This window comes from Carex rostrata, chromosome 26, assembly GCF_964058835.1.
Source record: "Carex rostrata chromosome 26, lpCarRost1.2, whole genome shotgun sequence".
Lineage (NCBI taxonomy): Eukaryota > Viridiplantae > Streptophyta > Magnoliopsida > Poales > Cyperaceae > Carex > Carex rostrata.
In genome coordinates, this window is record NC_135943.1 from 4,590,806 (window position 1) to 4,660,365 (window position 69,560).

The 69,560-nt window shown below is 34.8% G+C and overlaps 4 protein-coding genes across 4 annotated transcripts; 1 reads left to right on the plus strand and 3 right to left on the minus strand.

Annotated features, from left to right (window-relative positions):
* The first annotated feature begins 9,369 nt into the window (after positions 1-9,369).
* LOC144544591 (putative FCP1 homology domain-containing protein C1271.03c) lies at positions 9,370-14,626 on the plus strand. Its single transcript, XM_078293122.1, has 7 exons — positions 9,370-9,566; positions 10,943-11,679; positions 11,881-11,962; positions 12,158-12,224; positions 13,274-13,459; positions 13,822-13,882; positions 14,100-14,626. Exons 2-7 carry the CDS (start codon positions 11,034-11,036, stop codon positions 14,267-14,269), a joined length of 1,212 nt encoding a protein of 403 aa, XP_078149248.1. The 5' UTR covers positions 9,370-9,566; positions 10,943-11,033; the 3' UTR covers positions 14,270-14,626.
* Positions 14,627-33,367: 18,741 nt separating this feature from the next.
* Positions 33,368-34,222, minus strand: LOC144544113 (uncharacterized). The gene is made up of 3 exons (XM_078292527.1): positions 33,870-34,222; positions 33,582-33,712; positions 33,368-33,408 (listed from the first exon to the last, which is right to left on the minus strand). Exons 1-3 carry the CDS (start codon positions 34,220-34,222, stop codon positions 33,368-33,370), a joined length of 525 nt encoding a protein of 174 aa, XP_078148653.1.
* A 576-nt stretch (positions 34,223-34,798) lies between these two features.
* LOC144544114 (uncharacterized) lies at positions 34,799-35,164 on the minus strand. The gene has a single exon (XM_078292528.1). It carries the CDS (start codon positions 35,162-35,164, stop codon positions 34,799-34,801), a length of 366 nt encoding a protein of 121 aa, XP_078148654.1.
* Positions 35,165-35,304: 140 nt separating this feature from the next.
* Positions 35,305-42,097, minus strand: LOC144544012 (putative linoleate 9S-lipoxygenase 4). Its single transcript, XM_078292437.1, has 9 exons — positions 41,824-42,097; positions 41,408-41,688; positions 38,745-38,964; positions 38,027-38,374; positions 37,831-37,916; positions 37,624-37,731; positions 37,167-37,474; positions 36,551-36,814; positions 35,305-36,439 (listed from the first exon to the last, which is right to left on the minus strand). Exons 1-9 carry the CDS (start codon positions 42,020-42,022, stop codon positions 35,668-35,670), a joined length of 2,586 nt encoding a protein of 861 aa, XP_078148563.1. The 5' UTR covers positions 42,023-42,097; the 3' UTR covers positions 35,305-35,667.
* Between the last annotated feature and the right edge of the window lie 27,463 nt (positions 42,098-69,560).

Genomic DNA, 69,560 nt, shown 5'->3' on the forward strand with positions numbered 1-69,560 from the left:
AAATATACCACATATCGGGGGTGGGGGTGGGGGTGGCGATGAGGGTTGGGGTTTGTTAGATCTATCGTACTTACCACTTGACGGCCGATCCCTCCTCCGATATCCGATCAATCGACACTACAAAGACCTAGGCACGACTTTAGTGGCTTCTTAAACTCCGATAGACGATGGCGACTCAGTGAGGGAGACCTTCGAAGATGAGAGCTTTGTGGGAGAGCGACGGCTGGAGTGGGATTTCAAAAAAAAAAAGCTAAGTCCAGAAATATTCTCGTGAGAATTAAGTGGGGAGGGGCCCTTTGCATGCACTCTACGGTAGTGGAATATGAAGTACTATATAGAGACCGTTTGATTAGGATCAGGCGCCAATTATAATGTATATTGTAGATGGTGTAAGGTTCCGATCAAAACAGAAATATTATCTTACCTTTGAGAAAGATGTGATGCATTTAGTTGGGTGACCTACCCACTCGGTGCTCTTTAGCATCAGGTACCGTAATAATTATGTTTAAATCAGAACAGTTTGATCTAATCCTTGCACGATCATTGAACCAACTTATGCAACGTGTAGGGTCAGATTTAATATTATCTGTTGCGTTATTGCAGAGTGTATTCACCCTGTACCGATATACAATTTCAAATCTGCTAAATCATGTCCATTCATCACCAATCGGACGGCACAAGAGCTGTAGCTGTGATCATTATGTACTGGTATGTACATAAACTATTTTGAAAAAATCCAAAAATGAAATTTTTTTTGTTTCTTATAACACATCTGACCAAATTATAATTAATAACGTAATTTTATATACTTTCATTTTTTCTAACCCCTTCAAAAGTTAAAAACAAAATTGGACCGTCCATTTTGATGTAAATTTTGAACGGTCGATCTGCGATGAAATGATTCAAAATTTATTTTAAAATGATCAAGAGTTAACATAGAACTTAGCTAGCGCAAAATATAATAAGTTTTGTTATGTATCAGTTTCGATCCACCGCAAAGTTTTTATAGCCATTTGATGCTTCGATATTCTGTCAAGTGGATGGAGGGGTGAATAAATACTTTACTTGATGAAACTTTCCCGCAAGACATTAAATACAGTGTTCTTCGATTCCAATGGTTCCGATCGATCTCCGGGACCATAATTTTATTACATCTTCATTATCCCTTCCATCAAGAGTTTATGTTTCATATTGATACATAGATGTCATCCATATATCCAATTCACATTTAATTGTAAACATAAATTTTATGTATAAAATCATCTTATTATGAAATAAAATACAACATTGTTATTTATTATTGCATAACTACTATAATTATTATTATTTTCATTATATTTTTTTAAATAATAACATTGACATTCTTGCTAAATATGTAATAAAATACTAATCATATATATATATATATATTATGCATCAAAAAGCAAGGAAATATAAACATAATTTTTTAATTAAATTTACACATTTAACTTAAAATTAACAAACAAAATTATTAAATTTCGGAAATAAATATATGCATCATTTCTTATATTAATGACCTACAAATATTCATCATATTAATCACAAAATATATATTTTGAGATCAGGTGGCTGTGCCGCTGTACTTATTCCATTCAACAAGGATTTTGAATGAAATTTCAAACAGAGCTACTTCAACTAATGGAAGCGCAAATTAGGCTTAATTAAAGGAGACTGACTACTCTGCACGAAGCCATTACCACTCTGTTCCCATTTAACAACTTGGGCGCTATGATGAAATTTCATTTCCCCCCATTCTCAATTTAGGGCGCCCGCTACCATACCTTCAGTTTCCGATCTCTGTGCTATCTGATACCTAGAGTTTTCGATCAACAAACATCTCAACCGTTCATACAAAATCTGCAAGAATCTCAAATTTGGGACGCTATCTAGGATCAGGACACGATGGTTGGGTAAATAATGATGTATCTCAGAGGACTAGTGCCACAGGGTTAAAAGGTCCTTTACCACATCGATTTTGTCGAGAGAAAACAAAACCAGCCGCCATTAACCTCCTCTCTTACTAAGAGAAAAATTTGCCTTTCACTATTTGAGAAAATTTCGCAAATTTCTACATCAAGGAAGTCTCACTATCTCTCTCACTTCCACTGCGCATTAATCTGAGAAAGGCATTAGGTACTGATCTCTCCTAAATTTCTTCTTCTTAGTTTCCTTTTGATTAGAGAATGTCAAAATTGAAGTAATTAAAGAACTATGTGCCAATCTGGGCATATATGTGTAAATTAAACCTTATCTGTTGGGATTTTGCACTAATTCTATAAGCAATTGGAATTTAGGCAAATTATGTGACTGTGCAATGGTTGCTAATTTTTTAAATTGAGAATTTTTTTAGTTCTCTTCAATGCAACTTTTTTAGTTATTGGAAAACCTTTCAGCAAGATGTTTTTTTAGGAAAGCTTTTAGCAGATTATAATTTAGCAAACCTAAATTTTATATGTACTATATATATTGGGATTGGTCTTAAGGTGTTTGATAAAATGCTCAAGTCAAAGTTTTTCTTCCTGTTTTGGTCTAATATCACTATTTATGCTTTTGTGTATGACAATCAGTATTTATTGGAAAACCTTTCCTCAATAAGTAGTTGTACTTCATATATAGTGAAAATTCCTTATTTAAATGGTAATATGATTTAATTTTACTCTTTTTTCATATTTCTCATAGGTGTTACTTTAACAAAATTATGTAATTCATATTTAGACCAAACAACCAATTTATAGATAACAACTTGTTTTTCTCCTTTCCGGTAAAAGACAAATGGGTCGTCCCAAGAAATCTCAACTCACAAGAGCAAAAGCTGCCAAATACAGCAAGGGGAAACGTAGTACAGATCGTACCCAGTCGGTGCGTGGTGTCAGTTTGAATAATTCCCCAGAAGTTGAAATTACACTGTCTCAACCTCCAAAAAAGAAGGGACGAGGCGCTGGACAGATAAGGCCGGTGAAAGAGGATATCGCTGACCGACCAGTGATATGGCGAGTTGGACCACACGAGTTCACCTGTGCAAAAAGTGCAAATAAAATTACAGCGACAATCACTAGGCTTGCCCTCAAATACATGCCTGCACCATTAAGATCTTTTCACAGCTTCGATAAGACAATAAAGGACAAACTGGAGAGGGACTTTCTGGTAACATTTTTTTTATATTCTACATTAATTTATCAGCTTTTAAGATGATGCTTCTTAATCTTTTCTGGTAACCTTTCTGGTAACCTTTTCTGGTAACCTTTTCTGTTAACCTTTCTGGTAACCTTTTTCTGGTAACCTTTTTTTTCTGGTTAGTAAAATTAAGATGATGCTTCTTAATCTTCTTGAATGTAGGAGAGATACACATACCACGAAGATGAAGATGTCGACCGCTGTCGTGCAGTACTTGATGCCATAGTAGCCAAAAGGTATTGTGAGGAGCTGGGTACAGCAAGGAGGAATCGCATTGAAAAATACAAGTGGGATATTGTTTCTTGGAAGGCTGATGTGCCGCATTGGTCTGTGGTGCCCGAATTCTGGCGAGGCCTTTGTGATATCTGGTTCACAGAAGAGTGGCAAATGGTTATTAAACAAAACCATATAAACCGCACCAGCTCTGGTGGCACGATCTCCCACTACGCTGGATCAGCTAGTGCTCACCAACATTTTGAGAAACTGGTATTCCTAACATTTACGCTCCAATATTATAATTGTTTTCACATTAAACATTCATCTAACATTTAATTATCAAACTTGCTTTTCATTTGAAGACTAAGCTGTTCAATGGGAGAAAGCCAAGCATGGAGGACGTTTACATCCATATGCACTGTGCAAGAGAAAATGGTGTATCACCGGTTGTGGCTCAAATTAGTCCCACCCAAGGAGGGTGTGGCTGAAGATAATGAAAACAATGATGGTAATAGGGAAGTGGATCCAAGCTGCGAGGAGAGTACAATGGAGTTTGATATCAACACCTTGAAATTTACCACCACGGAAAAGGAAAATGTTTATGTAAGTTCAATTTACAAACATTGATTACCATTACAAATATAGAGGACTGGTAAGATGAAACATGTGGAAAGGGTAATTAAAAATAATGGAAGGGAAATTAAAGATGAGGGTAAGGATGGAAGCGTAATTGAAAATGAAGGGTAATTTAAGATGAAAATTATATGTACAAAATTATTTGCCTCAACCAATTTAACATGTAATGCCCACAATTCACAAAATACACATCATTTTCCAATACATTATTTTCGGCATTCCTCATATAAGAGCTTCATATTGGTCACTACAGTAAGCTTAAGGCACTATCAATTTTATGTTAACTTAACAAATTCATTGCCATCACATTTTCACAACATAAGCCTCGTGCTTCTTAGACATCTGCCTCTATATAAAAAATTTTGGTTTCTCAATTTTCACTTTAATACATATTTAGCATCTGTTCCAATTAATAGATGAAGGTTAAGGCATTGAAGGCTGATCAGGCCAATGCAGAATTAGACGAGAGCACCTTATTTCTGACAGCCCTTGGCGGACCAAAACATGGCCGCGTTGTAGGCTTTGGAAGCGTGATAGCACCAACCAAAACAGCAAACAACCGAGACAGGCAGAGCCAAACATCTTCTGTATCCGGGTTGACAAATTGTGGGCAACAGGAAACCTTCACTAGGTCAGAAATGAATGCAATAATGGAAGAACGTGATCGTCATATCGCCGAGGAGCGTGCTCAGATGAAAAGGGATCAAGCACAGAACCTATTAATGTTCGCCCAATTGTACAAGACGCTTGGGATCCAACACCTTCCTTCACAGGTTCGTATTTCCAGAATAGTAGGGAATATGGGTTCTTTCAAAACATCCGACTCCTTTTATAACATGGAAATAATGGCACATATTAGATTGCACTTTTTATAACAACAGACTTTTAAAACAACTAATTACCTTTGTCCTTTCACATTTTTAACTTATGCACCACCCACCACTTATGAACCAACAATTGATGGTTAGTAGGGAATATTGGTTAGGTGCATGGTCCCACCTATCAACTGATGGTAGTCACATCTAACAACCTCAGATAAAAATCTAAGTGATTTTAATGTTACAAATCTGACAGGATGATCTCACATCTCAACCATCTCAAGAAGTACCATCACAGCTAGAAATGAAATTCAATCATGTAAGTACATTTACAATATTGGTTGAATAATGCACTTATCTAAGTTATCTTGTGGCATCAACTGCAACATTTGTAAAAACAAGCTCAATGTAACTTGGTTCCCTTGATTGGTAATAGTATTGTATGATAAATAATAATAAGTTGTTTAGAGGCTTCAACTGCATAAATAATTGTTACAATAATAACATGTTCTAATACAACAATTTGATATACATAGGATGCTGCTGGTTCTATACAACCAAATCAGGGGCCTTTCCAAGCATTGCTGAGTTCTCAGAATGTACAAGAAATTGCTGGACATGATGCCGCAATGTCTGATTGGTTGGCCAATCAACCTTCAACATGAAGCAGGGAGGTCTAGTGTGGTTGGCAATAGTAAGGGTAAATTATTTTGGTAATATTTTGGGTATATTTTGCAAACTCAGTGGGGGTTTGTTTTATTTTGTTAATGCTTGAAAGGTGGGTATATTTTGGTTATATATAGAAGTTACTCTTCTTATCTTCTTATCTTGGTAACTGATAGAAAGGTGTTGTTTTACTGCCTTTATAATGTTGAAAAAATGTATGATGACTATAGTCTTCTGGTTATATATCGAAGTTAATTACTCTTTTTATCTTGTTCGTTGTTTTCTATGGATGTACTCTTCTCTGTGTTATATGTAAATCTTGTTGAATGGTAATCTGGAAATTGGTAAACAACACTGGATTGGTACCATATTGGTACAGGGAGGGAGGATTGTAAAATTGGATTGTGCTTTATTGCCTCCAGTTAGCTCATTTTAGACATCGCCATTTCCACGCAAATATTGGTAACTTATGTGCATGCAAAAAGTGCAAATCAATCATATTCGTGCATTGCTGTCATCCATGTAATAACTACATATTCCTCCCATGTTATAACGAAATCATCTCCCATGCAAATAAACATATGGGGCCCACGTTAACTAACCTTGCAAATAATCAAGTAGGTCCCACGTTATCTGTCCTTGCATATAGTCTACTGGGTCCCGCGTTCCCTTGCCTTGCATATACTATGGTGGGACCCACGTCCGCTCCTTGCAAATAGTATGATGGGACTCGCACTCTATTCCCTTGCATATACTCCAAACTGGGTCAACTCTCGAAGTAGTTGCATGGCTAGTTACTGCATGACAAATCTCATGTAACAGACTTTTTGCATGGCTGCCCTTGTAAATACTGACTATTTGTATGGAAGTCATTTGCATGGTAACACTTGCATGCCTATGGCCATGAAAAAAGCCATTTCGGGGCTTGTTGCATGCCAAAGGCCATGCAACAAGCCATTTTCGTTGTCATGCAATAAACGATTATTCTAGTAGTGTACAGATTCTTTTTGCAAAATTCATGCACAGATTATTAAATAAAAACAATGTATGATAATATCTTTCAAACATGGTTTTAATTTAGAAAACCTTGTATGGTTCTTGTTTTTGTTTTTAAAAAAATACAGTTACTCTTGATCTGAATTCATACCAAAAACACTACATTTACCAATATAAATAACTATTCCAATTTGATTACACAAATTAAGTATGAATTCATTCAACAACCATTCTATATATATATATAAAGAAAATACAACCTAAAACCCTAGATCTGACTTGACATACAATTATATGAATAGAAAAATATGGAGATCATGTTGAGCGGTTCGAATCGACATTTTAAACTTTAAAATCGCAAAATATTAGCGTGAAGTAAAATAGTCGCTTTACTTCGCAACTCACCATAGCCCAACTCATATATATATATATATATATATATATAGAGAGAGAGAGAGAGAGGTTGGCTAAGATCAAAGTGGTACACAACAACAGAGTGGACACTTTTCGCGAGGGCAAAGTGCATTTATGACGGTACTCCCTCGCGAAAAGTACCGTCGCGAAAAGAAAAAGCTGAACAATGATGGTACTCCGTCGCGAAAAGTCACTTTGGTGCTACCAATTCGTTTTTCAATTTTCAAAGTTCAAAACGTCGATCTGAACCGTTCAAGTCAATCTCTATATTAAAATATGCTTTGAGACTAAATTTTACATTTTTATGAATTTTTTTACTATTTATTAAGCCACTTTGAAAATCGCTAATCCAACAGTGGCTTAACAAAATATCTCTGGAGGATGTTTTTCTCTTTAATTTTTATTTTTATTATGTAATGCTTTAACTTAACCTTTTAACTAAAATAGCAACAAAGGATCGTATTTATTATAGACAAAACATTATAATTTTTTTTAAGGTTTCTAGCTTAGAAAAATATTATTATAGACTGAGTAAAAATAAAAAAATAAATAAAAAGATTGGACAGAATTGGCGCGAGGCTTCAATATTAAATTATTAATCTGTCGAATATTGAAACGACTTAAACAAAAAAAATAGAATAAAGAAAAACTGCAGGAAACAACCGAATTTTTTTATTTAGCATTTAAAAAACCGAAAATATCAAGTTGGCATATCTTTTGTTTTTTATATAATTTCAATTTTAATCAAAATATAGATATTATCTGTGCACTATTTAAAAATGACACACATATATTATATATTATCTGTGCACCATTAAAAACTTTGATAGTACCCATCACACAAAAGTGCCACTATTTTTACTCTCCGACACAAACCATTAAGAAAGTGAGTTCACATAATTTCTCAAATTTGGGTTAATCCGTATAAAATTCGGACGTTAGGCCAGAGGCCCAGAGTGACATAATCTTCTCTATTGTCTGCGATCACCTTTTCGGTGAAGATATCGTCTTCTTTGTCTTATCTCGGATCCTAGCTTCGTTCGTTTAGAAGAGGCTCGTTAGAGAAATACATGTACATAGAAGAGATTCTTTAAAAACGATAGAGATGTCAAAGAAATTAAAAGATAGGTATAGATGCTTTATAATATAGAGACGCATACAAATAATGTGGAAAAATTTGTGTTTCTTAATTTCATCACACACAAATAATGAAAACAAAACCGTGTAGTACAAGTGATCTTTTTTCGCGCAAAATCCTACAAAATATTTATACAAGGTTGGTTGAAATAAAATTGAGTATGATTACAAGTGGCCTTTGTTTCTACAAAATTCTACGAAACATTGATGCATAGTTGGTAGCTAGATAGAAAATCGTGTAAGAATGTTTACAACATATATATAGTTATCTTCAATCGTTTACAATTATTTCCAATCACATACAATTGTTAATTAAGCAATGGTACTGTAAAGTATTGGAACTCATTTACATATTGTTCTATTTTAATTGACCCGATGTATATGTTAGAGTTCATTTTCGCGAGTGTACTTTTTACTCTTCACACAAACTTTGTGAAATCTTTTCCAATCCGTAGATATATGTTGTGCCATATATGATTGACTTTTTTGTGTAGTGCCAGAAGATAATAGTAAAGTGAACTCATCTCCAGTCCGATCTGTAGTTAGGCTACCTCTATTTTCGCTGCTGCTGGGACCCAAGGCGGTTATGGATCTTCTCTCCCAATACTTTCTAGAGCGAGCCCATTGATGGCCCAACGTCTAATCTAAAAAATACTCTCCTCAAGATTCAGAATCTAGACCCCCGATCAATGGAATAAAAACAATTACAATCGGATTTAGACCCCCGAATCCCGATCAATCTTTTCTTACCCCAATTAAAATGACTTTCTATGCTTAAACAGGCTCTGGACAACTGGTTAAAACTTGCATTTTTCTATGCTTAAACTTGAAAGTCACCCAAGAATTTATTTGTTAGATTTTTTGGTAAAGAATGATATGAGCCATCCGATCTGAAAGGAACGTACGTCTCAGATACTCTAGGAGATGAATCCGCATCACACCAGGTACCTGAGGTGCAAGTGGGGAATGTGGACCGTTCATTTCACTTGACACGAATCTCAAAGCAGGCACCAGATTGGGTTTGATATGAATGAAGTTGATCTGGACCGTCTGTTGTTTTCAATTGCACCTCCGGTACCTGGGGGATACGGACTCCCCACGAATTCGGATCCCATGAACCTAATTTTTGAGTATTGATCCAGACCGTCGGAGATGCTCTAACACCAATCTTAAAGAACCCAGACCCTTCAAAATAATACTGGCCCACTAACCATCATCTTAATTTGTGATTGGTGTTATTTCATCAATGCGCTTCGTTATTATCGACGGTTGATAATAGTCAAAGAGCGTTTCGGCGGCGTAAGAGATGAGCACCCAATCCAAATCTCAGTATCTGATCTCACCACTGGCACTGCTCAGTCTGTACAACTACCCACTTAAAAGAGATTTTTGGCACAATGGCCTGAGAAATACGAACCCCTAAATTCGAATCGCAAATTCTCCTCCCAGGTGGCGCCATAAATCACCAAATTCCATTATCTTCTTCTGGTTGGTTTCCTACATGTCATTTTTATTTTACTTAAGTTTTTCCAAAATTTTCTTTAAATTTAAGGGAAATGCTGGGAGGGAATGGCTGCATTTCTGAGGTTAAAACTAATTTCCTGATCTTTTTTTTTTTTTAACTGTTTATTCTGACCTTTTATAATTTTATTCTGAATCATTTGCAATTAGATAGCTTGCGAGCAGCCTTTTTCCTAACCAAGTTGCCTCTGTTCTATGAATTAATTGACGATCAATTTTCCCTCTTTTATTTCCATGTAATTTATCTCGGTGTTGGTAAGGAGAGGGATGGACATAACGGTAAAGAATTAAAGATGCGTCTTTTTTTGCGAATTGATTAATGTTATCTTGCTTTTTCTTTTTTCTCAGTTCAATTATATCGTTGTTTGTTCATGCATTTTGCAAATGCTGCATAGTATATTTTCTGTAACTATAAAATTTTGTAACCAAGAAATATTATTTCTTGATATGATTTGTCAGTTTTCTGTTTAATTTCTGATTACTCTTTGGCTGAAATGTTGATGCTAATTTAGTTATCTTTGGTATGGTGCATTACATACTGATAACAACCAGGTTAGTACCAGTATGTTTTACTGTTACACATGTAATTTGGAAACACGAGCATGGTTAGCATAAATTGAAGTGGATAGGACCCCTTGAACGCAGTTGCTTTCTGGCATTCATATTCCCAGGCCTGAATTCTAAATGAGAAATCTCAGTCATTGGTCATGTTTTTATATTACAAGTGATGATTGAGTGCATATCAAACTGTGCCATTGCAAGATATTGGTTTCAATTAATCCTTCTACCACTTAATTTTATTACAAAATGAACTCGAAACTTTCCAGTTTTCTACTTGGGAGCATCCTTTAGAACAAGATCAGCAGGTCCTGATTTTTGTCCGTTTTACTTATTTGAGACTATAAATGCTGAAACAGAATGACTTCACTGAATGGCTCTGAATCTGACTTTATCCTTGTCCGGTTCATGGATTAAATTGTCACATACTACATCAATTTTCAATTCCTTGATTTAAAGGTAGTTTTCATGTGTACTATATATCCTAGGAATGCAATAAATGCCGCCTTTTTGTATGAAAGGAATTTAATTGGTCAGTTTTCCCCCCCATCATTTAGGTCTTTTTTTTTCTGAACTGATAAAAGAGAAATGAGAGTTAGTTTTGGCATCTTAAAAAAATAGGAAGGAATGGAGAGGAACCATGAACTTACTAGAAACTTGAAATGCTTTGACTGAATTTATTACTTCATCTTATATTACCTGTTCAAAATTCTCAAAACTTTCCTCCTTCGTCACTTATTTATAAATAATCATTTAACAATGATTTTGTACTTTCCATGTGCAAGGCTTATTAAAGTTGGGCCAGTGAAATCAAAAGAAAAGAGGCGGCACAGCAACCTGGATATCTGGCAAAATCACTGATATGAATGAAGAAAGATGCACAGGCGCCATTTTGATAAGACATACGCAAGTAGCTTGAACCACATTGTTATCTTAAGAAATCATAATACAATGTCTACTGATCCTGGCCAAAATCCAACTTCTAGCAGCTCTTCAAAAGTAATCTACAAAAGGAGGAGATGGGACTCCTCTGCCTGTACTACAGACAAGAAGATGCCGGTACTGGTACCTGTTGCATTATTGGATGCTACTGTGGTGATGAGAAAGCACCAACGAAGAGTGAAAGGAAAGAAGGATAGTGACTTGTCTGGTAAAGTTTGCAGTGGTACATTGGATCCATGTTTGGAAACAAAGAACCTGGTACAAAAAGGAACCCCTGAAGTTAAGGACAACAACCACTTGGAAGATGAAAAGCATGTGAAAGTTTCTGAAAATGCTACTGAAAATTGTTCACAGGAAGGTACTACTGGTACCACAAATGGTTGTGTCGGGAAGGGGATTTCTGATGATTTTGGTGAGGAGGATGGTAAGGTTGAGGTAATACCAGTTTCTCTTAATGCTCCGGTACCAGGTCATGGAGGAACGAAACTCCTGGTACTCGATCTTAATGGGTTGTTGGTTGATATTCGTCAGGCAAATAGGGTGGGAAAGAAATCTGATTTTAGGGTTAATGGAAAGCCAGGTAATTTATTTATTTCAGTTGTTTTTATTCTGAAATATGTTTCTCCTTTGTTCTGACATATGCTGAAACTAATTTCTCATGGTTAGTTTTTATGGTTGCATAATGAGTTGTGGAAATTGCAACATGGACATGGCTGTTGCTGTACTTGTTTTACATTTATCTATTGTTTTAGTGCTAATGTGCTAATTACTTCTGTAACAGCTTTTAAAAGGCCATTCTGTGATGACTTCCTGAGATTTTGCTTTCAGAATTTCAAGATCGGTATTTGGTCATCTCGAAAGAGGTTATAGTTCATGTCCACTCCTTTTTTTATTATTTCCTTTTTTTGAAAATCTTAGCTTTTAGGGCCAGGTGCTTGTGGATAGTGGCATTATGATATGCTAATTTTTGGTCACTACTATGTATTCTTTGAGGAGTCTGCCTTCCATCGTTCTATGCGGCTTTCCTAATTGCTTCCTCATGTATATACTTTTTTCAGACAGTATGTCACCAAGGTGGTCGACATAATAATGGGAGACTTGAAACATGATATTTTATTTTGTTGGGTATGTGAAGTTCTGACTATATCTGAAGATATGCCCTTTGACCTCTTTTTTTTTTAATCATGTTATGTCTTGTATCTATTGCATTCACATAAGCAATTTCATATCAGATCTGGAACACTCAATTCAGGTAGACAACAACAAATTAATGTTGTAAATTGTGAATAATATGTAAGCATTGTGCACCAATTACATGATGCAAAGGTATTAGTGTTTTTGCCAAAACTTACAACCTCAAGTTCTCTTCAATCCAAAGATGAAACTAATATTGTCCTAGTAAATATATATATATATATTTTTTTTTTATTGTGGTCTCAGTTGATCTGAACTTCTTATGAAGAGATGTGATTGTGTTAAATTTAAAGAAGTTAGGGGCAAGTTACTCTCTTTTCTTGCTCAAATAAGTTCTGATTGTGTGTTATTGGCAAATAAAACTAAATGTTTGATTCTTTTTGCAAATGTAAGATTATTGGTTAAAATGTTCACAACAAGGACTTGATTAATTCCTTTGAACACATGATGTAAATGATATATGATGTACTCACCCTACCTCTATTTATTTCTTTTTTCAAAGCTTAATTGAACTAAAACCCCGCCATAAGAGAATTGAGATGTCAGGTAGCATTTTTACATTAAAAGAATTTCAAGGGCACAGCAGATTTATTCAAGTTCATATTATATAATGTCAAGGGCAATTTGGACATTGTTTGAAATGGTAGATCGATTAAAATCTGCTCAACTCGAAACATTTAATCTTTATTTGTTGAGCAGATTTTAATCGATCTACCATTTCTGTAAGTCCGCCATCTGTATATACCCCAACAATAAATCTCAACAGTTTGTTTGTCTTATCTATGGCCTTAACATCTGGGTTTTATTTGCAATTAACCAAAAGATGCTATGGTGAGAAAAATGGCATGTATCTCCAAAGGCACAAAATATTGTTTGTGGTTTTACAGAAAGAAATAATAAACAAATAAATATAAAATGATATTTGATAAAGGTGGATATTATGTCCTCTGTTGAATATTTGTTTCTTATTTGGTGTTTAGGATCAATCGGAGTGCACAGAAACTGGCTGTAGAGCACTGGAAAATGTGCACAAGCAGCTCCTCTTCAAAGATTTGAGGAAAATCTGGGAGAGAACTGGATCGAACCTACCATTTGAGAAGGGAGAATATTCCCCTAGTAATACTCTCCTTGTTGATGATTCACCTTACAAAGCACTCTGCAATCCTGTAAGTTTTTTATTTTTATTTTTTTGTGGGTAAGTTCCAGGCTTTTTTCCCTTTATGTTTTTTTTTTTTTTTTTTCTGAACTTGATGTTTAAGATCTGAAGCCAAACATCTAGTATTCTTTTGTTTTAGCCTGCCTTAACCTAGATTATACATCAATCAATCCACGTTCAAAATTCCAATCAAATTCTAAATGAATTGAAATTGTTCTGAACCAACCCAATTAGACCCAAACAGAAATGAAGACGAAAAACTTGGGATTGTTGTCTAACCTAGAACTTGCATTAATCATGTTTGTCACTCTAAAATTAATTTCTTTTTGTTTCCTTTTCATTTTTTCTTCTTTCGAAATTGAACGGTAACAGCCACATACAGCTATTTTCCCTGTGCCTTACAGCTTTGATGATGCAGACGATAATTCCTTGGGTAAGTGACTAAGTTTCTTCTATTACCATCTTTATTTATATGGTACAGAAAAGCATTTAGTAGCATCAAAGTATAATGTTTGGTTGATGGTTTGACCTCAAATCAAATCCCTTCCTTTATTTTTCTGGCTTTATCGGTCTAATCGATTTTTTAAGTTGACATTCTTTATGATTTTAACTTAAAAAAGAATTAATTTAAATGTTTTTGTTTCAAGCAGGTCCAGGTGGTAAACTAAGGTGCTATTTAGAAGGTTTAATTAAAGCTGATGATGTACAGTGCTACGTCAGAGACAATCCTTTTGGACAACCAGCAATTTCCTATGGCCATGATTTGTGGGATTTCTACAGCAAAATCCTTGAAAATCTTGACAAAAAGAAAACAAATTAAGTCCCTTTAGATTTGGAAATTTATGAAGTTTGCTAGTTAGGTCTACAGATGAGATTAGGGACCAACTATGATTTTTTTGCTAGTTTGATTTATTAAGGCTCTAATTAACCTGACCAACACAATCCGCAAAAGTGTTAAGAAGAAAAGAAACCAAATTAAGTCTGCTTTTGATTTTTAGACTTCTCAAAATCTATTTTGCTCTGTAGAAAGGGACGACCATGTTTTTTCTTCATTGTAATTTTGTGAAATGCTTTGGTGTAATACCTCATATATAAGCTGAAATCACAAAGGGTCGGTTTGTTAAACTAAAAATATTCTGAGGTTTTTAATTGCAATACATTTTCTGTCGAGCAAAAATTCTGTGTCGTCTAATTATGTATTTCTTTTTCTGGATGCCTTTGTGCCTTTTGCAAACTGTTTGCCTTGGATCTGTGGCTATAAGCCTATAACACATGTATTTACAACTCTTCCCTTATTGTGTTCTTACAATTTAGTTTCTTTCAGGTGATTATCCACAAAATTTACTAGAGCGAATGCATTCAGATTGCCATCATATTTTTTTTTGTTTAGTCGAAGAAGACCATTTGTTCTTTACTCAAACCTTATATATGATAAGTTGTGGTTCTCTTAAGAGTGAATAAACATTGATAGGTGGATGGTAATTGCATCCAAAAGATATGAAAGAAGATAACGAGTTTGGTTAATGAAGAAAAAGTTCAAATTTAATTAACATGTCTAGTAAAATTCTCCGACATTTAATGTCATAACAAAGAGTAAATAATTCAAAACTATGTTCTTGTATTAATAATTAATAGAATGAGAAAAATGCATGAATATTGAATAATAAAAAAAGCAAGCGAATTTCACAAAGAGCTGTCGTTTAGATAACTCATTTTCAAGTGCAGGGTCAAATCGGCTCATGTGCCTAAAAAATATTTAACATTAACATCTCAATATCTTATATATATAATTTGACAGTAACCAGTGACAAACTTATAATAAGCAAATCTCACCAAGGCATCAGATATGAGAAATCATCAGATGACATGATCTTTTCAGATTTAAACATCCTCTCAACATACTATATTGTTACATTATTTCACACCAGACTCGGTTTTTATTTCACAACAGACTCCACCTGAAATTCCCTATACCAGTCTCAGTACCAGCACCAATATTATAACTGTTGTCATCAGTAGTGAGACTGGAACCGTCGAGGGCTATCTTTAGCTCAAGGTCACGATCCCAAGGAATCGTAAGTATTGGAAAAATAGGTAGCTTCAGTTATATCAGGACTCAAGGTGCAGCAATGGTGTATTGGTGTTTCTCTATATTAAACCATCCACGCAGAGTGAGCTCAGAGATGAACATTTCACATGCTTTGCTTAAAAGTGCTGGGACGTCTTTGGAAATCTTGGTGAGAGGATCATCACACTTCATCACCCTTCTGACACGAGACAGGGGCAATTCATAGCGATTGATAGTTTATCATTCGCCATGAATTGCCCCTGTCTCAAGTGAGAAGGGACCTTTCACCTGTGTAAGCCAACTCTAAACTAACTCTTTATTGGGATTGATCTCCAGCATTATTAACTGCATAGACATATATATAGTTCTAGTAAAATTGTACAAATTATAAACTAAAAGTTATATTCTAAACTATGTGATAGGAAACTTTTTCTAGGTATCAAGGTTTTTTACGATATGTAATTAACCCAGCCGCAAACTTTCTTTGCGATACGTAATTGATATGCATTGTAAGTTAAAAAAATGTTCTATTTCATTATTCACCTTTAAATATTCTTTTAAGAAATTCTAAATCATCACAGAACCAAAGAAATAAGTTTTTTATTTTGTAAATCTTACCTTTTTAAATTTCCAAACAAATTAATTATTCATTTAGTTCAGTCCACTACTAATGTGACTATAGTAAGTACTCCCTTCAGTATAGAAACTTACCTTATGATGTGTATAGTTCTAATCATTAATTGATTTCATCTCTTTTATTTAGTTTTGCACATTATTAGTTTTAGGTTTATCTTTTTGACATGTTATAGCTTAATTCATTAAGGATCTATACAAGTATGTAAAAGGAAATGTGAAATTATATATTGAACTTAAGTGTGCATGTCTTTATATTGCCATTAAGGAAATTATTTAACGGAACACTACAAGCTATATTAACAATACTATATATTGATTTTGAAATACCTCATATCATTAATAAATTTGATAAAATCTCAACCAAAACCACAACCAGCATAATGCTTGGTGCATCGCACTTTTCATAATTTTCTCTAATGGAAGGGGGAAACTGTAATTTTTTAAATACATACTGTTCCGAGTTGAATTGAAAACCATGTCCCATTTCATAATTTGGTCAACAATCTACCATTATTTAGCAAAGCACAACTCTTATTTTGTTCAAAGTCTTAGATCTGGAACTCAATTTATCACCTGAATTTTTATTCTGCATTAATTTTGGGATAGGAGATTTAGGGGATTGGTGTGACGATTGAAGTTTGTACCAACTTCCAACAAATTGGAATAATGCCATATGGAGGCACTACTAGGTTGCCCCGTACACCATCAATATTGGAGCACTCTAGTAGTGTCTCAATATGGCAAAATAATACGACATATACAACCCGAATACAACACTCCAATTGAAGGTGTACGGGGCAACCTAGTAGTGCCTCCATATGGCAAAATAATGGGGCATTTACAACCCTAATATAACACTCCAATTGAAAGTGTTATGAGCACCCTAGTAGTGCCTCCAGATGGCAAGATAGTAGGGAATTTACAACCCTAATACAACACTCCAATTGAAGGTGTGTGGGGCACCCAAGTAGTGTCACAGATGGCAAGATAAAATGGCATTTACAACCCTCATACAACCTTCCAATTAAAGGTGTTTGGGGCACTCTTGTAGTATCTCTATATGGCAACATAATAGGGCATTTACAATCCTAATACAACACTCCAATTGAAGGTGTTTGAAGCACTCTAGCAGTGTCTCTAGATGGCAAGATAATAGGGCATTTACAACGATAATATAACAATCTAGTAGTGTCAATAGATGGTAAGATAATAGGGCATTTACAACCCTAATACAACACTCCAAATAAAGGTGTTTGGAGCACTCTAGTAGTGTCTCAATATGGCAAAATAATACGACATATACAACCCGAATACAACACTCCAATTGAAGGTGTGCGGAGCACTCTATTAGTGCCTTCAGATGGCAATATAATAAGGCATTTAGAACCCTAAAACAACACTCCAATTGATGCTGTTTGGAGCACTCTTGTAGTGTCTCTATATGGTAAGACAATAGGGTTTTTATATGCCTAATACAACACTCCAATTGAAGGTGTTTGGAGCACTCTAGTAGCGTCTCCAGATGGCAAGATAAATGGGCATTTACAACCCTAAAACAACACTCCAATTGATGGTGTCTGGAGCACCCTAGTAGTGCCTCCAGATGGCAAGATAAAAGGGCATTTACAACCCTAATGCAACACTCCAATCGATGGTGTTTCGAGCACTCTAGTTGCGCTAGTATATGTTCAGATAATAGGGCATTTACAACCTAATTACAACACTACACTGGAAGATTTTTGGAGCACTCTAGTAGTGTCTCCAGATGGCATGATAATAGGGCATTTACAACCCTAACACAACACTCCAAATGAAGGTGTTTGAAGCACTCTAGTAGTGTCTATATATGGCAATATAATAGTGCATTTACAACCCTAATACAACACTCCAATTGAACGTGTGTGGAGCACCCTAGTGGTGGCTCCAGATGGCAAGATAAAAGGGCATTTACAACCCTGATGCAACACTCCAATTGGTGGTGTTTGGAGTACTTAGTAGCGCCTCTATATGGCAAACTAATAGGAAATTTACAACCTTAATAAAACACTCCAATTGATGGTGTACGGGGCAACCTAGTAGTGCCTCCATATGGCAAGATAATAGGGCTTTTGTAACCCTAATACAAAACTCCAATAGATGGTGTTTAGAGCGCTCTAGTAGTGCCTCTAGCTGGCCAGATAATAGCACATTTACAACCCTAATACAACTCTCCAGTTGATGGTGTTCGGAGCACTCTAGTAGTGTCTCTATATGGCAAGATAATAGGCCATTTACAACCCAGCTACAACACTCCAATTGAAGGTGTTTTGAGCACTCTACTCATGTCTCTAGATGGCAAGATCATAGGGCATTTACAACCCTAATACAACACTCCAATTGAAGGTGTTTGGAGCACTATAGTAGTGTCTCCAAATGAAAAGATAATAGGGTATTTACATCCCAACACTCCAATTGAAGGTTTGTGGAGCACAATAGTATTGTCCCTATCTAGAATTACAAAAGGGCATTTACAACCCTTATCAACACTCAAATTGATGGTTTTTGGAGCACTCTAGTAGCGCCTCTATATGGCAAGATAATAGGGCATTTATAACCCTAATACAACACTCCAATCGATGGTGTTAGGAGCACTCTAGTAGCGCCTTTATATGGCATGATAATAGGGCATTGACAACCCTAATACAACATTCCAAATGAAGGTGTACGGAGCACTCTAGTAGCGGATCTATATGGATAATAGGGCATTTACAACCCTAATACAACACTCCAATTGAAGGTGTGTGGAGCACCATAGTAGTGCCTCCTGATGGCATGATAAAATATCATTACCTTGATGCAAAACTCCAATCGGTGGTGCTTGGAGCACTCTATTAGCGCTTCTATATGGCAAGCTAATAGGACATTTACAACCTTAATAACACACTCCAATTGATGGTGTACGGGGGCAACCTAGTAGTGCCATATGGCAAGATAATAGGGCATTTGTAACCCAAATACAACACTCCAATATATGGTGTTTGGAGTGCTCTAGTAGTGCCTCCAGATGGCAAGATAATAGTGCATTTACAACCCTAATACAACCCTCCAGTTGATAGTGTTCGGAGCACTCTAGTAGTGTCTCTATATGGCAAGATAGGCATTTACAACCCTAATACAACACTCCAATTGAAGGTGTATGGGGCACTCTTGTAGTGCCTCCATTTGACAAGATAATAGGGCATTTGTAACCCCATTACAGCACTCTAATAGATGGTGTTTCAAGCACTGTAGAAGTGCCTCCAGATGGCAAGATAATAGGGCATTTACAACCCAATACAACACTCCAATTGATGCTGTTTGGAGCACTCTTGTAGTGTCTCTATATGGTAAGATAATAGGGGTTTTACAAGTTTAATACAACACTCCACATGATGCTGTTTGGAACACTCTTGTAGTGTCTCTATATGGTAAGATAGGGTTTTTACAAGATTAATACAACACTCCAATTGATGCTGTTTGTAGCACTCTTGTAGTGTCTCTATATGGTAAGATAATAGGGTTTTTACAAGCTTAATACAACACTCCAATTGAAGGTATGTGGAGCCCTATAGTAGTGCTTATAGATGGCAAGATAATAGGGCAATTACAATTAAAATACAACACTTGAATTGAAGCTATTTGGAACACACTAGTAGTGTCTCCATATGGCAAGATAATAGGGATTTACAAACCTAATACAACACTTAAACTGGTGGTGTTTGGAGTACTCTAGTAGTGTCCCTATATGGCAAGATAATAGGGAATTTAATACCCTAATACAACACTCTAATTGAAGGTGTTTGGAGCACTCTAGTAGTGCCTCCAGATGGCAAGATAATGGGGCATTTATAGCCCAAATACAACACTCCAATTGATGGTGTATGATGCCCCCTAGTAAATGGCAAGATAATAGGGTATTTATAAGCCTAGTACAACACTCTAATCGATGTTGTTTGGAGCACTCTAGTAGTATCTCTATATGGCAAGATAATAGTGTATTTACAACCCTAATACAACACTCCAATTGATGGTGTTTGGTGCACTCTAGTTGTGTCTCCCGATGGCAAGGTGATAGGGCATTTACGACCCTAATACAACACTCCAATTAATGGCGTTTGGAGCACTCTAGTAGCTCCACTATATGGCAAGATAATTGGGCATTTACAACCATATTACAACACTCCAATTGAAGGTGTTTGGAGCACTCTAGTAATGTCTCCAGATGGCAAGATAAATGGGCATTTACTACCCTAATACAACACTCCAAATGAAGGTGTTACGAGCACTCTAGTTGTGTCTCTATATGCCAAGATAATAGGGCATTTACAATCCTATAAAACACTCCAATTGAAGGGATATGGAGCACTGTAGTGGTGCATTCAGATGGAAAGATAATAGGGCATTTACAACCCTGATACAATACTCCAATCAATGGTGTTCAGAGCACTCTAGTAGCGCTCTTTATGGCAACACAATAGGGCATTGACAACCCTAATACAACACTCTAATGGATAGTTTACGGTGCACCCTAGTAGTGCCTTTAAATGGCAAGATAATAGGGCTTTTACAACACTCCAATCGATGTTGTTTGGAGCACTCTAATAGTGTATCTATATGTAAAGATAAAAGGCTATTTACAACTCTAATACAACAATCCAATTGAAGGTGTTTGGAGCACTCTAGTAGTGTCTCCAAATAGCAAGATAAACGGGCATTTACAAGGCAAAAAACAACACTCCATATCAAGGTGTTTGGAGCACTCTAGTAGTGTCTCTCTATATGACAAGATAATAACGCATTTACAACCCTAATACAACATTCCAATTGATGTTGCTTGGCGCACTCTAGTTGTGTCACTATATGGCAAAATAATAGGGCATTTATGAACCTAATATAACACTCTAATAGATGGTGTTTCGAGCACTCTAGAAGTGCCTCCAGATGGCAAGATAATTGGGCATTTACAACCCTAATACAACACTCCAATGGATGGTGTTCGGAGCACCCATAGTTGTGCCTCCAGATGGCTAGATAATAAGCCATTAACAACCCTAATACAACACTCCAATGGATGGCGCTCGGAGCACCATAGTAGTGCCTCCAGATGGCAAGATAATAGGCCATTTACAACCCTAATACAACTCTCCAATTGATGGTGTTTGGAGCACTCTTGTTGCGCCACTATATGACAAAATAATAGGGCATTTGCAACCATAATATAACACTCTAATAAATGGTGTTTCGAGCTCTCTAGAAGTGCCTCCACATGGCAAGATAATTGGGCATTTACAACCCTAATACAACACTCCAATGGGTGGTGTTCGGAGCACCATAATGCCTCCAGATGGCAAGGTAGTAGGCCATTTACATCCCTAATACAACACTCCAATTGATGGTGTTTGGAGCACCATAATGCCTCCAGATGGCAAGATAATAGGCCATTTACATCCCTAATACAACACTCCAATTGATGGTGTTTGGAGCACTCTAGTTGCGCATATGTTGGATAACAGGGCATTTACAACCCAATTACAACACTCCAATGGAAGGTGTTTGGAGGACTCTAGTAGTGTCTCTAGATGACAAGATAACAGGGCATTTACAACCCTAGTAAAACACTCCAAATGAAGGTGTTTGGAGCACTCTAGTAGTGTCTCTATATGGCAAGATAATATGGCATTTACAGCCCTAATACAACACTCCAATTGAATGTGTTACGAGCACCCTAGTAGTGCCTCCAGATGGCAAGATAATAGGGCATTTACAACCCTAATACAACACTCCAACTATGGTGTATGGAACACTATAGTAGTGCCTCCAGATGGCAAGATAATATGGCATTTACATCCCTAATACAAGACTCCAATTGATGGTGTTTGGTGCACTCTAGTTGCGCCACTATATGTTAAGATAATAGGGCATTTACAACCCAATTACAACACTCCAATGGAAGGTGTTTGGAGCACTCTAGTAGTGCCTCCAGATGGCAAGATAATAGGGCATTTACAACCCTAATACAACACTCCAATTAAAGGTGTGTGGGGTACCCGAGTAGTGCCCTTAGATGGCAAGATAAAAGGGCATTTACAACCCTGATACAAAACTCCAATCGATGGTGTTTGAAGCACTCTAGTAGCGCCTTTATATGGCAAGATAATAGGGCATTTACAACCCTAATACAACACTCCAATTGATGGTGTACGGAGCACACTAGCAGAGCCTCTAGATGGCAAGATAATAGGGGATTTACAACCCTAATACAACAGTCCAAATGAAGGTGATTTGAGCACTCCAGTAGTGTCCCTATATTTCAAGATAATAGGGCATTCACAACCCTAATACAACACTCCAATTGAAGGTGTGTGGAGCACCCTAGTAGTGCCTCTAGATGGCAAGATAAAAGGGCATTTACAACCCTGATGCAACAATCCAATCGGTGGAGTTTGGAGCGCTCTAGTAACGCCTCGATATGTCATATAGGGCAGTTACCACCCTTATACAACACTCCAATTGATGGTCTCCAGATGGCAAGATAATATGGCATTTACAACCCTAATACAACACTCCAATTAAAGGTGTTTGGAGCACACTACTAGTGTCTCCAGATGGCAAGATAATATGGCATTTACTAGTGAAGCACTCTAGTAGCGCCTCCATATAACAAGATAAAAGGGCATTTGCCACCCTAATACAACACTCCAATAGCTGGTGTTTGGGGATCTCCAGTAGTGCCTCCAAATGGCAAGGTAATAGCACATTTACAACTCTAATACAACACTCCAGTTGATGGTGTTCGGAGCAATCTAGTAGTGTTCCTATTAGGCAAGATAATAGGGCATTTACAACCCTAATACCACACTCCAATTGAAGGTGCTCAGACCACTCTTGTAGTGCCTCCATTTGGCAATATAATAGGGCATTTGCAACCCTAATACAACACTCTAATAGATGGTGTTTCGAGCAATCTAGAAGTGCTAGAGATGGCAAGATAATAGGGCTTTTGCAACACTAATACGACACACCAATTGAAGGTGTTTGGAGCACTCTAGTAGTGTCTCCAGATGACAAGATAATAGGGCACTTACAACCTTAATACAACACTCCAAATGAAGGAGTTTCGAGCACTCTAGTAGTGTCTCTATATGGCAAGATAATGGGGCTTTTACAACCCTAATACAACACTCCAATTGAAGGTGTTTGGAGCACTCTAGTAGTGCCTCCAGATGACAAGATAAATGGGCATTTACAAGTCCAAAATAACACTCCAAAAGATGGTGTTCGTAGCACTATAGAAGTGTCTCTTTATGGAAAGATAATAGAGCATTTACAACCCTAATACAACACTCCAATTGGTGGTGTATGGGGCACCATAGTAGTTCCTCCAGATGGCAAGATAATAGGGCAGTTACAACCCAATTACAACACTCCAACGGAAGGTGTTTGGAGCACTCTAATAGTGTCTCCAGATGGCAAAACAATAGAGAATTTGCAACCCTAATACAACACTCCAAATGAAGGTGTTTGGAGCACTCCAGTAATGTCTCTATATGGCAAGATAATAGGGCATTTAAAAACCTAATACAACACTCCAATTGAAGGTGTGTGGAGCACCCTAGTAGTGCCTCCAGACGACAAGATAAAAGGGCATTTACAACCCTGATGCAACACTCTAATTGGTGGTGTTGGGAGTACTCTAGTAGCGCCTCTGTATGGCAAGATAATTCGGCATTTACAACCCTAATACAACATTCCAATTGGTGGTGTATGGGGCACCCTAGTAGTGCCTCCAGATGGCAAGATAAAAGGGTATTTACGACCCTGATACAACACTCCAATCGGACGGTGTTCGGAGCACTCTAGTAGCGCCTCTATATGGCAAGATAAATGGGCATTTACAAGCCTAAAACAACACTCCAAGTAAAGGTGTTTCTAGCACTCTAGAAGTGTCTCTTTATGGCAAGATAGACATTTTCAAGCCTAATACAACACTCTGATTGATGGTGTTTGGAGCACTCTTGTTGCGCCACTATATGTTAGGACAATAGGGCATTTACAACCCAATTACAACACTCCAATTGATTATGTTTGGAGTACTCTAGCAGCACCTTTAAATGGCAAGATAATAGGGCATTTGCAACCCTAATACGACACTCCAATTGATAGTGTACGGTGCACACTAGTAGTGCCTCCAGATGGCAAGATAATAGGGCATTTACAACTGTAATACAACACTCCAATTGTTGTCGTTTGGAGGACTCCAGTCGTGTCTCTATATGGCAAGATAATAGAGCATTTACAACCATAATACAACACTCCAATTGAAGGTGTGTGGAGCACCCTAGTAGTGCCTCCAGACGACAAGATAAAAGGGCATTTACAACCCTGATGCAATACTCTAATCGGTGGTGTTTGGAGCACTATAGTAGTGCATCTGTATAGCAAGATAATTCGGCATTTACAACCCTAATACAACACTCCAATTGGTGGTGTACGGGACACCTAGTAGTGCCTCCAGATGGCAAGATAATAGGGCATTTACAACCCTAGTACAACACTCCAATTGATGGTGTTTCGACCACTCTAGTAGTGCCTCAAGATGACAATATAATAGGGCATTTACAACCCTAATACAACACTCTAATGGATGGTGTATGGAGCACCACAGTAGTGCCTCCAGATGGCAATAAAATAGGGCATTTATAACCCTAATACAACACTCCAATCGTTGGTGTTTGAAGCGCTCTAGTATATGGCAACATAATAGGGCTTTTGCAACACTAATACGACACACCAATTGAAGGTGTTTGGAGCACTCTAGTAGTGTCTACAGATGGCAAGATAATAGGGCCTTTACAACCGTAATAGAACACTCCAAATGAAGGAGTTTGGAGCACTCTAGTAGTGTCTCTATATGGCAAGATAATAGGGCTTTTACAACCCTAATACAACACTCCAATTGAAGGTGTTTGGAGCATTCTAGTAGTGGTTCCAGATGGCAAGATAAATGGGCATTTACATGCTGAAAACAACACTCCAAAAGAAGGTGTTCGTCGCACTATAGGAGTCTCTCTTTATGGCAAGATAATAGGGTACAACACTCCCATTGGTGGTGTATGGAGCACCATAGTAGTTCCTCCAGATGGCAAGATAATAGGGCATTTACAACCCAATTAGAACACTCCAACTGAAGGTGTTTGGAGCACTCTAGTAGTGTCTCTAGATGGCAAAATAATAAGGCATTTATAACCCTAATACAACACTCAAAATGAAGGTGTTTGGAGCACTCTAGTAGTGTCTCCAGATGGCAAGATAATAGGGCATTTATAACCCTAATACAACACTCCAAATGAAGGTGTTTGGAGCACTCTAGTAAACATGCATTTACAACCCTAATACAACACTCCAATTGATGGTGTATGGAGCACTATAGCAGTGCCTCCAGATGGCATGATAATAGGGCATTTGCAACCCTAATACAACACTCCAATTCATGGTGTTTGGACCACTTTAGTTGTGCCACTATATGTTAATATAATAGGGCATTTACAACCCCATTGCAACACTCCAATAAAAGGTGTTTGGAGCACTCTAGTAGTGTCTCCAGATAGCAAGATAATAGGGCATTTACAACCGTAATACAACACTCCAAATGAAGGTGTTTGAAGCACTCCAGTAGTGTTTTTATATGGAAAGATAATAGGGCATTTACAAGCCTAATACAACACTCCAATTGAAGGTGTGTGGAGCACCCTAGTTGGGCCTCCAGATGGCAAGATAAAAGGGTATTTACAACCTTGATACAACACTCCAATCAGATGGTGTTCGGAGGACTCTTGTAGCGCTCACACTCCAAATGAAGGTGTTCGTAGCACTCTAGAAGTGTCTCTTTATGGTAAGATAATAGAACATTTACAACCCTAATACAACACTCCATTTGATGGTGTTTGGAGCACTCTAGTTACGCCACTATATTTTAAGATAAAAGGGCATTTACAACCCAATTATAACACTCCAATCCATTATGTTTGGAGCACTGTAGTAGTGCCTTTATATGGCAAGATAATAGGGTATTTACAACCCTATTATGACACTCCAATTGATAGTGTACGGTGCACACTAGTAGTGCCTCCAGATGGCAAGATAATAGGGCATTTACAATTGTAATACAACACTCCAATTGATGTTGTTTGGAGCACTCTAGTAGTGCCTCTATATGGCAAGGTAATAGGGCATGTACAACCCTAAGACAACACTCCAATTGAAGGTGTTTTGAGCACTCTAGTAGTGTCTCTATATGGCAAGATAATAAGGCACTTAGAACCGTAATACAACACTCCAATTGAAGGTGTGTGGAGCACCCTAGTAGTGTCTCCAAATGGCAAGATAAAAGGGCATTTACTACCCTGATACAACACTCCAATCAGTGGTGTTTGGAGCACTCAAGTAGCGCCTCTATATGGAAATATAATAAAGCATTTACAACCCTAATACAACACTCCAATTGATGGTGTACGGGGCACCCTAGTAGTGCCTTAATATGGCTGGATAATAGGGCATTTACAACCCTAGTACAACACTCCAATTGAAGGTGTTTGGAGCACGCTACTAGTGTCTCCAGATGGCAAGATAATAGGGCATTTACAATATTAATACAACACTCCACTTGAAGGTGAGTGTTGCACTCTAGTAGCGCCTCCATATGGCAAGATAATAGGGCATTTACAACCCTAATACAACACTCCAATTGAAGGTGTTTGGAGCACTCTAGTAGTGGTTCCAGATGGCAAGATAAATGGGCATTTACAAGCCCAAAATAACACTCCAAAAGATGGTGTTCGTAGCACTATAGAAGTGTCTCTTTATGGCAAGATACTAGAGCATTTACAACCCTAATACAACACTCCAATTGATGGTGTTTGGAGCACTCTTGTAGTGTCTCCAGATAGCATGATAAATGTGCATTTACAAACCTAAAACAAGACTCCAAATGAAGGTGTTTGGAGGACTCTAGAAGTGTCTCTTTATGGCAAGATAATAGGCCATTTACAACCCTGAAAGAACACTCCAATTAAAGGTGTTTGGAGCACTCTAGTAGTGTCTCCAGATGGCAAGATAATAGGGCATTTACAACCCTAATAAGAACACTCTAATTGATGGTGTTTGGAGCACTCTAATAGTGTATCTAGAAGGCAAGATAATAGGATACTTACAATCCTAATACAACACTCCAATTGATGGTGTTTGGAGCATTCTAGTTGTATCTCCAGATAGCAATATAATAGGGCATTTACAACCCTAATACAACACTCTAATTATCACGAAGAAGATTCATTGCCAGAATTATCACGCATGGCGTGCGAAGAAAGATAAATCTCTTGTTATGTTTTGTACGGAAGTTAATTTATATTCTGTATCCATATATACTTGGTGGGTAGATTCAGGTGCAACTACTCACATAAGTGTATCTTTGCAGGGCTGCCTAAATTGTCGGAAGCCAAGTGATGATGAGAGATTCATCTTTGTGGGCGATGGCAATAAAGTTGAGGTGGAGGCTATTGAGACTTATAGATTATTGTTAAAATTAGGATTTTATTTGAATTTGTATGAGACTTTTGTTGTACCATCTTTTAGACGTAACTTAATTTCTATTTCTGCATTGGATAAGTATGGCTTTACTTGTACTTTTGGAAATGGGAACTTTAGTTTGCTTCATGATTCAAATCAGTTGGTTCTGGTTTTCTTTTCTGTTTATGATAATCTATATTCTTTGGATGTCAATAGCTCATATTTTGAAGCCTTGCATGTGGATACAAATAGTAAGAAAAAAAAAATAGCAAATGAGAATTCGGCTACATTATGGCACAAGCGATTATGTCACATTTCTAAATATATAATTGAGAGACTTGTGTCAAACAACATTCTCCAACCCTTAAATTTTTCAGATTTTGGTGATTGTATTAATTGCATAAAAGGGAAAGAAACCAATTTTAGAAAATATGAAGCCTATAGGTGTTCGAAAGTCTTGGAATTAATTCATACTGATATCTATGGTCTGTTTCCAACGGCTACAAGAAATGGTCACCGGTATTTTATTAGTTTCATAGATGACTATTCAAGATATAGCTGCATATATTTAATTAAAGAAAAGGCGGAAGTCTTTGACATGTTCCAAAGTTTCAAAGCGGAAGTTGAGTTACAAATTAACAAACGTATTAAGGCCATTAGATCTGACTGTAGTGGTGAATATTACGGCAGATATGATGGATCAGGTGAACAATGTAAAGGGCCTTTTGCACATTTCATAGATGAATGCGGGATTGTGTCTTAGTATACATTCCTCAATTCGCCGGCAATGAATGATGTTTCTGAGAGGCGCAATCAAACGCTTAAGGACATGGTAAGAAGTATGATTAGTCGTACTACTTTACCAAAGAATCTATGGGGTGAAGCCTTAAAAACAGCAGTATATATCCTAAATAGAGTGCCCACTAAAGCAAATAACAAAACCCCATACAAGATGTGGAATGGGCGAAAGCCTAATTTGAAACATTTGCGTGTATGGGGATGTCCAGCTGAAGCAAAGCTTAGGCCTAAAGAAAAGAAACTGGATGAGAGGATTGTTAGTTGTTATTTTATTGGGTATCCCGAGCGGTCAAGGGGCTATACGTTTTACAATCCCACAGAATATTCAGTTTTTGAGACGGGAAATGCAAATTTTTTTGAGGATGTTGAGTTTGTGGGGGGAGATAGAATAATGGATTTTGAATTCGAAGAGGAATGTGAAAATATTTCCACGGGTGTTGAGAGTTTTGTGGATATTGAACCCATTTTAACTCAAAATACAATTATCGAAAACGAAACCATTATTGAAGACCAAACTCAACAAGATCAAACAACACAAAGTGAAATTCCAGAAATTCTGGATGATGCTATTGTTGGCCAGATTGTTCAAGACAATGCTGGAAACCCTCAAGAAAATTTAGAAGTGTCAATAAGAAGGTCCACTAGAGAGAAAATGTCTGCAATATCTTTGAATTATGTAGTTTACCTTCAAGAGCATGAGTTTGATGTTGGTATGTTAGAAAATGACTCCATAAATTTTCAACAAGCCATGAAACACTCTAACTCTCAAAAGTGGATTGAGCATATATGTGATATAATTATGAATTGTTTACTGTCATATATGATTGTCACAATTAAAGTTATCTAATATGGAATTAAGATATTAGACAATCTATGTATTCGATAGGATGTGGTCCATAAGTGTGTAGAACAATTTGGACAAAGATCAAATCATTGATGGACTGATTCTAAAATTTGCAATTGAGAAAACTGCCTTTTGGAAGCCCAGTGCGGGTGGTTCACCCGCATTGGATCTGAGTACGGATGCACTCAAGACTTAGCCAATATTTTGGAAACTTCAGAAAAAGTCCGAGCCTAGTGTGGACGCACTGAGCTCTAGTGCGGGTCAGCCACCCGCACTCAGGACTTAGGAGATTTTCTGAAGATCAAATGCAGAAAAAGTCCGAGCCTAATGCAGATGCATTGAGCTCCAGTACGGGTCAACCACCCGCACTCAGGACTTGGGAAAAATTCAGGGCTGAAGTTTAAGGCGGTTATTTAGACACGTTTTGACCCAGTGCGGACGCACTGAATCCAGTGAAGGTGAACCACCCGCACTCGCGCTGTCAAATGTATATAACTATAAATAGATGGGTCCCCAAGACACAAGATAACCAACTCAACTCAGAATTATAAAAAAGAAGAAGAGGTTATTCTTAGACATAATTCTGAGAGTCTTCTCTCTTTTTCCACCATCAAAGAATTGAGATGAGAAATCCATTATAAACTTCGAAATGATTTCTCAAGGATGATCTTGTTGCTTTGGAAGACTTAATCTAAGATTCAACCAAAAGGGCGTGAAAGGAATAGCTTGCTAGAGTCTTGTCTCGCACTCACGGAGACGGTTGCTTCTCTAACCTAAGGTTTGATATTCAATGGCAAACGACACGGAATCAGGTATTGTATTCCGTACTAAAGATTATGTTTTGGGTTTCTTTGGCATAGGACGGTCTTAGGTTAAGGTAGGGATTGTTTCTTCTTTCCCGGGGTATAAGTATTTGACCCCTAGATGAGATGTAATTGTTTGATCTTTAGATAAGGCGTAATTGTTTGGCCTTTATGATTCCCAACAATTAGTTCTATGAAAAGATTTTATTACTCATTCTATGATTTTATTTTGTGAAGTAAAATGTATTAGGTATTAGTTTATTCGGCTTTGGGTTATTGTGTATTCAAATTAGATGAGCAGCAGTCTTGGGTAGATCTTGTATTAATTCGATAGGATTATCCAACATATTTACTATATTATTTATACATTTTTACAGTTGCCAGGTGTGCTATATATGTTGTTAAATGTGTCTCTTATCTCACCATTTTGCTATTTCTATTATTTTCAGGGTTATATATGTAAGTTTAATTATTATATATCAAAATAGTTTGTATTTCGTTGTCTCCCCTCTTTCGATGCTCCTCTAAAATTGAAGAAATCTCTGTATGGCCTTAAACAACCCAAAGATTACCAAATCTCGGGTAAGGAGAATCATGTGTCTATTGAAGAAATCTTTGTATGGCCTTAAACAGTTGCATAGGCAATGGTACAGGAGGTTTGATTCTTTTATGGAGAATATTGGATTTTGTGGATCACAATATGATAGCTACATCTATTTTAAAAGATTGTCTAACGGGAGTTACATGTATCTACTTCTTTATGTAGATGACATGTTAGTTGCGGTATTGAACAAGGAGGAGATTAGAAAGGTGAAGGAACAATTGAGCTCAGAGTTTGAGATGAAGGAGTTAGGGGCTGCAAAGAGAATTCCCGAGATGGAGATCACGAGAGATAGGCCTAAAGGGAAATTGGATCTTTCACAAAAGTGTTTTGTTGAGAAGGTTTTGGATTGTTTTAGGATGAAGGATGTGAAACCAGTGACAACTCCTCTTGCTGCAAAATTCAGATTGTCAAGGCAACAAAGTCCGAAAACAAAGAAAGAGCAAGATTACATGTTGAGAGTACCATACTCTAGTGTTGTTGGGAGTGTCATGTACTTGATGGTTTGCACTAGACCTGATATCGCTCATGCTGTTAGTGTTATGAATCGTTATTTGTCTTGTCCCGGTAGAGTGAAGTGGATTCTTCGCTATTTGAAAGGCACTGCAAATGCTCATTTGGAGTTTGGGAAAAGTGACATGAAATTGACTAGTTATGTAGACTCGGACTTTATGGGTGATCTAGATAAGACGCAGTCCTTGACTGCCTATGTTTTCCCTTTGGTAGGATGTGCAATTAGTTGGAAGGCTACTCTTCAATCCACTGTTGCATTATCAACAATAGAAGCCGAATATATGGCAGTTACGAAAGGTGTTAAGGAGACAATTTGGCTTAAAGGTTTGCTTGAAGAAATCTCAACTTGTGATGATCCTATCTCTATTTATTGTGATAGTCAGAGTACAATTCACTTAGCGAAGGATCAGATGTATCACGAAAGGAGCAAGCATATTGATGTCAAGTTCCATTTTGTTCGGCAAGTGATTTCAAGGGGTGTAGTAAAGATCAACAAGATAGCTACTGCCCATAATCCGGCCAACATGTTGACGAAGCCTATTCCAACTGCGAAGTTCAGCTACTGTGCTGAGTTGATTTCTGTTTGTTGTTAGTTTGTTCTCGTTTTATGTTTTTCTTTTCTTTTGGGTGAGATTTCGATTCAAGGTGGAGATTGTTAAATGTATCTCTTATCTCACCATTTTGTTATTTCTATTATTTCCAGAGTTATATATGTAAGTTTACCTATTAAATATGAAAACCCTCTCTGATTCCAAAACAAAGAGAGAGAACTATTATCTATCAAAATAGTTAGTATTTTCGTTGTCTCCCCTCTTCTGATGCTCCTCTAAAATTACTCAGAATTCTTAACATATATTTTGGTATGAAATTATTTCCTATTCTGCTTATGTCTGCCATGGTTACTGGTCAGGTGATTTTAGAATCAGTTGCAATTGTTACATGTTTATTCATATTATGACATTTTTTTTGTTTGAAATTTTGAATTAGGATGAGCTTTGGTTAATAGCCCAAAATGCTGATTTGTCAGCAGGAGAGCTGAATGATGTGCGAGCTGAGGATGAGAACATTTTGTTGGAGGTAAGTTTGATTTTGAAGTTTTATGCCTGTGCCACACCAATACAGTTACTTGGTAGTAAAAATACATAATAGTAAAATGTTTACCATAACTATACTTCTTTGCCAAAGTAAATCTTAATGTAGAGTTTTAAAGGTGGGCATAATCATTTATAATGTCTTGTAGAGTTTTGCTCGTCCTATGGTCATGTTTGGTTGCTACCTAAATTTAAGGAGGATTAAGTTGCTTACTCCTTACTCATATTTTACACCTCGTTTGATAGCTTAAGTCATGGCTTACTCATATTTAAGGAGTTTACTCCACCTCTTTCTCCACAATGAAACATGGCCTATATTGTCTTTGGCAACTGGGAAAAAAATTCATACCAAAAAAGAATCTAACTTATATGTATCTGTACAAGCGAAAGTCAACTGATATGATTGCCTCATATAGATTTCTCGGGAAACTAAAGTTTCCTGTATGCCTGCTAGGGCGATACCATGATTTGCAAAAAAAAGTTTTAAATGAGAAATTGACAAACTCGCCAGTCGCCACCTCCATCAGTTTTAATTTTGGCATCAAGCAAGTTCTCAACATGGAGTTTAAAATGAGAAAAGACACTAAGACTATCTGACTTTTGTTTAAGTGGAAAAAGCCAACAATATCGAGAGAAATCATCAATAAAATAATATAATACTTGTAATCACTAATAGATGGAGTGGGTGCAGGACCTTATACATCACTATGAATTAACTCTAGTGGTTTTGAGGATACATGAGACGATAAAGAAAAAGATAATTTCTTGTTTTTACCATGTTGACAAGAAGTACAAATAAATTTAGTGTCTTTTATTTTTGACATAATAGAAGAATTATTGGAGAAAATTGCTTGTTGAATTGTTGCAGATAGATGACGTAGGCGGTGGTGCCAAATTTCTGAAGAGATATACGAACTGACAAAGGAGGCATGTGATATTTTGTTGGATGTGCGAGAAGCATGAAGTGGATACAGCCCATTATTAAGTTGCCCTTGGAAAAGAATCTTCCCCGATTGCTTTTCCTTCACAATGAAACCAGTGTCATCAAAATAAAAGAAGCAATTATTATCTTTTGAGAATATTTGAACAAAAAGGAGATTGTGGGATGCTTTAGGACAATAAAGAATGTTATTTAGTTGGAAAGAAGAATATGGTGTATGAATGAGAGACGAACCAGTGTGTGAGATAGACAAACCTTGCCCATTACCTACTTGCACGGTGTCATTACCATGGTACTCAGATTGAAGTGTCAAGTTGGCCAAATAAGATGTAACAGTAATATGATGCGTAGCTCCTATGTCAGTGTACCATGCCTGATCACCTTCTCTGTTTTGTTATACAACCATGGAAACCAAGAGCATAGTCCATGCAGTGATAGCAATCAAGAGCTATATGGCCTACTCGGTTGCAGATTTGGCATGTCGGAGAGGGTAAAACTGAAGCCGTGCCTGGTGAGGCCTGTCCCCGGCCACGAGTATTTCACCCTCGGCCACGACCTCTAAATTGTTGTCCACCACAGGGTTGAAAACGACAAGTGTTTTGGGGTTGTTTTGTGTTGCTCGACGCAACCATTGCAATTGTGGAGTCTACATGGCTTTTGGTTGCCGAAATTTCATCGGTAAGGCTTATTTCTTCACACACCAAGAGGGTCTGTAACTCTTCAATTGAAACAGGGCCTGAATGTGACCTTGTTCTTATAGCAGTTTGAAAGGGACGGTAAGCACTATCAGTCAAGCCATCAAGTGTGTAGAGGATTAAATCTTCTTCACTTACCGGTGACCCGCAAGCAGCCAATTGGTCTGCAAGGCTTTTGATCTTTGGATGGTACTCCTGCATAGTTGAAGTTCCCTTTGTCAGGTGTTGAAGTTGCTTCTTGAGGTTGATAACAGGGGTGGAGGCAAATGAATACAATGGGGGTGTCAATTGACCCCCATTTTTTTTTCAAAATCAGATTAATAGAATATGGAAATGTCATGTATTTTAGAGTAAATGCTATGAGTATTCTAAATTTGACCCCCATATATTTGTTAACATTTTGCATGCTTGACCCCATTATTATTTTAGAAAATAATTGATTATTCTTCTATGCATGTAACTTGGGGACTCATAGAATTTTTTTCTCAGAAAGAATGAGCAACTGACCAATTATTCACGTGGGACTCTCTCGCCCACTCTCAATTTCTCTATCCTAGCAAATATACCTCAATTTCCTTCTCTTCCAGCGATAGGTACAGTACATTTCTCACTTCCATTCTTCAATTCTCTTACTACACTTAATCTTATATTATATACTTTTTTAAAATATATTAGTAAATTGTACAAGTGGTATTTTATGGATTTTTAAAATTGTTAATGTAATTTTTTTTTTTTTAAATTGTTATTTAATTTTTTTAGTATGTATTTGACTCCCATTTAGTAAATGTCTGGCTCCGCCCCTATGGCCTCCCAAATAGCTCGAGAGGTTTGCAAACCAACAACATATGGTAGTGTTGATTCTGAGAGAGTAGAGTTAATCCATGAGAGCAGATTCTGGTCTTGCTGCACCCATTCGTCATACTCTGGATTGGCAACATAGGTTACCTTTTCATTGCTGGTGACTTCTTTAAGGTTGGATGGGCATGGTCTGGATCCATCAACGAATCCCATTAAACCATTGCCACCAAGTATTGGAGTGAATAAAGAACGCCATAAGAGATAATTGCCATGAACAAGTTTGATTGGAACTAAGTGGGCGATATTTGAGAGAATGGAAGTAGGTGTTTTCTGTGTCGAAGACATGGTTGTTTATATTCTTATTCCTTGTGTCAAATATAGTATAATATAATTCACAAATAGAGAAATAGCAAAATAAATATTACAGGGATAAATAGCTCTCCAAATATGACCACACAAATCTAGCTAATATTAATATTCACAGCTACACAAATAGTACAATATAATTCACAAATAGAGAAATAGCAAAATAAATATTACAGGGATAAATAGCTCTCCAAATATGACCACACAAATCTAGCTAATATTAATATTCACAGCTACTCAAATTGTACAATATAATTCACAAATAGAGAAATAGCAAAATAAATATTACAGGGATAAATAGCTCTCCAAATATGACCACACAAATCTAGCTAATATTAATATTCACAGCTGTGCAATCGTGAAATATTTTGTGACAGAATCTTGGCTTATTTTGCTGGAATGTTATCAAACAACACTTTATTTCATTTATAAGATCTTAGTAATATTCAACAGAAGCCACCAATAGATCATCACCTTAATTCTCAGATGGACACACTATTGGGGATCCCCATTCCTACAGGACCAGTACTCTTGCCACTTGCATCTGAGGTATTTGGATACAGAAGCATGTACGGCATTTTGGCAGGGCCCCTGCGGTTCTTCAAACGAGGATCTTCATTCATTTCCGTGATCCTCTTCTCTATCCCTATTAGCGTCTGAGTAAACCGGTTAAACACATCTAAGGCCTTTTTATCAGATGTCCACTCTTCACTGTCACGTTGCCCAAGGTACACTTCATCAGAGGAATGTCGAGATAGAATCTCTATTATAGCACCAACTATTATACTGGGTACTTTGGGTGTAATTGTCTTCAAAAATACTTTCTCTGGTTCTTTCTTCAACTCCTCATATTGTTTTGAACCTGGTTTAGGCATTGGTCGACGGCTCTTGGTTGGGCGGTTAGGATGGTAACCTCCATATGGGTATTGGCCAAAATTGATGGCAGCATGAAGTGCAGATGCTATCCAAATCACAGTGGTGCAGGTGTCAGCTAAATCTTTATAAGTTTGCATTGCTGGCCACCATGTTTCATCTTTTAAGTCACCATGACCAACATCACGAACCTCTCTCCACCATGCTTGAAGTTCGGAGTCAGCTTCAACTGTGTTGTCATCGGGGTAGTAGATTGAGCAGTATTCATAAACACATGCCTCTATGGCTGACCACACAGCTAGACCATCTACTGCATATGGATAATCCTCGATCAACAAGCGGAGATTGTTTGGGCTCGAAGGATCTTCAACAGCAACTCCCCTACAGTAAAGTAAAAAATAGTACTTAAAAATGGTGTATAGGTAATTTATTTTTTAATTTCCATTGTCACTTTTGTTGATATTTAGTTTTATATTAGGGGAGAGAAGTTACCTCTTGAGGAGGTCTTGAGGGAGGCCTTGCTCAGGGAATTTCCAGGTCTTGTAGACATCTGATGACCACTTGAGAGAATACTTTCCAGGGAACATAGTCATCTCAATTATACCATCAGCATTGACGAGATGCTGGCGAGCCATAGCATTAATGTTCATTGTGTCTTTGAAGTGTGGATTCAGGAGTTTGTGTATTGGATGCATTACACTCAGGTGTCTGTTTGTTGCTATCACGAATGGCTCTATCACGGCATGTGTGTTGAGCCTATGACAATTAAAAACATAACAATTTAGCCAATCATGACAAATTCTCTTGATGATAAGAATTGGAATCCGAATCCGTTTGGGTAAGTTATAGAAATATAGGATTTTGAATGCTGTTTTCTAAAGTTATCTATTAAGATATTGCTTCATTTATGTTGGTTCTACAATAGTTTATCCAATGTTGGCATTTTCACTAGTTAGTTCATCTAGTTGGAACTTGGAACTTAAAATGTTCACAGTTCCAATTAATGCCGCGGTAAATGACTCAGTCTGACATGTAGGTTCAAACTGAAATTTTAATATTCTATTACTTGAACTAAAAAAAAGACGTCTCGTTACAATTCATTACATACCAGTGACTTATAATTTGGTGATATGCAGTGTCATTAACGGAAGCATAAGCCCTGGCCAACTGCCAAATGGAGCCCTCAACACTGTAAGATGATGGTGTATGAACCTGGCTCTCTGCCCCATAGATACATCCATGCGGATGGGGCAGGCTGAGCTCGATGGCTACTGGCTTGAGGGTCCCATCATCCCTTAAAAACAACACAGTTCTAGTTGCATAGATGAAGGTCTCTTCCAGCTTATTTATACCTTCTAAATATGGCATGAGCGTGTCATGGTGGTCCAAGATGAATAACCTTCTTTGCTCCAGTGCCTACATAAATAATTAATATTTGTTACTATGCAGTTCCAAGATGTATATATTACTACATATACTTGACAATAGCAGGTTTATTTTCAAAAATGACAAACAAATAATTGAAGCAAGCAAGAGAAGCTAAATAGAGTGAACTTTGAGTGCACCTCGGACACAGTAAACCTTTCCAAGTTTGGCTCAATGTGCTCTGGCATTATCTTGCTTGTTTGATCGCCATATTTTTTTGGATCAAGCTTGCTTGTAGGGGGAAACTCCTATTACAATTAACAAAATGTACTTTCATGTCAGAAGACTTAATTAATTTTACATCTTTACTCCACAAGAAAGGGATATATGAGAAACCACAAATGTACCTCGAGACACCTGATTACAATTGGATTCACTCCTGCAAGCATTTGCCTCGCAAACTCTTCATCTGCTCTCCATGCATGCTTGTCCTCTGTTCATTTTTCGTAACCCAGAAGAAACCAACTATTTAGAATGTAACATTGCAAAATAAACTTCATAAGTTCCGTTAACAAATGATAATTCTAGTTCAAAGTACGATACCTTTAATTATTTGGGGCTCAGGGAGCTGCAAAGCATGTGTTCCATCCTTGCTTACCATTTCCTTCAATATGTGGACAGGTATTTTCCCGACTAGTTCTCTAAGCACGGGGAGATTTGGATCCTTAAGGCCTCCCTTATAAAGGTCGATTGTTTCCTGGATCGAATTAAATTCATTTGAAGTTTTACAAAGGACAGAGAGTCCCGGAAACAACGAATGGCCTACAGATTTTAAAAAGAAGACTCCAAACTCTGACATTTTCTGGAAGCCAAACCGCTCATCTCTTGGAACATAGTTCTGCTCAAGGAAACCATCACAGAAAACCGTTATCCTGCTCTCTAAAGTAGGATCTGTAAATATGACATGATCATTTGGCTGTTAGATAACTTAAAAGTAGTTAATTTGGAGTCCTAATTGAACTTTCAGTTAATATTTTCTCCGATGCATATGTCAAAAATAAAATAAAATAATATATATATGTCATTACACCCGTAGCAGTTTCCTTTCCATATATTTATCAATATATTTTATTTTATTTTTTTCTCTTGGTAACTGACTATTTGATTAATTAATTAATTCTGCATAAATGGGATTTAAATTGTTGGAAGCAACCTTTCTGAAGTGACTTCACTATATCTGGCTATAATCAGAGCAGTATAAACCAGATGGTAATCCTTTTTGTTTCATATGTAAGTTCCTAATATGTACAGTTTAACACACCACTTTTTGTAGAGGCACGACCAGTACGGCCACGACGAGGGTATGGTATTTCACGGGATCCACCAAGTGCATGGTGGTGACCGAGATCATTGTAGACTGCATAGCCATAGATGCGGTCTTTCTCCTCAAGTGGACGGGACACATGATCTCCCCTGAGATGGTAAAGCTCTAGCTCTCTATATGGCCGTAGCGGCTCTGGCATTTGGCTTGGAAGATACACCTGTATATATCAAATCGATGTTTAGTGATGTGAATAATTTATATTTTAATTTAGGTATTAAATATTCAGCGGACAAAACTATTATTGTGTTCACCTCAATATCTCCTATTGGAGTTTGCTATTGTTAATTAACTAATTAACGAAAGCAAGTGACGAATAACTTTCAGTAAATTAAAAGGAATAAGTCTGAAGATATTTTGTGTTCAATTTGGAGAAGGAACATATATAACTTTGGGAATTGTCAATATAACCTTCTAAACCATCCAAGCTGTTAAGAAATGAGTAATGCAATTATATACAAACGATAGAAGGAAAAATCAGAATCGGAATCGGGATCGGTTTTGACTGATTCCGATCCGAAATCGGTGAATTGGCTAGAGTCGGCTGATTCGGCTCGAAAAATTAGACATTTTTGCCATAATCTTGTTTTACACTAAAAAATTAGGAAAAAAATGATAAAAAAACAATTTCTAAATAATTTATGTTTAGACAAATAATTACAATCAAATAATCCACTAATACAATATAATACAAGCATTAAAACTAAAAATGAACTAAACAAATTATAACACTCAAATAATCACTAAAAAATATAATGCAATCATTACAACTATTTACAACTAAAATAGGTAACATTTAATAAACAAATAGTTTTTTAGACAGATGAATAAGAAAATTTAGTTAATTTAAATTAAATACGATAAACAAATTATTTCGAATCGATTTGTCTGAAAATAAAGTACATATGAAATAGTTAGAAATAAATGTTGAAAGTTAGAATTTATACGAGATATATAGGCATGTTAGAAAATTTATACTTTTTTTGAAGGTTGTCGACAATTGTCGGCAACAAATATATTGAAAAGAAAGTGTATTTACAAGTTTCCTACTTAGCACAAAAGTAATCTATTTAGTAAATATCGCTGCCAGGAGTACACAGTACGCCCCTGCCTGGTCTAAAAATCTCCTCTTACACTTAATTTTATATAAAAAGCTCCCAATTATGTAAATTTGTTGTAGTTTCATCTATTAATATACTCAAGGTCTTTGTTGTGCCCGAGAAAGTCCTCCTGTGTACTCCTGGCAGCGATAAAAATCCCCTCTTACACTTAATTTTATAGAAAATTTATACTTGATAATACTTAAATCTTTTTTTACTTAATTGGGACTGATTTAGAAAACCTTAAAATTTAAAGGTTGAAATTGTAAAAAAGAAAATTTTAATGAGGCAGGTACGTAGGACCCGAATTCCCCATTCATATATATACTTTCTTCCATCTCTCTCCTATAAGTAATAAGTTACTATAAAATTAGAAAAAAAAAAAAAGGACCATCGTCCTTTCGATTCAATTTCGGGGCCCAGCTGCAGAGATAGTCCTTTTAATAATTCGCTGCCCCTGCTCATTTCGAGGCTGGCCGACCCACCCGTATCTCTTTCTTCTTCTTCGCAAAGTCACGCCGGTCGAATTCAACCTGTTCGCCCTTTCACAAAAAAAAATGCAGCTGGGATCGGCGAGACAATCAGTCCAAAACGTGAGAATCTGTCTGAAATCGGTGCAGACTTGCTTCACTTGGCTGATTCAACCCTGTTTGACCGAGATTTTCTCCTAAATCTTGTTCTCCGTGTAAATCGGTTCAAAATCGGATCGGTCTAGTGATTTGAATCGGCCTATTTTTTCTTCTATTATATATTTATATTGCACTCTTTCTACCATTTCTTTCTTTGAAGTAGCTAATTACAAACATAACATGCGACTTTTAAAATTGTTAATCATATTCAAATTGAAAGTTTTTTTTTTCCTTTGTTGAGTCGCTGGGCACCAACTTTTTCTCTTTTCTTCCAGGCGACAAAAAGAGGAAAAAAAATCCAAGCCGCCGCCATTACTTCCCTTCACTCTTCAACACTTCTTCATTTTGTCTCTTTCATATCTTTTAGTTCTTACTTTCGATATAGTAATATCTTCTCCTCTTCCTCGTCTTTATCTCCTTGAATGGAGAGAAGAATGAGAGAGAGGGAAGGAAGCCGAGCGGAGCTAACTGAAGCCGAAAGCGCGGTATCGTCAGACCTTGAAGCGTAGAATCTTTACTACATTCATCTCAATCGGAGCACGACGGTGAACAAATCCGGCCGTAGGAGTGCGGCGGCAATTGAACGAAAGCAGATGTAATAGGGTGTTTAAGAGTAGATATGTATGATTAAGTGATTAGAGTAATTTACGGTATTTCATGAGAATAAATAAATTTAGATCTAAGAAGGAGGATTATTTGACTCATTGTAAGTCTATTTTTTTATCAATGAAATTGTTAGTATACATTTAAAGCTACTAATCTTCAAAAAAGAAAAAAAAATTGTTAATCAAGCACATTGGAGCCTTAGAATACCATTTTATCCATATTCTTAAGCAAATTAAGACAATTGTACTTGAAATTTATATGTACTTACGTCATTAGTAAAGAAGATGCGATCGTAACTGTACTTGGGATATATCCAGGAGTTGCAGACGAAATGCACCCGGCCCTTTTCAGGTAAACCTTTGATAGTAAGGTGCTTGAGGAAGAACTCACAAGGGTGGTGGTTCTTGACAATGATAGCACCTGGAATGCCCTGGCTTTCATCCCACTCGAAATAGACTTTCAATTCTGATTCACCGGTGGAAAATTTTGACACTGTTGTTACCCAATTCTCTAAGTAGGCTGGTTTCCCCACCTTGCCTCGCCCGCTGACTGTGTTTGTGCATGTATGCATTATAATTAATTAATTAATTAGTAGGGAAAATTAACTCAAGCAAACACTATGCTTAGTCACACATAATGGCTAATGCAAACAAGAACAAATTAACAAGAGCAGGTGGAACAGACCTGGATCTGTATGGGTGGAGGATATGAGTTGGAAGGAGATGCCGTTGCCAAGGATCTCGGCAAATCGGTCGACAATAGGTGCTTTGCAATCAGCACCGTTGAGCACATTTTTTTTCTTCACAAAAGCAATCCCCTCTATCATCTCATCTTTCTCCCTCTGCTCTAGTTTCCCCCTTATTTTATTGTACAGTCGACTCATCTTGATATTGTGCTTGGTTTTTTTGTTTATTTACTAATTATCTGTGAGTGTCAATGCGGGGTGGGGGGGATTAAGCTCGATCGCAAGTTGAAGACGGAGAGGGTATTGACATGCTTAAGTAGTCTCTAATAAAGACATACGTGAGCATGCATATGTCATCATGATTGTATAAGATATATGACGTACTATTATTATTTTTTTCGAGAAAATTTGTGGATGCGCAATAAATCGGTTGCTCTCTCTCCAAAAAAAAAAAAAAAAGCCATTAGATTAGAGCCCAGACCAGAATTGCTTCCCGCAATATATTACTTCCTTAATTTTGTTAGAATACGAAACGAAGAAATAAACGTAATCAATCCAACATTTAAAAATGTACAATACCTCAATCAGGAGCGGGACAATTGGTCCAACTTTATTTAATTTAGCCTAACTCTTCTTTCTAACCTAAAAATAAACTTATTACTGTCAAATGAATTAACAATGCAATGTGTATTTTTTCCAATATTAAAATTTATATAGACTTATTAGTGTATCTTTATTATTTTTACATTAAGCACCTAGATGTCCTGATCCACCTACTGCAGTTATTAAAAGATGAAATTTTGAATTAAATATTAATTAGCCCTCCAATCAAATAATTTATTTTTTATTTTTATTTTGATACATCTATTTTATGTTATTTTATGTGTATAAGTCTAAATTTATTTAGACACATGCTCGCCACACGTACTCATCACATGTGATAGGCACATTTAACGATTACACATGGCGAGTATGTGTGCCAAATAATCTTGATTTCTCTCAATAAATATCGATCCTTTGTAATTGGTGACGCTTCTCTTGTAGAAAATGTCATGCAAAATATATTTATTTTAAGGAAAAATTGATTATTTGCCACTTGAAAATCTTAAAATTTGAAAAATGTCACTCCGAAATTAAAAATCTGAGTAATGTCATTCTAAACTTAGTTAATTTTTAATTTTGTCATTCCAAATAATTAATGACTAAAATACCCTCCCTTCTTCTCCTCTTCTTTTTCTCCTGCCTCTTGATCTTCTCCTGCCATGGAAAAAGGCCTATTCAATCTAGAAAACCACTTCGCTTTCTACGGTGCCTACCACAGCAACCCGATAAACGTACATCCTGATTCACACGATCTTTGTGTGGCCGATCCTCTACACAGCGCTTGTTCTCTTTCAATTTACGCCCACCCTTTTCAGCTTCGCTTTGGCGGATGATAAAGTCGTCACCTTGAATTTTTCTTGTGTGTTTGCACTTATTTATGCGGTATTCTATGTGTTGATGGATCGCAAGGCGGGTTCTTTGGCTGCGATTTTGTGTTTCCTTTGCTGGATTGGGAGCGAATCTCTGGCCACCCATCTTGGATTCTCTCTTGGCTGGAAGGTGTGCCTACTAATCCTTCTTTACTAAACTATTCCCTAATTGGCTAATTTCTGTTTTTGCTCTTCTCAATTGTGCTGCTATGTTGTACTTAATTGTCTTCCAATTAAATCTATTGATTTTACTATATACATATTGCTTATTATCCACGTTATTGGAACTAATCAAGATTTTGCTGTCCCCACCTGATAATTCCCTCAACCTTTATTTGCATCAATCTGGATAAGTGAATTCTATCTTTGGTGTTACTGAACTGAATTGGATGATCCAGTGTTCTTTGCCGGCAATTTCAGCTTTGTTTACAAAATTGAATCTCAGCAGCTGAAAGAATTGAGAGGATGTTGAAATCAAAAACTTCAAAACAGAGCATATTGTGGGGTATGGTCGTATGGGGGTCAACAAATTTATGCATGTCGGATTATGGTATAAGCACATAACCATTTAGTAATGATTTGGATAAAATTTGCTGCCAAGTGGGAAGCCATGGCTTGAATTTGAAAGATGAATTAAATTGAGTGACTTGAGAGAAAGATGATGCAATTATTGGGAAGGTGGAGTGTCAGTTGTCACAGTGCAAGGAGAAGAAGAAGAAGAAAAGAAGGGATGGTATTTTAGTCATTAATTATTTAGAGTGACAAAATTAAAAATTAATTAAATTTAGAGTAACATTATTCAGATTTCTAATTTCGGAGTGACATTTTTCAAATTTTGAGGTTTTGGAGTGGTAAACAACCAATTTTTCCTTATTTTAATCAAAGTTGAAATTTCATTTCTCTCTGAAATGATTATCACCAGCTGGCCTAATCACCATATATAGCATTGATTTCCTATTTGAAAATAATTTAAAAGTTTTGCTCTATTAATTATTTTTCTGCATTATGAGCCACGCGGCTCTACGCGTTAAATTCTTCTCTTAACATACCTTCTAAATCCCTTAAAAGGACTTAATATCTCTCCAATAAAGAAAACAAAAAGATAGAAACCAAATAAAAATATTAGACAGAAAAATAAAAATAACAGAAAAACTTAGTCTTCTTTTGTGAAATATTTATATTGTAGAAAAATTAATTAATTTGAACAAATTAAAAAAAAAATCTGTGAACATCCAATTAACTCCAAATATAATTTTTTTTTTTTACTTTCAAAATTCATGCACTGATTAGTGATTTTTTTTACCAAAATTGCTGCTCTTTTTTTATGATCATTAATTGCACTAAATACAATCAAGTAACTTCAATTCAATAGATTATAAAAGTTTCTATGAATGTCCAAGTGAGAATTTTAGTATGTTTAACTTTTGGTCTCTTGATCTTGTAACTACTTAGTATATAACTTACTAGTATCATATCGGTACATTACAATGGGAACATATTATTCAGGAGCATTTTTTGTAATGTTTCCCATTTCCAAGGGACACCCTTATACCAGTAAACAATTTTTATCAAGTGCATGAAGATGTTTTTAATTGAAATTAGATTTTAATGTGCATAACTGAAAGAACTGTCAAAAATTAAAAGATTATATAAATATTTACAAGAGGCCTTCAGTGTAAAGTTTCTTTATAAATCTATTCAAAAGATTATTTTTCAATAGTTAACAGTAAGACTAATAAAAAATCTTATGTTCTGGATTCAAGTGCAACAAGAGAAATGCTTCTATTTACACTCTGCAACAAAATAAGTCATTAATAAAAAAAAAAAAAGGGGTGCAATTGAGCCCTTATAACTACTAATTTTGTATATCAAAGTACCTTTTGCAAAAATGATATTTATGAAATTATAACATTGTTGTAATATCTAGAAGGTTTATCAAGCATGGGTCAAATAAAAGAAAGAGAAAGGACTGAAATCAAACAACAATATACATTAGGAAAATAGAGAGCACTCAAAACACAAGATCAAATCACTAATACGGTACCAGCCCGATAGCAGTAATTTAAAAAGGAAGCTGATATAAGTACCCGCACCTAAACTGCCATATATAACTGTTTGTAGGGACCAAACTGCCATAACTGCACTTCAGATCTGTAACTTTTTTTTTTTAATATTAATAGTCAAATCTTGAAGTATGTAGCCCAAAGAACACAAGTATTTATATCTATATATTAAACAATATCAATGATAAATTAATTATTTTTAAATAATCGTACCCGCACCTAAACTGCCATAATTGCTTGTGGGGACCGCAACTGTTCTAGATCTATAACTTTATTTTAAAATATTAATAGTCAAATTTTGAAGTATATAGTTCAAAGAACACAAGTATTTATATATATCTATATAGTAAACAATATAAATGATAAATTAATTATTTTTAAATAATCGTACCCGCACCTTTTTTTTGAAATTTCTGACATCGTACCCACACCTAAACTGCCATAATTGCTTGTGAGGACCGCAATCGTTCCAGATCTATAACTTTTTTTTTTAATATTAATAGTCAAATCTTAAAGTATATAGTTCAAAGAACACAAGTATTTATATCTATATAGTAAATAATGTTGTAATTTTTACATAACTGATTGTGGGGACCTAAACTGCCATAATTTTGTAATTGGATCCCTCCTCTTTTTACATATGACACTGAAATTATCAATATCTAAGTATTGAAAGTATTTACTTTTAAGAGATCAACTATTTTTGTTAGAGAAATGTTGACGCGGAATTAGTGCCGAGGCTTTGAAAGGGTGCTGCTAGGATTTTAGAATAATAATTAGTTAAGACTATATAATATCTTTTTAGAATAATAATTAGTTGACACAATATAATTAGTGGGGATCATAATACATTATTTCTCTAAATGCAATTACTGTAGCGCGGGTACTTTAGCGCGGGTACAGAAATAATTATTCATTTAAAAATTCAGGTCATGCACTTGTACCATACTGGTGCAAGTGGTACCGCTATCATACCATACACTGTACCAAACAACCCTCAAATTAACTCTCCATTTACCATTTAATTAACTAAAATTTGCATAACTTTACCCTCAATTTTATCGATAGACATAACTACATAAACTCACTCTGCATTTATCCATAACCATTATAACTACGCAAAACTTTTTCGAATACATTTTTCCAAATAAAATTATTTCATTTGTTGAACTTCCAATTGCATCTCCTCGGCTTCGCACATCTCTAGCGAAGCTACGTACCTCCTTGTTCGTTCCAGTTTTGACCTATTGCCTGGAGTGTCTTTTAGTTTATGCTTTTGTTGTTCTTTTAAGCTCAGTTGGTGAGGATATGACTCATGTGAGCACAGTAGTCCATGCTTATTTACTGACTTGGTGCCTATTATATCAACTGAGTTCATACTTTCACATTGAAAACCCAAATCAGTCGACCTGTTAACTGGTTCCATATCCTTCCAATATCGAGGAACCTATAAGAAAAGATAAAAACAGCTTAGTTACGATAAAAGCATGCTGAAATATGTAAGAATAGTAAAATTGATAAAGGCATGAATTTCTACATGACGTGATGATTTGTAAAGGGTTTGAGTGTCGTATCTTATAACACTCTTATATATGGGCTCTGCAAGAAAGGTGAAATGGAGAAGGCAATGGATTTTCTACATGACATGATTTCTAAAGGGCATCAACTTGATGTCGTGACCATAGCACCCTTATATGGGGCTTGTGCATGCATGTGAAAAAAGGTGAAATTGACCAAGCCATAGATTTTCTACAAGACATGTTGTCTAAAGGGCGTGAGCCTTCGACTCTTATATATTGTTCGGTTAACTAACTTTTTATAGCTATGCTTTGGTGACAGCCTTTGACTCCTCATTTGTACTCTACAAGAATATTATCAGGAATTCAGTTTAAAATAAGCATGTCAATAACTAGTACCATATGGTCCGTACGAAACTTATATATTTTGGTACAATAACTTTGACTTTTATGTCTATTTTGACCTTTATTCAAACCAGAATCCGTGAAATCCCAAGGCCTGTATCTACACTTGCCTAATCAATCCGGATCAATATTGTTAAACAAATCCAAGTAAATGTCTTACCAAAAGAAATAAAAAATAAAGAGATAATAAGAAAACCCACAAGCATTGAATCCCTTGAGATAATAAGAAAACCCACAACCACCATCTTCGCTTGCCATCTAAAGACACTATTAGTGTGTTGTAAAGACCTTCAACAGAAGTGTTTTATTGGGGTTGACATTGCATCTCTTCTATTGCCATCTACATACATTACTTGAGTGCTGCAAGGACCTTCAATTGGAGTGTTGTTTAAGGGTTGCAACCACACTCTTTCCTTTCCATTTGGAGACATTACTAGAGTGCTACAAAGACCTTCAATTGGAGTGTTGCATTATGATTGCTACTACCATCTTCTCTTACCATATGGAGACACTACTAGAGTGCTACAAAGACTTTTAATTAGAGAGTTGCATTAGGGTTGCAACGACCCTCTTCTGTTGTCATCTGGAGACACTACTAGAGTGTTGCAAAGACCTTGAATTGGAGTGTTATACTAGGGTTGCAACCACCCTCTTCTCTTACCATGTGAAGACACTACTAGTGTGCTACAAAGACCTTCAACTAATGTGTTGTATTGGGGTTGCAACTATCTTATTCTCGTGCCATTTGCAAACATTACTTGAGTGCTGCAAGGATCTTCAATTGGAGAATTTTATTAGGGTTACAACTATCATCTTCTATTGCCATTTGGAGATGGTACTATAGTACTGCGAAGACCTTCAATTGGAGTGTTGTATTATTATTGCTACTACGCTCTTGTGTGCTACAAAGACCTTCAATTGGAAAGTAGTATTAGTGTTGCAACGACCCTCTTCTGTGGTAATCTCGAGACAATACTAGAATTCTGTAAAGACCTTCAATTGGAGTGTCATATTAGAGTTGCAACCACTCTCTTCTCTTACTATATGGAGACACTACTAGTGTGTTGCAAAGACCTTCAATTGGAGTGTTGTATTAGGGTTGACACTGCACCTCTTCTAGGGCCATATGCAGACATTATTGAGTGCTACAAATACCTTCAATTAGAGTATTGTTTTAGGATTGAAACTACCGTCTTCCCTTTTTATTTGGAGATAGTACCAGAGCGCTGCGAAGACCTTCAATTGTTGTGTTGCATTAAAGTTGCGACCACTCACTTCTCTTGCCATCCATAGACACTATTACTGTGATACAAAGTCCTTGAATTGCAATGTTGTTTAAGGGTTACAACGACGCTCTTCTGTTGCCATCTAGAGACACTACTAGAGTGCTGCAAAAAACTTCAATTGGAGCGTTTTATTTGGGTTGCAACTACCCTCTTCTCTTGCCATATGGAGACATCACAAGAGTGCTCCAAAGACCTTCAATTGGAGTGTTGTATTAGGGTTGCAACCACCCTCTTCTCTTGCCAAATGAAGACACCACTAGAAGTGTTGGAAAGTCCTTCAAGTGGAGTGTTGTGTTGGGGTTGACTCTACACCTTTTTTGTTGTCATCTACATAATTACTTGAGTGCTGCAGAGACCTTTAATTGGAGTGTTGTTTTAGGGTTGCAACCAGCCACTGCTCTTTCCATCTAGAGACACTACTAGTGTGCTGCAAAGACTTTTAATTGCAATGTTGTATTAGGGTTGCAACTACTCTCTTATGTTGTCATATGAGGACCCTACTACAGTGCTTCAAAGACCTTCAGTTGGAGTGTTGTATTAGCATTGCAACTACCATATTCTGTTGTCATATGGAGATACTACTAGAGTGTTGTATAGGGTTGCAAGTGCTAGGTCATGGAAAAAGAAATTGATAGAAAATAATACCAAAAAAAAATAAAGGCTAAGGAGGGAGATTTGGCACAAAAATGTAAGCTAAGAAGGAGCTTTCATAACGTCTATGTTTGGCCTATAGTTGATTCTCTTTGTCTGTACATGTAGCTCACTCCACTCATGGCCGGCACACATTCTCCTACTGTTCTTTGAGCCCCTCATTCAAACTATAGTTAGTATATAAAGATAATTAGGTACTGGTGTGGTTAATTAGACTCTCTACTTAAAGCAACAAGATATATATGTCACTATACATGTAGAAAACTTAAATGAAATAGATACAATTTATTATTTCTCTCTAAGCTTTCACGAGGCCGGAAGGCAAAATGATGCTTGTTCATTTGCAAGAATAAATTTAATCAATTATTTTCTGAAATAAATTGTACTTCAATTTTTGGTATGAATTTCTGGAATAAATTCAATAAATGGCTCGAGCAAATATTGATCGTTTTTCAGATGCAAAGATTCTTGTTTTAATTGACAAGACCTGAAAATAAAACTTAATTAAATAGGTCAGGTTGGAAGAAGCGACATGGCTTACAATAATTTGCATTATAAGATGACTATAAAATGGGAGAAAGCAACATACCATCTGCAACCGTCTCTACCACAAAGCCATTTGAAACGCAACATATATGGAATAGCTGAAAAAAAGAAAAGATTAAAGACAAAGTAGATGACATGTCCCATCACTCTTTTGAAAAGCTAAAACTTATATTCCATGATAAATAAGTATAGCAACCTTTGATATCACGGTGATTTGAATTAATTAACTGTATAATTCACGTACGGTGATTTAGTTCACATAATTTAGTACGCAGTTTATGTACTCTATTATGGTACAGGCCGGAATCATCGATCGGAAATAAATCTGCTGTGATTCTCAAAAGAATCACAGGACCCTGCTTTTCCAAATCCACCCCTCTATTTTTTTCAATGCACAAATCTCAAAATTTGTTGTTTTATATGCACAAATCTCAAAACAAATGAATTGACAGATTTGAAAAAGCAGGGTCCTGTGATTCTCATGAATCACAGCAGATTTGTTTCCGGAATCATCGATCGTCAATCTCAAATCCAATATGACATACTTTCAAAAATTAAAAAAACAAAAACAATATATAGATAAGAAGGAAAGAAAGACTAGAGCAACCAAAAAATTACATAAATCACAGAGATATTTCAGTAGATGCGCTGGTCTGGTACTACTAATAATTCAGTACACTTCACACTTTATTGATCTCTTACTTCGCAGAGTTTTTTTTATTTATAAAATAAAATAATGTCGGATATTGGAATGAGTACAGTGGAATTTACATGGCATACAAGGAGCCGGAAATATTCGTAAAAAAAAAATATTTCCGGCTCCAAAAATTGTGAAATTTACTCTTCTTTAGTAAAGGAGAATTTGTTTAAAGTTCCACAATGTAAGTTTTAGCTTTTCAAAAGAGTGATGATACATGTCATGTACAGAGGCGGAGTAAGGAAAGGAGGAATGGGTGTCAATTGACCTCTATTTTTTTTTTTAATTTTAATGTTTATATATGATTTTCAATATAATTTAAAGTAAAATAATATGGTACTGCAAAATTGATTCTCATTCTCCGCAAGAAAATTTATATGTTTACTCCCATATGTATTTGACCCCCATGGTTTGAAAGTCTAGCTCTGCCCCTGATCATGTACTTCTTCTTTTCATTTCTTTTTTGTTGGCCATTAGTCCCATATACTTGCGATATTATGATAGTGAAATTTACTCTTGTTTACTAACGGAGAATAAACAAAATACAACAGAAAGTAACATAACTATAAGAATAATCTACAATGATTCATATTTCCGTAAAATTCTCCATAACTAAAGAACAGTAAATCACCTAAATGCTAGGAAATATTTTAAAGATGTAAACCGCATCCCACTCTACAACAGTGCATGCAGGTAACATCACTACTACAAAAAGGTTAATCACTAAAGGCTCACCACACACGAATCTGAGGAACTTCCATAACTTTCTTGTGTATATTAAGATTTGCACTATATTACAGAATCCGAGCATACAGACCAGGGCAAGGATGGCCGCGAGTTTTCACAATGGAAATAACAGATGAAGCCAAGGCTGGAACCATGAACCATGCGCAAAGGACAGCAATGACTATTATGTTGTTTGTCGTGTGGGAGAACGATGCGCAAGATGTTTTATAGACTCAAGCAAAAGCCTTCAAGATTTGATGGAGGAAGTTGCATGGCAGCTTAGATTCTATGAGAATGGACTCCCAGTTGCAGTGAGAAGGGGAGTGACATAACTGGGAGGAATTAAACCCGACATAGAGGACTTTTTTGCATTTTTTACATTTTATTGCATTTTTAACATTCTGCTCATTTTTTCAATTCCTCCAGCTTTTATGTATTTCTTTTTATTAGGATAGATTACTTTCTGCAAGGCTCAATTCTTATGAGCCTACTTTATCATTTTAAATTGTAAGTTACACAACCAGTGTAACAAACTCTTTTATCAATCAAATAATGGCTAGACCCATATTTCTACTAGAAAAAAAAGATGGAGAGTTTCAAGGAAATGCAAAATCCGTGTATGAATGTTTACTCACAGATGCTTATGAAAATTGATGTATGAATGCTTTAAATGACACATAGACACTAATGAAAATCCGTGTGTGAAAGTAACCCGACTTTATAATTTAATGCTAATGAAAATCCGTGTCTGATTGTTTCAAATGAGAATTAATGATTGTGAAACATCTTTGTGTGAAATTCACCAGCATTTACACATAAAATATCCGTGTATAATAGTTCTAAATGAAAAAAGATTGTATTTAGTTATACATGATTTTGTTTTATGATCCGTGTATGATGAAAGAAACACAAATCTGTGAGCTATATAAACCAAATTTATAAGGAATTAAGCTATTGGAATATTATGAATTTCTTATACTCAGCTGAATTTATCTCCTTTTTATCTATGTGAGTTGAGTTTATTCCTCTATGAGTATTTTGTTAGTTAAACTTGCTAGTTTCTTTGTGCATCTCCTTGACCTAACGGTATCATAGTGCTCCATTTCTTTTTCCATGATAATATTGCCGTGCTTACCCAACACAAATACCACAACGGCCTCTGCCATTTATTATTTCTTTGAATTGAAGAACTTGTTTAGTTTATTAATTGATGCACATGCTTGAAGAGAAACTAGTAATTAATTAACGTGCCAATCGACTCGATGTTGGTTGGTGGAGTAAGAGATAAACTAGTAGTTAATTACTTAATATTAATAATTTGTAGTTCACTAGAAATGTCTCGTTCGCGTGTGAACCACAACACGCACTGCTGTTTCCCACTAGAAATCTCTAAGATTCCTCTCTATCAAATTTGAAATGACAGCAAACAGTGACATGTACAGAAATTTTTAAAACAACTCCAGTCCTTTACCAGCTAAATGAGGTAAACTACACAAAAGATAAGTGTATCTGTCCAGGGAACTACAAGGATTGACACAATTTGATTAAAAATGTATCCATTAATTAATAATTCAGCTCACCTATGAACCAGGTGCAAATGATAACTATTTATACCAAGTAGAAGACAGCAAGTAATTATGCATGTATGTATCTGTAAGATTTGCCTCAATCAAATTTGAAATGAGGGCAAAAGGTGACACCAACAGAAATTTCTAAATCAACAGTTCCGGTCCTTTACCAGCTAGATACACAAAGATAAGTGTATCTGGCCAGAGAATTAATATTATTATGAAAATACGACACGATGCATGTGCCGGAACGTACGCTAAGGATACAACACAACACATTACGACATGTTAGATGTTCCGTGTTTGTTGAATTTTAGAGATAGATAGTATAAATTGAAGAGAGAAAATATATATTGAGAAAAAGTCGTTTTCTTATTACAAGATTTTCTATTTATAATTACAAGGCTTCAAAACTAGCCGTTGGTACTATTTCCTATTTTAGTAATGTAGGTACACGTTACCGTTATCTATCTATATTTGTAAATAAGTAAATTTCTATTTCTATATTAATTAAATAATGAGATCTATATTTTAACACTCTCCCTCAAACTAGGAATGTATATATCATATAATCCTAGATTGCTAGTAATCTTTTCAAATGGATTCGGGTCTAAGCCTTTGGTGAAAATATCCGCAAGTTGATCTTCACTTTTAACATACGGTGTTTCTATTTCTTTTGCTTGAACTTTCTCTCTAATGAAGTGGCAATCTACTTCTATATGTTTCGTTCGCTCATGAAACACGGGATTTGATGCTATGTGTCGTGCCGAGTTGTTATCGCAAAACATTTTCATAGGTTCTTGAGTTTTAAACCCCATGTCCGATAAGAGTTGCTTAATCCAAGTTAATTCACTTGCGGTTGATGCCATGGCACGATACTCCGCTTCGGCACTTGAACGTGCCACAACATTTTGTTTCTTGCTTTTCCATGTGACTAAATTTCCGCCTACAAATGTGCAAAAACCGGTTGTCGATTTTCTATCGAAGCTTCCGGCCCAATCTGCATCGGAATAGCCACATATGTTGTTAGAGTTATTGTTTTTCATCAAAATGCCCCTTCCGGGATTTCCTTTTAAATATCTCAAAATTCTATTTATAGCTTCTAAATGTGGTGTTCTAGGCGAGTGCATGAACTTACTAATTTGGCTTATAGAAAAAGATATATCCGGACGAGTAACCGTTAGGTATATTAATTTTCCTACAAGTCTTTGAAATTGGTTCATATCTTTTATTGGTTCACCATCTTCACTATTTAATTTATGTTTGTAATCAAATGGGGTAGAGGCCGGTTTGCATCCTAGTTTACCGGTTTCTTTTAATAAATCAAGTGTATATTTCCTTTGTGAGATAAAAAGTCCTTTATTTGAAAAAGCCACTTCTATTCCTAAAAAATACTTGAGGTATCCTAAATCTTTTATATCAAAATTTTCTTTTAATTGTTTTTTGATTGTTTGGATATGTTCAAAATTGTTTCCGGTAACTATAATGTCATCCACGTATACTAGAACTAGTGTTGTGTTGGTTCCATCACAATTGGTAAATAGAGAATGGTCGGCATTACTAACCTTAAAATTACAAGAAATTAAATAAGAGCTAAGTTTGCCATACCATGCCCTTGGAGATTGCTTCAATCCGTAGATTGATTTATTTAGCCTACAAACCAAGTTAGAATTGTTTTCCAATTTATGACCGGGTGGTAATGTCATATACACCTCCTCTTCAAGTGTTCCTTGAAGGAAAGCATTTTTAACATCCATTTGGTAAAGGTCCCAACCATTATTTACGGCAATAGAGAATAAAATTCTAACGGTATTCATTTTAGCCACCGGTGCAAAGGTTTCATTATAATCTATTCCATAGGTTTGAGTAAACCCTTTAGCAACTAATCTTGCCTTATACCGTTCTATGGTACCATCACTATGATATTTGATTTTATATACCCATTTGCATCCAACCGGTTTCTTATTTTTTGGTAAGAGGACTATTTTCCAAGTTTCATTTTGTTCCAAGGCATTAAGTTCTTCTTTCATGGCTTTGCACCAAATTGGATTTTCAATGGCGTCTTGATAATTGTTTGGTTCTAATTTATTTTCAACACAAGTGAGAAATGTATGGTATTCGGATGAAATTTTGTCATAAGAAACAAAATTTTCTATGGGGTATTGAACCGTGTAGGTTTCATAATCTCTAAGTCTAGTTGACGGTATTGGTATCCTAGGTGACCTTCTAATTCCTAAATTATTTTGTACTAAACCTTCACTTGTGTTATTATTAATTTCACTAACTTCATTTTCACAAATATTGGTTGGTTCACAATTTAAGTCATCCATGTAAGGCATCACAATGTGGTTGTTTATATTTGTTTGGTCAAATACTCTTTCTTTGAAGTATGGCTCATTTTCAAAAAATGTAACATTTCTGGAAAGATACAATTTTTTATTAATTGGATCATAACATTTATAACCCTTTTTGTAATATGAGTATCCTAAAAATATAGTTTTTTGTGACACAAAATCAAGTTTATCTTTTCTTTTGATATGCACAAAACTTGTGCAACCAAATATTCTTATATGGTCATATGTAATTTTTTGTTGGTAGATGATTTCTAACGGACTTTTATTACATAAACCCACACTTGGTAGTCTATTAATTAAATGTGTGGCACATAGTAGGGCATCCGACCAATAAATTTTAGGGACATTATTTTGAAATAGTAAAGTTCGTGTCATTTCTAATAAATGTCTATTTTTTCTTTCCGATACTCCATTTTGTTCCGGAGTATTTATGCAAGTTGTTTGATGTATGATTCTTTTTTCTCTACAAAGGTTTGAAAATTTATTGTTTATAAATTCAGTTTCATTATCCGATCTAAAAATTTTGAGTTTGGCATTAAATTGAGTTTCTATAAGACATAAGAATTCAAAAAAACACCCAAACACTTCATCTTTAGATTTTAGTAAATACAACCAAGTAGTTTTTGAGAAATCATCAATAAAAATAACAAAATACTTAAATCCATTATATGAATCAATTGGGGCCGGTCCCCATACATCAGAGTGAACTAAATCAAATAAAGCCTTAGTTTTGCTAAAGGAAGGTACAAAAGGAAGCTTTGTTTGCTTAGCTAACTTACATGTTTCACAATTCATATAATTTGAATTTTTAAAATCTAAAATACTACTTAAAGTCTTGTCGGATGGATGCCCAAGTCTCTTGTGCCATAGATCAAAATTAACGGTCTTTGCGGAAGCACACAAATTAAATTGCTTGGAGTTCAATAAATAATGTCCGTTTTGTAAAAATCCCTCACCAATCTTGACTCCGGTTTCCCGGTCCTGAAATATGACGTTTTTACAAGAGAAAATTGCATTACAATTTAATTCTTGTGTTAATTTATTTATAGAAAGTAAGTTTATGGGAAATGTTTCTAAGTATAAAACATTTTTAATTAACTTGTTACATAAATTAATTTCCCCTATGCCATTTATTGGTGCCTTCATGCCATTTGCAACTAAGAAAAATTTATCATTCTTGGTCGGGTTTATATTTGATAACAATTGTTTGTTACCAAACATATGGTCGGTTGCTCCACTATCTATAATAATTTGGTTAAAAAATAAATCTTTTGAGTTAGAGGCAATACCACATGCACTAGGGGTGTTTTGGCTCCCAAGCAGCGCAGAAAGATGCTCCAGAGCTTGTTGCACTTGATCCCCAGTGCCATATCCACCTCCTGACCCGTTTATTGACCCGCCAGCGCCATAATAGGCTCCTGACCCGGTTGAACTTGACCCACCAGCGCCATAATAGGCTCCTGACCCGGTTGAACTTGACCCGCCAGCGCAATTCTGCCCCTGACCCGGTTGAACTGACCCGCCAGCGCCATATGGGAACTGACCCGCTAGACCTGACCCGTTTCCGAAAAAACCTGAGTTAACGGGTCCGCCTGGTTTATTAGGTCCGCCAGAACTGTTGTTGGGTCCGAAATAACTAGTAACGGGTCCGCTATTTGTAATGGGTCCGAACCTTTGGTCGCTGAATACTCCAGAGTAGCTAATGGGTCCGCCTGGATACATGTGGGTTCCCAATCCAACTTGATTCGGACCCGTTAGCCTATTGACCCCTTCTTCTTCATTTGAAACAGCGTATGTTTTATTTTTTCCACCGTTTCTTCCCCAATTTTGCCCATCTCCTCCTTTCTCCGCCCCTCTAATTTTTTTAGGTTTGAGATCCGGATAGAGAAACCAGCATCGATCTTGAGTGTGACCCTCTCTTTTACAGTGATTGCATTTTTCGTTTTTGTTTTGATTTGGTCGATTTTGATTGAAATTGGGGTTTTTTACGGCTAAACCACGAGTCTCGTGTTCCTTAAATTTTGTGATCTGTAGACCACCCATGACTGATCTCCTACTTTCCTCTTGTTGAATTAAGTTTTGAATTTGAGAATAAGAGGGAAGAGGTACCGTAGTCATGATTTGAGACCTTACCACTTCATAGCTCGGATTTAACCCGGCGAGGTATTGAAAGATGTCATCTTCTTCATCTCGTTTCTGAAGTGTGGTCAGATCTGTGGTTAGAGGCCGGTAAGTCCGAAGTTCGGCCTTTTTCTTCTTAAGAGCACCGAGGTACTCGGTATTACTTCTTGATCCTTGTTTTTCCTGTTGGATTTCTTGCATAAGTTGATAAATATGAGAAAAATTATTTTGTTGCCCGTACATGGTTTTTACGGCTTCCCACAACTCATACGCCGTGTCGGCCGTCTCGAAGAGGTCGGCTACGGTTGGCTCCATTGACAACATGAGCAAGGTTATGATTCTATCATTTTTTGTTCTCCAATTTTTTGCTGCCTTTTTTTCAATTTCGGTCTTATTTTCTGGATCTACTACCGTTGGCTCTTTTGTCTCGCCGGTGATATATTCTAACACCTCCCGACCACTTAGAGCTCTATATGCAGCCTTTGCCCATGACAAATAGTTTTGGCCATTGAGCAAAATATGTGTTAGCTTTTGTTGCCCTTGCCCTTCTTGAGCCATTTTGATTTTTTGCAGATTTTTGCTATTTTTTGGTACCGACTAACTTTGCTAGTTTATGTGGTACTTAGGCGGTATATTTCAGATCTGTTGCTCTGATACCATGTTGAATTTTAGAGATAGATAGTATAAATTGAAGAGAGAAAATATATATTGAGAAAAAGTCGTTTTCTTATTACAAGATTTCCTATTTATAATTACAAGGCTTCAAAACTAGCCGTTGGTACTATTTCCTATTTTAGTAATATAGGTACACGTTACCGTTATCTATCTATATTTGTAAATAAGTAAATTTCTATTTCTATATTAATTAAATAATGAGATCTATATTTTAACAGTGTTCTTAATTAAGGATATTGTGTTCAAATTTTGTGAAATCAGCACATTTAAACACAACATGTGTCTAAGATACAAAATTTTTGACACAGATTAACACAGTTTTATTGAAAACAATCCATTAATAATTCAGCTAACTATGAACCAGATGCCAATGATAATTAATTATATATCAAATGGGTTACAAGCAGTAACCCTTTAAAGTGATAAAAATGTGGAGAAATAAATGGCGAAATAAATGAATAAAATATAAAGAAGACCCCAAGGAGATTACTTTTGTAAGAATATTATTGTTCGTGAAAAACAAGACTAATAAGGATACTCGCCTAGCTAACTAGCTGAAGAAGTATTATTAATCACTAAATGGGACAAATAAATTAAGGAGAAAGATTTGACTTAAGAATTTAAGATAAGGAGGATTTTTAATTCCGCCTAAAAAAATTTATGTTTAGCTGAATTAAGAATGACTTAGGTCTAAAGAGGCCTAAAAAAGTAGCGTGAAACAAGTACATGGAGTTTGACTTAGGAAGGAAGTTCAGGCCAAACGACTAGGAGGGTGATGCTTAATTCTTTTCACTAAATTTAAGATTTCTTTAACATATATTCAACAAATTTTTTAATGTTTCGCTCCAAGTAAGTAAAATTTTAGTAAGAAAATTTTAAATTACTTTGATAATATGGTAAATGACTAACATGCAAGAACGAATTACAACATGTGAATGAATTTAAATTTTAAATTTTTTTAACGCGTGCTATCTCAGTATTCTTCGATGTATCATGTTATCATCATTGAATATTTTATCTTATTAAAAAACTTCGCCTAATTTAACTATTCCGACATTACCCCTTCAAAAGACTAAAGAATACAATATTAAAAAAAAAAAAGGATGATAGTACAAATCAAATTATTATGGTACATTTAAGTCTTATATGGTATATACATTACACAAATATTATTCAAATAAAAAATTATAAATGTGTTCTCAATTATTTTGAGTTTGTGTGAAATTTAAATTGATTTGAAAAACATTTAGACTAATCATGAAATTTCCAATTCATTCAAATTTGATAAATACTTTATTAAAATAATTGAGAATACATCGGAAATTAAAAGATTTTTGAATTATATTTTTCAGAGTTGGAAATAGTATATAAAAGTTAAATATATTCTAGGATTATCTTAATAAAATAGTGTGTCCATTTTTTTTTCCCTGTATAGTGAATGAGAATTAAAGAAGTACTTGAGAATAAAGTACATAATCAACTTGACAATACAATTAAGTATTTTTTTTATCAGATCGAGGAGACAAATATTTGAGCCAGAAAATATGCAATCATCTCAAGAAGTGTGGAATAGTATCACTACTTTCTAAGTTGGAAACACCACAATAAAATATTGTGTCCAAATAGAGAATTCAAACATTATTGGACATGCATGGTTCGATCTTTATTATTATTTCTTAAAAGAACTAGTTTAGTTAATAAAAATTGGTACTAAAATTCAGATATTGATGTACATACATCAAGACAAACTAGACTATAAGTAACCCTATGAAGGGATAAAGAATGCACTACTATTAAACAAGAAATTTGTGCTAACTGTAAAGAAGCAATGAATAAAAAATATGAAAAGACAAATGAGTCTTAAAAAATATAGGGAGATGATATGAGTACCCGCACTCTCATCCCCCCATTGTACCCCCAATTTTATTTGTTCAATCTTGTCCACGTTTCTCATGATCTATAAGAAATTTTGCGAATCTAAAACCACGAACGTCTTCTACACAATTTTATCTTTCAAATGAGATCCATGATGACATACTTTCGGGTTCGTCATCATGCAAGTATTTATACCTAGTATTTTTCACATATGACACTGCTGACATTTAAAAGTATTAATATCAAGTATTACAAGTATTTACAAGTATTTATATCTATGCACTGAAGTATTTATACCTATGTGGTCAACTATTTTTGTTAGAGAAAAGTTGACGCAGGGACGATTAGGGAAATGTGATACGGAGATGCGGGGTCCACGATTGGGGATAAATACTTACAAGTATAGGTATAAATACTTGTATGATGGGGTATAAATACTTGCACAATGAGATATAAATACTTGTGTGACGATGAATCCGAAAGTACGTCATCATGGATCTCATTTGAAAGATAAAATTGCGTAGAATACATTCGTGGTTTTAGATTCGCAAAATTCCTCATAGAACGTGAGAAATGTGGAAGATATTGAAAAAAAGAAAAAAAAAAAAAAACCCACCTCTAAAAATGTGTATGATTCTTCTCCCCATGTAATTTGAGTGGTCTCTCAATATAGTTATATCAAGTTAGACATGCAAGTATTAATATCTTAATTTGCAAGTATTAATTTATTATCTTCCAAGTATTTATACTAGTGTTTTGAATAAATTAGTTAGTTAAGTTAGTTTATGGGAAGTTAAAATCTATTTAAGAGATGGGGGTACAATGGGGGTACTGGAGTGTGGGGATTGAAATAATTATTCAAAAATATATACTCGCCTTTGAAAAAAAAAAAAGCTATGAAGTTGTAAAGGAAACAAATCAGGAGGGGAACTTTGAAAAGGTCAAGGAATTTTAAAATGAAAGAATTAAGGCTTTTCAATCGAATCAAGGAGATGAATATTTGAGCCTATAAAATTTGTGATCATCTCAAGAATTGTGAAATAGATTGACAACTTACTCCATTGGAAACAAAAAAAATATGAAATATTGTGCCCGAACGGATAAATCGAACTTAATTTGTTGGATATATGGTTTGATCAATAATGACTCAATTAATTAGGATATCTTTTCATTATTCATAAAAGTTACATGTTTATTTTCTTTATTATTTCTTAAAAGAACTGGTTTAGTTTATCAAAAAATAGTACTGAAATGCACATATTGATGTGTACATGCGTCGAGACAAACTAGACTATAACCGACGTGTTTAGTTTATTAATATTCCTACTCATCCATATTGTTAATTAAAATGCCCACTCGATGCATTGAACAATAAGAGAAACACAAGTGATTAGTAATTTAATAAGAGTGAGTCTATGGTACTATGCATATCACGGGTTGTTACCGTGCTACGGCTCTATATTCGAGTTTTCAAATCCTAACGGTCGATCTGAACCGTTCATCTTGTTCTCCATATTAATATGTGTTTGGAGACCAAATTTTAGATTTTTTTGAAAAAATTTTACTATTTTTTTAGATATTTAGAAAATCACTTGATCTGAAAATTCTGGACCATCCAAAAACAGTGATTTTCAATAAATCTAAAAAAATAGTAAAAAAATTTCAAAAAATGTAAAATTTGGTCTCCAAACACAAATTAATATGGAGAACAAGATGAACGGTTCGGATTTGAAAACTCGAATATAGAACCGTAGCACGGTAACAAATCGTAATATGCATATTACCATAGACTCACTCATTTAATAATATCGATAACTTGTAGTTCATCAAGAATAAATGAGATCGAACGACAGCTTTTCCACACCATAGTATTCATGCATGTTAATGCTTGGAGAATTCACCTTTTATTTTAGTTTATTTTATTCTATTATATTCGACCTTTTCTTTGAGACATTTAATTTAACTTCTATTTTTGTAATGAATGATAAATGATGAAATAATTCGGCATGATAGGTATAAGAAAAGTTCAAAGGTGGATGATTTAACTTGCAAAAATTTACAATCCAGTCCATTATTTTTTTCATTTTCTCAGCCTCTTGCGTTTTAGGCCTCTTCCATTTTTGGGCCAACGGAGGCCCAATCAAAGAGCCCAAATTGCTCCTCATTCAAGTCTTATTAGCCCAACTGCCCTGTTGTGGGATCTTTCATGCGTCATACTTTTTAAGTCAAAAATTTTAATCACCAATTAATGTACCTTGCATGATTCAATTAATACATCAAGCAAGCCAGTTCACAAAAAAATAATCCTCACTCAGTCACTCTAAGTGAACTTCACTCTTAATATATTATCAAAAATCCAACCATGGAAAAGCTAACACAAATTCTGACACTTGTGTTCTACAATGAAACATTCTTTGTATCTGTTAAGCATCACATATTCCTCTCCTTGGCTGCTTAATTTCTATAGCATCTTCACCGATTTAGTTCATGCTCATTGCTCAGCCACATGACATTACGAATCTCTTACCATAATTGAAATTAAGAAATATCATATTGAACAACACAAATAATAGAAAGATTTTTTTTTTTTTTTTTTAAAAAGGAGAAGAATGAAGCATTCTTTTTTACACAAATATATCTTAGCACTATTATTGTACGTACTCTGATACCCAAAGCAGGAAACAAAAATATGCAAGAATTAGAGTATAAATATCAACACCAGCACATACAAATTGATGCATGCCATCAAATTTTCATATGTACAGAAAACAAAAACAAAATTTAATGGAACATGTACGTACTTGTGGTTTACATTCCATATATGTGTCCAAAAAACAAAAGAATATTATTCATCCATGCTGCACAATTTATATTATTAATAATACACGTTTCTCCACAAAAAAAAAATGTTAAAGGAAAAATTAGGTTGTTTCTGTGATAGATATTGCAACTTGACCAAATCGAGAATATATATTAATTAGCATGTTTCAACTGTCACGTGTTGATAATTATATTGAAGTGCATGTATGAGAATCGATAGCAATTAATAGAATGACAAAAATGCATGTATATTGATTTTTGAATCATACAAAGAAAGCTGAATGGAATTTCACAAGGAGCAGTACTCGTTTAAATTATTCATTTTCAAGTGCAGGGCCAAATCAGCTCATAACATTAACATCTCAATATATCATATATATACATTTTGACAGTAACCAGTAACAAACTTACAATAAGAAAATCTCAACAAAACATTAGATATGACAAATTATTAGATGACATGAATCTTTACACATTTAAACATCCTCTCAACATACTATTATTACATTATGAGAAATAATTCCTAACAGTCAACAGTATTGCACACGAGGCTCAGTTTCTATTTCACGACAGACTCCACATGCGCTCATCCACTACCCAACCTTCTGGCAAACCATCCGGCCTTTCGCCTGTGTACGTAAGCCAACTCTGAACTAACCCTCTTCTTGCCTCCTTTCTGTTTTGGTGGGCCACTAGCAAGTCTCACCAGCAGGCATATGAGGAACTAAGTTACTAAAGGTTCCCGAAAAATCTACATGAGGTAAACAGATCAGTTCTATAATTTGGATTCTGTTTTGGTGATATTCATTCAATATGTGTTTTTCCAAATTGCCAAAAACTATATTAAGATTTACTTTGGCAAAGAAGTAAAATGTATTGGTGTGGCACAGGTATATTACATCAAAATCAAACTTACCTCTCCAATAAAATGTTCTCATCCTCAGGTTGCACGCCATTCAGCTCTCCTACTGACAAATCAGCATTTTGTGGCACCAACATTGGAGTTTCCAGATCCGGTGCACTATTTAGATCTATATATGGTTCGTTTAAGTCGAAGTTGAACATTATATATCTGCATAAACAAAAATGTTCAAAATTATGAGATTATAATTTACCAACAATTAATTCATCAATACTGGGTATGAAACTACGAGAAATTTGAGTAGGAAACATATTAAAGGCATTTTAATCGGGTAGTACATCAGATACAACATAACAATTGTAGAAAGTGCTAAATGTCATGTTCATTCTGTCCTTTATAGCAAACATTCTGTAATACCAGATGCTAAAGCTAACCTTATATTGGTGAGAGTTTGACAGAAGAGAAACCTGGTTCTCAGTCGTGAGTCGTCACAGAAAAAATAGACTGGTTTGGCATAATCACCATAAAAACAAAACATAGCAGCATCAAATACCTGACATGATAATATAATGGGTATGGCATCCTAACTTACATAATTAACAAGAATAGTTTTCTTGTTAACTTGACTTTATGAACCCAAGACCTACCAATGTTTGCAATTAACCAAACCTCATCCTAATTCAAAATTTCAAACCAAAAAAATGTCCTAATATGGATAAACATGTAACAATTGCAACTGATTCTAAAATCACTTGACCAGTAACCAAACCTCATCCTAATTCAAAATTTCAAACCAAAAAAAATGTCTTAATATGGATAAACATGTAACAATTGTAACTGATTCTAAAATCCCTTGACCAGTTACCCATGGGACATAAGCAGAATAGGAAATAATTTTATACCAATTCAACTAGACACAAACATAACCTTGGTTTGCGGCACATCTCGTAATGGGTTTATCAAAATATTTCCATTTAATATTATTTACTTCAATTTATAATTTTTTCTTTCAAAACAATAGACTGTATAACAAGGGTTCTGAGTTATTAACAGAAATACAGTATTAAGGGACGAGAAATACCTGAGTGATGATGAATAAGTTTGTTGACCTAACAACCACGGTTTCTCGGATGACTGTACTGGTAAAACTACAGCAGGGGTGCTATTCAGATCAATGAATTCCTTATTGAGATTGATCTCCAGCATCATTAACTGCATAAACACATATAGTTCTAGTAAAATTATACAAAGAATAAACTAAAAGAACAGAAGTTAACTAAAAGTTATATTCTATTCGTGCTGTGATAGGAAACTATTTCTAGGTACCAAGGTTCTTTACGATATGAAATTAACCCACCCGCAGACGTTCTTTGCGATACGCAATTGACACACATTGTAAGTTAAAAAATGTTCTATTTCATTATTGACCTTTAAATATTATTTTAAGAAATTTTAAGTCATCACAGAGACAAATACAGAAAATAAGTTTTGGATTTTTTTGTAAATCTTATTATGTCAAAAGTCTTAGATCTGAAACCCAATTTGTCACCTGAATTTTCAATATGTATATATTTTGGGATAGGAGATTTCTGGGAGAGGTGTGAGGATTGAAGTTTCTTTCCAACAAGTTGAGTTAATGAAACTAATATATGAGTACAAAAGAATGCAAGGAAATACTATAAAAATATATACATGCACAAAAATTGACAAACAAATTATTATATTATTGCAAAAAAAATACATTCACTTACAATTTTAAGCACAAATTGTAGTCGTTAAGGATGGAATATGGATACATGTGATGTTCTTCCCTCATATGTTATTGCTTGAATGAAAAATAGTTGGAAGCACAAGCAATCTTGGCTTTGTTTATGTAATGCTAAGGAAATTGTGTGGCCTTCTCCTTGAGACTGAGGGCCTATTTAAAGAACAAATTGGTAATTTTGCAGTTCAAGTCCTTAAAAAATTAAGATTTAGTAGTCCCAGATATTGTTTCAGTTATTATTTATAATGGTACAAAAATTAATTAGAAAAATTACGTGTAAAATTTGTAGGTGCATTGTGTAAAATTACGTCATTTATTGTCATAATTAGAAAATTTTAATTTAAATTCAAGTGTATGAATAAATTGAATAAATTTGGGCCGATGACATAAAAAATTCAACAACAAATTAATAGTTCCAATAATTAACGAAAATATTGAACATCATTTCAATTCAAATTTAATAAAATATTAAGAACGTATTGATCCTTTAAAGTGCATGCGTGAATGTGAATAATTAGCAACCAAATAAATAAGGAAACAAAGTATGACCAAATCAATTAAAAATTGACTAGCACAAAATTACTAAATTTCTAAATTGAATGTTGATGAATTAAAACAATTAATGAATACAATTCAAATTTGGGATAACGAATGCAAATATTGGGCATTAAATAAGCGTATCTATTAATTAAAAAATGTAGGAATTAATAATTCAAATGAATACACATAATGTGAATAAAATATAACTAATTAAATAAGTAATTAACCCAATAAATTTTTTTTCTTTCAGTCAACAAGCCCAACAAAATATATGTAAATAAAATTTCTGTGAATACATTGCTAATTAAAGAAGATAATTACAAATTAAGAACATTAAAAAATGAGAGAAAAATATATTTCTCCCTCTCGTTGTTTTATTGATGACTATGGCTTATCAGGCGCTAATAGATAAATGGATTACTTCGTTTGGTATGCATATAATTCCATGATATTTTTTGGTACATGAATAACTCCAATGAGTTTCTTCTTTTTCCTTTCACTTTCTCATGTGATTAGAGTGTCCTTATCCTTCCACTTAATCTCTCTACCAAACCTAATACAAAAAACAAAACAAAGAGTTCATGTTTGGTAGAAAGATAATTCCAAGAGTCATGCTTAGTAGAACGATAAAAAGATATTGTGATGCGAGATATTACTTTAATTATCTCTTCACTTTATCTAACGTGATTTTTTTTTTTTTGAAAGTTTTTGCAGAAACTGCGAAGTCGTGAGGAGGAATGGAACTCTCGATCATTGAATATAACAGCTCTAGAATTTTTTCCTAACCAACTATGATATCTCTCCTTTCTCTTATCTAGCGTGATCACAAGAGAAAGAAAGAGAGAATGAGAGAGTTAAAAGAAAGCAGTCGCATATAGAAATATAATCTAATATGTCACTTCATTTCATATGATATAATTCTATAATTCTTCATCTACAAATATAATCTAAACAAACAAAGTTGAAAGATAATTATTTTATATAATTTATTCTAAATATTCATCTAGTGTTTTCTGTGCGAAGTATTATGTATTGCATTTCCTATTTAACTTTCTTATTTTTCAATCATTATAATCTAATTCATATTTGAAATAAAATAAAAAATTATACAAGCCCACGCTTAAATTGCAGATGGTTGAGGTTTATAAAAAGTGAATTCTATACAAATTTGTTCAAATTTAAAAAACGTTTATAAATATAAATTCTAACATAAAATTAAGCTACCATTTGACAAATAATCTTGAAATAATTAATAAAATCAAAATATTTAATAGAAAATGGAGCAGATAAAAAGGAAATAACAATATATCAAAAAAGTCACACATTTAAAGTTGCTGAATATTATAAAAAGTATGAATTTAATTGTCTCTTTTTGAGAAAATTGAAGGATAAAAACTCTTATCATATAAAACAACGTGAAGATTTAGAATATTTGTATTTCTCTACCTAACATGACACTTGAATTATATATGACTCTTTGTCTTTTTATGTGATGTTTGGTAGAAAGATAAAATTTAGAGATAAAGTAAATAAATAAATAACTCATATCACAATATTATTTTATGGAAACATGATTCTCGAAGTTGTTTTTATACCTAAATGTCATAAAATTATATTTGCACTTTACAACGCTTTTGAAGTTATTCACTTATCACTTTAACCAAATATTGTCTTAAATAAAAGGTAGAATGTATTCAAAAAAAAGATTTAATTGTATTGAATTTTCTATGCGCCAACACTTTGCTAACTTCAGAAGATGAATTATTGATACACATAATTATATATATTAGTGAATAACAAGCTATAGACAACTAAATCATGGGCGATAAATAAGTTTCTCTACATAGAGTTGCATGTTCAATTCTCAAGAATAACATTGAAAAATATGTTATGAGATACTAAGACCTTTTAATATGAAGACAATCAATTTGCATATTATTTGAACTTTTCGTCGAATTCATCAATAATTTTGCCCGAGACAATTTTTATTTGATTTCGTCAATTTTTCTTTTAATTAGTAGCTAATAATTCACATTCATGCACTTTAGCTGAACAATGCATTCTTATTATTCTCTTATTTGAATTGAAATTATGTTCAATGTTTTCATTTATTATTGAATTTACCCTAATTTATTAAATTTATTCATGTACTAGAATTTAAATTAGATACACTACTTATGACAATAAATAACGTCATTTTACACAGCATACCTACTATAAATTTGAATTATATATTTGTTATCTCATGAAATATTATTTCTTTTCATTACTTTTAGATGCCACAATATTAGAATTCAATATGAACTTATTATGTCGTCAGTCCTAATTTATTCATTTTGTTCATGCATTAAAATTTAAATTAGATACACTACTTATGGTAATAAATGACGACATTTTACACAATTCACCTACTATAAATTTCAATTTTATTATTAATCTATTCATATATTGTTTCTTTTCAACACTTTTGGATGCCACAATATTAGAATTCAATATGCACTTATCATGGTGCTGGCCCCAATTTATCGAGTTTGTTCATATATTAGAATTTAAATTAGAGACACTACTTGTGACAATAAATTATGACATTTTACACAATCATCTACTATAAATTTCGATTTTAATTTTAATCTTATAAAATATTGTTTCTTTTCATCACTTTTGGATGCCACATATCATAATTTAATATGAAATTTATCATGCCGCCGGGCATAATTTTAATTTGTTCATGCATTAGAATTTAAATTAGATACACTACTTGTGACAATAAATGACGCCATTTTACACAATGTACCTACTATAAATTAATTTGAATTTTATTTTACATCTTATAAAATATTGTTTCTTTTCACCACTTTTGGATGCCACAATATTAGAATTCAATATGAAATTATCATGTCGCCGGCCTTAATTTATTAATATTGTACATGCATTAGAATTTAAATTAGATACACTATTTATGACAATAATTGACGACATTTTACACAATTCACCTAATATAAATTTCAATTTTATTTTTAATCTTATAAAATATTGTTTCTTTTCATCACTTTTGGATGCCACAATATTAGAATTCAATATGAAATTATCATGTCACCGGCCCTAATTTATTAAAATTGTTCATGCATTAGAATTTAAATTAGATACACTATTTATGACAATAAATGACAACATTTTACACAATTCACCTAATATAAATTTCAAATTTATTTTTAATATTTTAAAATATTATTTCTTTTCATCACTCTTGAATGCCACAATATTAGAATTCAATATGAACTTTTCATGCCGTTGGCCCTAATTTATTCAATTTGTTCATGTATTAGAATTTAAATTAGATACACTATTTATGACAATAAATGACAACATTTTACACAATTCACCTAATATAAATTTCAATTTTATTTTTAATATTTTAAAATATTATTTCTTTTCATCATTCTTGGATGCCACAATATTAGAATTCAATATGAACTTATCATGCCGTTGGCCCTAATTTATTCAATTTGTTCATGCATTAGAATTTAAATTAGATACACTACTAATGATAATAAATGATAACATTTTATACAATGCACCTACTATAAATTTCAATATTATTTTTCATCTTTTAAAATATTGTTTCTTTTCATCACTTTTGGATGTCACAATATTATAATTCAATATAAATTTATCATGTCGCCGGTCCTAATTTCTTTAGTTTGTTCATGCACAAAATTTTTAATTAGATATACTAATTATGACAATCAATGTCACAATTTTTACATAAAGCACCTACTATAAATTTGAATTA

Excerpts from the sequence above, each read along its gene's own strand:
- LOC144544591 (XM_078293122.1), top strand. The coding sequence starts at position 11,034 with ATGCACAGGCGCCATTTTGATAAGACATACGCAAGTAGCTTGAACCAC. Across the intron at positions 12,225-13,273 it reads ATGATATTTTATTTTGTTGG|GATCAATCGGAGTGCACAGA; the intron begins GTATGTGAAGTT and ends TTTGGTGTTTAG. Across the intron at positions 13,883-14,099 it reads TGCAGACGATAATTCCTTGG|GTCCAGGTGGTAAACTAAGG; the intron begins GTAAGTGACTAA and ends TGTTTCAAGCAG.
- LOC144544113 (XM_078292527.1), bottom strand. The coding sequence starts at position 34,222 with ATGCAGGAGTACCATCCAAAGATCAAAAGCCTTGCAGACCAATTGGCT. Across the intron at positions 33,713-33,869 it reads TTTAGAGGTCGTGGCCGAGG|AGAAGGTGATCAGGCATGGT; the intron begins GTGAAATACTCG and ends ATAACAAAACAG. Across the intron at positions 33,409-33,581 it reads GCAAGTAGGTAATGGGCAAG|GAAAAGCAATCGGGGAAGAT; the intron begins GTTTGTCTATCT and ends TTCATTGTGAAG.
- LOC144544012 (XM_078292437.1), bottom strand. The coding sequence starts at position 42,022 with ATGAGTCGACTGTACAATAAAATAAGGGGGAAACTAGAGCAGAGGGAG. Across the intron at positions 38,965-41,407 it reads GCATCTTCTTTACTAATGAC|GTGTATCTTCCAAGCCAAAT; the intron begins GTAAGTACATAT and ends TGATATATACAG. Across the intron at positions 38,375-38,744 it reads TCGTGCCTCTACAAAAAGTG|ATCCTACTTTAGAGAGCAGG; the intron begins GTGTGTTAAACT and ends TCATATTTACAG.
- LOC144544114 (XM_078292528.1), bottom strand. The coding sequence starts at position 35,164 with ATGTCTTCGACACAGAAAACACCTACTTCCATTCTCTCAAATATCGCC.